At 48.9% G+C, this 72,089-nt stretch overlaps 1 long non-coding RNA gene across 1 annotated transcript; it reads right to left on the bottom strand.

Moving 5' to 3' along the window:
* Positions 1-53,216: 53,216 nt before the first annotated feature.
* On the bottom strand, positions 53,217-61,880 carry LOC131828779 (uncharacterized). The gene is made up of 3 exons (XR_009352568.1): positions 61,633-61,880; positions 61,038-61,186; positions 53,217-56,690 (listed from the first exon to the last, which is right to left on the bottom strand). It is a non-coding gene; the product is annotated as an uncharacterized LOC131828779 (long non-coding RNA).
* Between the last annotated feature and the right edge of the window lie 10,209 nt (positions 61,881-72,089).

Here is a 72,089-nt window from a genome sequence, read left to right as displayed (position 1 = left end):
ACGGTTTTCCACATTGACTGTCATAACAGCACCGTACTAGGACAAAACGTGAGATGTGGGCCCTGGTGTGTACTACAGACCCTGGGGGATGGCTGCTCTGTGGAAGCCTGTGGATCCCACAGAGCACAGTACAAAAACACAGTGGCCTGGGGACGACGTGACGTGTCCAGGCACTCAGCAAGCTGCCGGCAGAGCCCAGAGTGGCAGCTGGCATGACTGGGCTCTAGTCTCTCAAACCAAGCCTCAGAGATTGAACTGGGGCCTCTCCTTCTCTCTTTTTCCACTGCTCCCTCCTCTCCTGGCTCCCACAAATTCCTCTTCATTCATGCTTCCAAACAATCTTTCTCAGAGATGGGTCTAATGACCTATCTCTCTCTTTTAAAACACTTCTGCTGACTCCCCTTCATTTGACATTCAAGGCCCTTGCCTGCTGGCTCCGGCCTGACCCTTAGGCTCATCTTCCACAGCACCTGCTCTCCTGCAGACACTTGGCCTCCCCCATGTTCCACCCTCAGATCCCTGCACTCTCCCCTGTCCCAGAGCACGGGGGTGAGGGTGTGTCCCTTCATAATCCTGAGGCTGCACACCTGCGCTGTCCCCGCCCCTTTCCTCTGCACCCCTGCCCATCTTGCCTCTCCTTCAAGGCCCAGCTCATTTGCCGCTCTGTGGAGACATCTCTGACTGTTTCCTTCTTAGGCTGAGTGCCTGGGCCACCTGGTGTTGCGATAGTGGGCCCACCGCCTGTCCCTGTTCACTTACCTGGTACAACACCAGACCCAGGTTCCTGAAGGGCTGTCATCTTTACGTCCCCAGTGCCTGACTGCTTTTGCACATAACTGGCTTGCAGTCTGTTGAATAACATGAATGAATGAATGAATGAATGAGTGAATGACTTGGTTTCCTGCAAGCAGGGCATGCACTATCTTGATTAAGTAACAACAGTGCCCATTTGTCATGTTTTGTCACCCCCTGCACACCCCTCACCAGCAGCACCTCAATTCCCAGTTCCCTCCTAGAATTTGCCTCTTCCTCCTCCCCATTGTGTGTGGTCTTGGCAGGAGGGGTGGGGGGCAGGGTTCCAGGCTCCTGCCTCCCATCACCAAAGCCAGCTCCTTATGTCTTCTGGTTCATGCCAGGGAGTAACCCGGTGTCCTGACCTCTCTTCTGGGACTTTGCATCTGGGGTGAGTGACAGAGGGTGTCAGCCAGGCTTATTGATCACTGACTACAGAATCTAAGTTGGTCAGATTGAAGCAGAAAGGGAGATTTACTTGGAAGTAGGTGAGGTGGTCCACAGGCTTGCTAGGAAGGCAGGAACAGACACAGAGACAAGCAGAGAGGCCAAGCCACGCTGACACAGCTGAACTGTCCTCATGAAGCTAACCCAGTGAGAGCACCAAGGCAGTGCACTGAGCATGGGGTGCTGTGGCTTGCCCCGGGCACTGGGCATGGGTGGTGCCATTCTAATCAGTGCGGCCAGGTGGACTTTAGTCTAGCCATGGCTGCCCTCCATTTCCCTGCCCCTAGCACAGATGTGCTTGGCCCCTGTTTCATGGCCTTGCTTGTTCCTAGCTCACTGTACAGGAGAGGGGCTTGGCAGCTGACCAGCCCGGGCACGCGTCTGTGCCCTAGCTGCAAGGGAGCCTGGGACTGCCCGGATCCACCACTCTGGGTCACAGTAGCTTTTACTGACTCCGTAGCTTTTACTCAAAACTTTTAAGGTAGGGAATTTCTCCAGCCTAGGAAGGAGGCGGTCATCACGTGACAGACACCAAAAAAGAATGACAAGAGCCACTGGACCCAGAGACAGAGAAGAAGGTTGGAGGTCACTCATCTCAGCCATGGAGGCGTGCAGACCAGATGCTTCCTGCTACCAGGTGGTGGCCGTGATTCTTAACTCAGGCCCGGGGGAGAGGCCGGGGCCCTCATCCCTCTCCGAGTCTGCTTCTCGGGGCTCCTGTCACTTCTGTGAGCTCCCGACATCCTGCCAATAAATTCCTTTTTGCTGAAGTTAACCAGTGTTAGTGTCTGCCTGCTGCAGCCAAGCAACGCTAAGTGAAACCACATGTAAACACGGGTCCTCGCTGCTTGTAAAGCACTAAGGCAGCCCTGATAAGGCCGCAGGCCTCCTGACAGCCCCCTCTCCGGCACTCTTCCCAGAGGGAACCACTGGTATGAGCAGGCTGTGCCTGGCCCAGAGCTCGCTGGGCACCGGCCCATGCCCTACTGACTACTTCCCGGTTATCATAGTCTGTTTCACTGTGCCCACACCGTCTCCAGGTGGAAGATGAGCCATCATCACTTCACGGGCTACCAAGAAGGAAGGAATTTGTCATGAAACTATGACCCGACGTTAAGGTCTACCAGTGGCAAATTGCACCTTGACTGCTGGTTTAGGATGTGAGCAAGGTGTGCGCATTAGACGAAGAGAAGCAGACTCATAGCAGCAACGCTCAGCCCTTCCTGCCCGGGCTCTCGTGCGAGCGCTCGGAGCGTGTTAACTTCATTCATCATTCATTCCACTCCATCATTTCTGGAGGTTGAAATATAGTCATCTGTATTTTACGGAGGAGCAAAATGAGGTACGGAAGGGGGAGTTCATTTGCCCAAGGTTACCGGTCTAGCGAGGGGCAGAGCAAGAATTCGGAGAAATTCTGAATGTTGAGATTGTGATCCTAACAAGGAAGGCTATAGCATTCTGCAAGTGAGCACGCCTGTGTGTGCCTGAGTGTGCACGTATGTACATATATGTGTGCGCATATGTGAGTGTGTGTGCCTGTGTATAATGTACACGTGTGTGCATTTTTTTAAGGACTATCATACCGTATGTACATTCTGTACCTTGCTTTATTGATCCCACACTCTTGTGGTGACCTTTCTGCACCACTATATGGACATTTTTCTAACTGAAGTAGAGACAAGCCATAAGGCCTTAGCCATCCTCCCAGGGATGGGCATTAAGGTTGTTTCTGGCTCTGTGTACCAAGGCTTTAGTAAAAGTCCTTGAAAAAGCCTCCATGATCCCATGTATGAATGTTTCTCTTGGGCAGATAGGAGTAGGATTGCTGCCTCATAAGGTATGTGCAGTCTGAAGTGTCACAGGTTAGGAAGGTTGGGTGAGTCCCTGCCTTCACGGGCCCCCAGCCTGTGTCTTGCTCAACACGGGATCTCCCAGAACCAGCATGGGATCTACCATGGGGCATTGCCCAGCAGGTGTGGGGTGAGCTGGACTGAACCAGGGATGCCTAAGAAGGAGGGGGAAGCACTGACCCGACCAGTCAATAGGATGGGGGTGGTGAGGGGAGGCAGGGGTAATGATGTGCCGGGCCCGAGTCTCCCTTTGCTTCACTGGAACGCTCAGGAGTATTACTTGGATCACTAGGAATCTAGACAAGGAGGGAAGAATTCAGGAAAGGTTTCATAAAGAGGCAGGATTCAAGATCTGCCTGGAAGCACGGGGAAGAGTTTGCGTGGCTCGAGGGAACAGAATTAGATATGGCAGGAGTGAGATTCATAGAGCCGTCACAAGTGGAGAGAGCAAAGGAGGGGCTTAGTTCTGGCTGGTGACAGTTCGGGTGTCTGCGCGAATGTCTGAGGATGTCCACTCTGCTCAGGCGGAGGCAGACGCAGCTTCCCCGCCCTGCCTGCGCAGAGATCCCTCCCCTCGTGAACAAAGCCGGGGTCTCCTGCCCCTCCCCACCCCAGGCTTACAAAGCCCTCGGTGGGCTGAGCGTAGCTGTGGGCTTAACCATCCCCCAGAGAAAGAGGGAGTCTCGACAGAGACAAATGAGACGCGACATCCTCCTCGCTCAGCCGCCTGGGAGACCCAGACACCCCCACGCCCGTGACGAGCTCCCCTCCTCTGCTCCCTCATTATCTTTGCCGGGGTATCCTCAGGCCAAAATAAGGCACCCAACCCCTGCCGGTACCTGGGTATCATTATGACAACTCCCACTTGAAATTATTTGTTTTTCTCTATTGATCTTGGTTCGACACTGGAAAAATGTATTCTTTGTAAGGCATTCCCAAGGGCTTAATTTGTCCATGTTGGAAGCCTTTTTTAATAGGATTCTGCCCCATTGTTTATTCTGCACATTGAGTTCCGAGAGCTGAGAATCAGCTCTTTTAATAGAAACTCATGACTGGGGTCCCTCTGCATCAGAAAGCGGCTACCGGCACTGCAAGGAGGACACAAATTAGGAGGCTGCCGAGGGCCTGTCTGATCAGAAGGCCCCTTGGGAGGCAGGGTTGCCACCCAGTGCCCACCAACCTCCTCCTGTGGGGGAATGCCTGGGGGTGACAGCCATTAGGTTGGTCAGAGAGCCCACAGGCCTGGACCCTGCACCCGACCCCAAGCACTGGTGAGCCCATCCCCGACTAGACAGGGCTTTCAGAAGCTCTTCCTATCTTAAGTTGTCCCTAGGCTCCTAGGGCAGTGTTTCTCAAAGTGTGACCTACAGTACCCCAGGTCAGAATCCCCCGGGGTGCTGATGTAAATCCAGGTTTTCAGGTGTCTTCCAGACAGACCTGCCTGTCATGCGGCCCACACCTTAGGGGGCCCCTCTGTCATGGAGAGCCTTCCTTGTGCCCAGGCCTGGATTCCCAGCGCCACCGAGGTGGGAAATCCCAACACAGGACCAGGCCCTGTGTGAGTTCCAAGCCCCATTTGTTTCTCTTCCTCAGAGACTGTGTACCTTCTCTCTCTTGATCCCAGGGCCTTCGAGAGTTGACCAGATGTCCCAAAGAGCTGCAAGGTCTCAGACCAGTGGGGTCATCCCCAGGCCCCACAGTTAGATCCCTGTACCTGGCAGGCAGTCTGGCCAGTGAATTGCTCTCACTGGGCAGCAAAGCATGTCTTTCATTAGATCAAGGAAGATCAGACCAGCAGAATGGTGCTTACATGATTTTGAGTGACTCAAAGTGTTCTGCCTCACCCGCAAAATAAATACATAAATAAATGAAGTCTTGGCCTGGGGCGCCTGTCTGCCTTAAGGCCATCCCTGCCTCCAAACTGACTAAAATAGAAGTATTGAGCATGAAGCCCAGGAATCTGAATTTTTACAAATGTCCCAAGGAACTCTGACATTCCCTGAGGTTTGGGATTTGCTGAAAGGGTGGTGGTAAAAGGAAAAGTGCGTGGTTTTTAGAGTTACTCAGAACTGGGCCCCAGCCCTGGTTTGCAGTTAACCGGCTGGGTGACTGTGAACATTACTTACCCTCTCTGGGTCTCACTTCACACTCATAAACATTTTTGCTCCAGCATGGTTTTTAGAGCTCTTTTAAGAGAAAGGCAGCCTACAAACCATGAGTATAGAAAGGCCAGGACTACACCTATGGCCTCCCCAGTTCCTAACCCACCCTAGGGCAGGCATCTAGGCCACAAGGCCTGAAATCACTCCGTCAGTTGGTCAGCAAATACGTACTGAAACCCTACAATGTGCCCAACACTGTGCTCCGTACTGGTGAGGCAGAAACAGGCATGGTCCTTTGTCTCTGTGGGGGAAGACTGGTACTGAACAGATGAATGGGAATTCAGTCATCAGTCAGGTGCAGCGGGGACTGGTCCCACCTGGGCAAAGCAGCTTGGTGTGGAGAGCTGGGACATCCTCACGCAACTTCACTGCCAATCTAGGCCCGACTGCCTGCCAGTCCCCACCCTGAGTCCTGCCTGTGTACATTCCTTGGGAACCCACAGTGGGTCTGCGTGTGGGTAGACCCAGGCTCTGAAACCAGGTTGCTCTCATGCCCCTAAACTAAGCCTCTGTCTTTGAAACCACTCTAGAGAGTCACGTTTTCCATGTAGAGAGTGATCAAACACACCTGAGAGTTGCCTAAGACAGAATTGACTTGAAGGCTATAAAACTACATGAATGAGAAGTAAAAAGCCGAGAGGGTTGGAGGCCCACAGACCTGGAATCATGTCCTGACAGCTCCCAAGATGACTTCCAGCCCCTTCTGCAAGATGAGGAGCTTGGAACAAGGCAGTGAAGTTCCAAATGCACTCTTCACGCCTCTAGGCTCCCACAAAAGTGCTCCAGGGCTGCCTGGGGAAGGTACAAGGGGTACAAGGCCATCCGCCCCTGCTAGGTGCCCCCAGATAAACTCTCCTGGAAACAGATGTCCGAAGACAGTCTCTGTGGTGGTGACGCCACAGAAGAGATGATCATGGCGCCTTTTTCTCTTTCAGCATCACCCTTAAGTCAGCCTTCATTTACATAGCACACTGTGTGCCAAGGATTCAGACAGGTCCTGCCCTTGAAGAGCACGTAGCCCAGGGGAGAAGGCAGCCAGAGTCACTGCCCAGGGCAAGCGGGTGCCATGGGGGACAGGGAAGGTCCTTCCCAGCTTGGGCAAGGAGCCCAGGAAGAGGCAGACACTGAGCTGACATTCGAATCCGGGATCCTTGGCCCTCAGCGTCATGTTTTCTTTCCCCTCTCCCTGCATCAAGTAAATTGACACAGCCATCAATGGCCATTTAATGGAGTCAAATCTCCAGGTACAGTCTCGAGGGGAGAGTGGGGCTCCAGGGACAAAGGCCCAGGGGAAGCCGACTCATCAGACCTAGTCAGAAGATCAGGGCAGACTCTCTAGCCGAGCAGGGCTTGAACAGGCTGTACTGACTGTTATGGTCATGTGTCTGCTGCTGATGACGGCCAGTGATCAGGGCATTCTGCTTGTCTGCCATAGCACCAGTCCTCCCACTAATGATCACTCATATTTATTGAGAACCCCATTACCCAGGGGAGTCTGAACTACATGGCAACAATAAGTAGCTCTAAAATCTCAGGGGCTTAACCCAACAAAGATTTGTTTCTTCCTCACACAGCCTTCCTTGCAGATCCTGGCAAGGATCCCCTCAGCCACACAGCTGACAGGTGCTCCGCCATCCAAAGCCACCCCATTGGCCGCATGTGACCTTCCCCTTCTGGGTCACCACGGCAGCAGGAAAGACTGGCAAATGGTGCCCTGGCTTTCTCGACCCAGTTCAGAAGTGATCCATGTCACTTCTGGTCAAATTCCTTTGGCCTAGGGCTCCTGGGTGATTCAGTTGGTTAAGTGTCTGCCTTTGGCTCAGGTCATGATCCTGGGGTCCTGGGATTGAGCCCCACATCAGACTCCCTGCTCAGTGGGGACCCTGCTTCTCCTTTACTTGCTCCCCCTGCTTGTGCTCTCTCTCTCTGTCCAATAAGTAACTAACTAACTAAAGTCTGATGGCTTGAACCCGGCACTTGTTCCACTCAACCACAGGCGTGGTGGGTGGGAATGGCTGTCTTCCATGTAGTTGGAAGGGGGAGAAGCATTAGATGGGCAGTAGCACTCTCTACCCCCACCACTGCTTCTCTGCCAGACATTGATTAAAAGCACCTTACCCAGATTATTTCACTGACTCTTTACAACAGCCCCCGTTACTTATAGGGAAACTGAGGCACTGAAAGTATGAACAGAAAGAACCTACCCAAAGCCACCCAGCTAGTAAGGAAAGACTAATACTTCAAACCCAGATGTCTGGGACTTAAACTTCTCTCTACCTCCTCCCAGACTCCCAGAGGTCATTGGTGCAAGAAGACTTCAGAGATGGGTCACTTATGGTCAGGATCCGTTCACCAATTAGCCCAAGAAGGACATCCATGCCTTCTGGCATTAGACAGATGGGAAGAGAGACACCATGCTTCCCCAGTGGCCTGGGACCAGCCTCAGCCCATTGGGATGAGAAGTCACCAGACTCAAATGTTTCTCAAAGAGGGAGGGAAAGGGGGAGGTGGCATAGAATTGCAAATCTGCCCTGAGTGGCTTCTGATGCCATGAGTGAGCGAGCGAGCAAACGGGCTTCCTGGGAACCGTGCAGCTCATTCAAGGGCTCTTCAATCACAAATGCCAAGAGCAGGGAGCTATGAACAGATCATGACTGTGGTCCAATCTGTGCACTGAGGTCTGAGATTTCCATTTCAGGGCAGGGGAAATAATAAGTAACCATTGACTCGCATATCCAGGTTCATTGACTTGAAAGGTCATATATTGATGGATAAAAAGCCAAGGTCAATATTTGATTTTGAGGAACAATAAATCTTGATATCCATGGAAAGAGGCCATTCATGCAGGTGTTGTTGGGCAGGACAGGGACGCATTCATGATGGGGTGATCCTGCCTCCTCTGTGATGGGTTCAGGAGGCTTCTGTGCAGAATATTGGAAAGGGGTCCTGGGTGTGGTTAGCAGTGTCAAGGTCGTTCTGGGTGGCTGCCTATTTTGAAGGAAGTCCACAAAGAAAAAGAAGCAGGCACTGTTTTCAGGACTGTCGGAGGGGCCCCACTCTCACAGATGAGAGGAGATACCCGCCCTGCACCTACAGCCTGCTCCCTACTCCCTCACCCTGCCAGCATCTGAGACTTACTTCCACTCTCACCAGGATGGGATGCCGGGGAATGGCCCCTCTCTGCTTTCCACCCCCTTCTCGCTTTTCCTTCAGGGTCCTCTTCTTCATCTCCCTTTGCCGACTCGGGTGCATTCCCACCGAAAGGTCTGCCCGTGCAGAGCTGAGACAGACCAGTCGGTATCTGCCCGTGGCAGTCCGCGCTCTGGGCCCCGCCCCCACCTCAGCACCAGCTCGCGGCAGGGACACCCAGACCGCCCACCGGCCAGTCCCACACCCGTCGGGCATCTCAGGCCTTCACGAGTTTGCTTAGGCCTGTAGTCTGCACCCCACTCCTTCCCTCCCTCTCTCCCTGCACCTCTGCCTGGGGAAATCTCAAAAATCCCCAAACTCCTCCTTTGACACCGGCTCCTTTGCGAAGGCCTCTCACCCTCTCCTCAGACGGAGGGGGCTCCTCCATCACCCCCAGTCTCACTCCATCCCTGCTCTAGCCCTTGTTTCATCTCTTAAGCCGTTTTTTGCCCGAGTGGCCATTGGTCTTCATTTTCTCGTGATTGAATTCGAATTCTTGAAGGACCGGGCTGGTCCTTACTTAACTCTCACTCCCCACAGCCTGACTGTGGCAAACACTCAGGATGTTTGCAGAATGGATGACTAAACAGCAGGAAGGACAAATCCACCAAGTAACGGTCTCGGCACCTAGACTGGGAAGGGGCGAGCCCCCAGGCAGGGGAGAGGCGGTGAGCACAGGAGCCTGGATGCCGCAGAGCCTCACCATCCTGGACTCCTCTTCCTCACAGGCAGCTGCCCTGACGGTATTAATCAAGGCCCGGGTGTGTGGAAATACCAGTCCGCTCTGTTCTATTCAAGTTCCCTGGAACTAAATTATGTTGTCAGGATTGGACAGAGCAGGAATGGAAAAGACCAGGCTGGATGACATGGGGCTGTTAAAAGGAGATGAATGAGCCCAGTGGTTTCCATTCAATTTTTCAAGGTTTCCCAAGGCAAGTCTGACAAATACCACCTTATAATTTCCAGGCACCCTGCACGGTCCCCTCCACAGACTCATTTTTTTATTTCTGCTCGTCAGATTAGAAGGACAAGGGATCCTTCTTTCTGTCTTGCAAATGGGGCAATGGAGGAACTGGGGTGAAGGAAGCACTTTGCCCAAGGTCAAGGGCAGGCCAAGGTCAGGGCCTCAGTCAGTGACACAATCAGCAGGAGGATGCAGAAGGCTGGGTTCAAAGTGCAGTGCCCTCTCCGTCACCCCACCTGCTCAGCTTCCTCTGCAAAATGGAGCTGGCCAGACCCATCTGTCAGGGCCGCTATAAGATATCAAGGTGAAAACACACCTGGAAGCACTTTTAACTGAAACAGTGCTGTCTTTCCATCCATCCGTCCATTCATTCATTTATTCATTCATTCAACCCACGTTTACAGAGTCCCTACCGTGTACCAAACCACGTTAGCTCTTCACACTTAATGTCTATTCCCATAAAGATATAGAAAGAGGCTGAGAACTGGAGATAGGTACATACAGCTGGGTTTAATATCTGCCTTGTCACTTGCTAGCTGTGTGATGTTGGGTCAGATGTGAAACGTCTCTGATCTTCACAAGGTGGTTGTCAGGACAGGTCAGTTAAAAATAGGACAGCACCCAGCACCATCCTCTGCAGGGAGCAGGTTATAAATAAGAACTGTCGAGTCTGACTGTGTCCTGGTGACTCGTCCCTCTCTGCAGGAGGGGCCTCCCTGCACAACGGATGCGTGTGCTCGGCTTCCGGCTCCGCAGCATGCTGCAGTTGGGCGCATCTCGTAGCCCGGCGGTGAGTGAGCCTCAGCTGTAAACAAAGGACTAATTAAATTAGCATAAATGATTTTATGCAAATTAAAGACCCACGTTATGGCTGTTTATTGGTAGCTGCCTCCCATCTTGCCACCACACACGCTTGTTTAAAATTAATGTGCATAAATGCTCCAAATATCATATTATTAATAATGATAATAATGGTGATGAGGATGATAATAAACACGGGCCTCCTGGCCGGCTCTAACATCTCGGCAGGGAGTGTGCTGAGTGTCACACGCTCCTCAGGGAGGCAGCCAGATGCCACAGCTCCTTCCCTGCCACCCGGATCTCACTAATGGTGCCATTTTGGCTTCTTCTCCTGGGTTTTGCTCACCTCTGGCCTCTTCAGATCCTGTCCATCTTTCAAGACCTGACTCAAGGTTGCTTCTCTGTGAAGGAGCCCACCCCTCCTGAGCTATAGAGATAGCTCCTTTCTATCAATTTTTGAAGCAACTTCTCCCCGGCAATCTTTCCGTCAATTATCTCCTTGGACTCACCTGAGATCTGTCAAGGGGGTGGCAGGCATATTTACGATTCCCATTTTGTAGATGGACTAATAGAATTCAGAGAATAGAAACTACCCAAGGTAGCATAGCTAGGAAATTATAAAGCGGGACTACACTTCCTGTAGCTCATACATAGAGCACCCATGTGGTCAGCTGAGAGGCTGGCGCGGAGTAGGGAATTAACGAGTATTTGTTAGGAAGGTAGATGTGAATGGACGAATGCATGAATAGAAAGTTTGCAGAGTGAGGTCTTTGTAATCTCTCAGTATGATAATGGCCTTCCTTTTTATTGCTACCTATCCAAGAGTCAATCCATCAGTGCACCTGTAAGTGTTTGAGGGACTACCGGATAAACATGCACTGAGTCTAAGCCCAAATATAGACGCATCCATGTTGTGCAAGGGAAGATGTACCCAGGCTTTCCCTAGCCCACAGAGCATCTTTGTGAGAGTTTTAGAAAGGCATCCCACCCTTCAACATAAGCAGGCTAGGCAGCTGAGCTGGAGTTCACTTCATCCCTTTGGCCACAACCACATGTGTGGGTTCAGGATTTATCAAGGACTTCAGAAGGTTAAGGGATTGGACCCCACTGTCTCCCCAAGAGTTCCATGGCACCTTTTCTTTTCATGATCTCCTAAGCAGGAACTTCCTGCCTACAAGGGTGAGTGTGTTTGTGTGTATGTGTGTTCTACCAGACTGTGAGGTGCTTGAGGGTCGGGGATCCAGGGTTGTAGGGCAAATGCTGGTTTGTCAAATGCTACCCACACAGGCACCATGAATAGAATTCTGGGGACCCATGAGCTTGGATGGAAAAAATGACAAGCTTCAGTTACAAATGAAGGCAACAAACCAGAGGCATATTTGCAATAGTATTTGAGATGTTTGTCAGCCGTAGAAATCGCAGGTCTTTTCCAATTCCATTAAAGTTGCTGCAGGTGTTTCAAAATGTTGAATACAATAAGGGTCAGTAGAATTTTTTCTGTAAAAGTCCAGGTAGTAAGTATTTTAGGTATTGTGGGCCGATATCCTCTGTTGCAACTATTGCAGTCTTAGACAATAGGACCATCAGTGGGTGGGGCTGAGTTCCAATAAAACTTTATTTATAAAAACAAGTGGTGAGCCAGATGATAGTTTGCTGATCCCTGATATATGCAAGTCATTACTCTAGAGTTGCAATAGTTATTTGAATCTTGTTATTTAATGCCTTAATAAAGAAGCACATAAATTACTCTATCAGACTTTCATAGTATTTTGAAAAACTGCATTCCGGTATCTTTGGTTGCCCTTATGAGCCTATTTATTTTGTTTTATGCATTGAAAAATTTATTCTGAGCTGAGATGCATAGACTTTACCAGTCTACCAGGTCACTGACCTGCTGAATGTGAAGAACACTTGTCATTTCATTTCTCTCAGCTTCAGTTTTCCCCCTGCAGAATGGCAAGGCTAATACTAATAATATCCATGCCAGAGGGGTTTTGTAAGAATTCAATGCAGTTTTGAACATACGACTATCTTGTTAACCTGAAGAAATTTAAGATATGAATTTCGCCAGTGGTGCCCACTATAGCCCTCGGCATACAGTAGGTACCGAATAAATGTTTGTTTCAACAAACATTGCAAGTTAGTTGAGCCAAGTTGAGCCATCCCTTCCTCGAGAAGGCTCCTTGAGCAATAGGAGAGGGACAAAAGGGACGGAGGATCCTGGCGGCTCTCAGTATTATTTCACAATTGTCTATGCAGAATCCTTACCCATCATATCTACTTAGAAATTGCACTGGGGATGCAAACAGGAAGGGGGTGAGATGGTGAGTTTTGAGCTGAGACTTCCTGCTGATGCGGCAGGTTTTAAGAGCACAACTTGCGCAGTTTGTGAAAGCACATGAACCTTGAAATAGAAATATGGACCTCTTAATTCATCTCTCCGTTATTTGATAAAGTATAAAGTAAATGAATGCAGAACATTTTCCCTTTAATTACACAAGGAGAAATGGGTGGGGGTGCGTGGTGGGGGGAGAAGAGGATTGCCAGCCAGAGGCCACGGGGAAGCACTGTGCTTCCAAAGCAATTACACTGCATGGAGGAGGCCTTGGGGTTTCTCTGAGATTTCGGGTATGGGGAAAGAGGCTGAAGCTATGGGTCATGATCAGATCTACCCCAGTGCCAAGTGCCTTCCAAACAGAATTCTGAAATAGGCACTGGGGCAGGAGATTTCTGCCCTCAAAGGGCTTACAGTTCAGTTGAGGAAACAAATCTGAAATGCACAAAGCAGGCGTCATGATTGCCATGTTGTTAAGACCATGTGTTCCTGAGCAGGGCACCTTGTCTCTGAGCCTCACTGTGCGGTTGTTACTGATGTGCACCAAACAGTTCCAGTTCTACCCCTGAGGAGCTGAGACCTAGCCTGGGGAAATGCAAATAAGCCCCCTGAATACATATGTCAGACACAGAGCCTCGACTCTAAACCCTGCCTCACCTCTCTCTGGATTCTTTCGCTGTCCATCCCCTTCAAACGGCCACAGCTGGTTGTTCAGCAAGCATGAGCCCCAGGCAATCTGTGTGCAGGTAGTTCCAAGTCATGGTGTCACATTACTCAATTATTTAAAGTTGGAATCCTTCCTTCTAGGTTGCTAAGAACCCGTATTTTAATTCAATTTGATGGCGATTTGTTAAGTTAAAAACTATCCAGGATCACAAGAGGATAACCGAGTTTTAGAAAATTGGGGTTGGTTAGGAGCTGAGTTGTGTCCCCCTGGATTTATAGGGGGAGTTCTCACCCCAAATATCGAAGAAGGCAACCTTATTTGGAAGGGGAGTCACCGCATATGTTATTAGTTAAAGTGAGATCATACTGGAAGTAGGCACGTCCCTGATCCAACAGAACCGGTGTCCTTTTTTAAAAGGGGAAATTTAGCATGTGGGCACATAGAAAATGCCACATGAAGATGAAGACAGACATTCGGGTGATGGTCTCAGCCAAGAAGCGACAAAGGTTGTCGGCTTACCAGTGGACATTCTCGGGGAGGCACGGAGAAGACTCTCCCTCACAGCCTCAGAAGAAACCAGCTTTGCCCATACCTTGATCTTGGACTTCTAGCCTCTTTCTTCTAGAAAGAATACATTTCTGTTTCTGCTCCATGGTATTCTGTTATGGCAGCCGTAGCAAACTAATACAGAGTTCTAATTTAGCTTTCCGTCTTCTGAAAGACCTGGGGGAACGGACTGGACTGGAGAGGCAGCTGGAGGCAGTTGTTGGGTGGGGGTGGGACAGCACTGGGAGCCCACCCGCCTGGCCTTGCCTCCCTGCCAGTTAGCAGCTGGGAGATCTTGACCAACATCCTGAACATCTCTGCAGTTTCCTGCCTGCCTACAGGTCATGGAAGACTAGATGGTCTCTAGGTGGCCTCCCATTCTAACACTTGGCAAGCCCACTGCATGCACCTTTAAAAAATCATCAGGAGTTAGCCAGAGAGGTCATTGCTGAGCTATTAGGGCAATCCTAAGAGGACCCTGAAAAAAAATGTCCCTGTGGCAGAGGATACAAAATGGAAGAATATACCAGGTGGAGCCAGAAGACATTTTTGCTGACGTGGCCAATTTCACTCCTAGGGAGGATGTTTCTGAACCACTCAAGTTACGGGGACTTCATTGAGCAGAAAGCCCAGGCAGATGAGCACAGGTCCCGGTATTGGCCCGTCAGGATGCTGTGGGAAGGAGCACAGTTGCCACTAGAAGCCAAGGACGGATGGTCTCTTGACTGACCACATGGTAATGATCATGACCGACCCCTCGGAGCCCCAAGTTAAGAGGAGAGGAGACTGCAATCTGACCTCCATAATATCTTCTTGCCTGTGGATTTCTGTTACTGATGAAGAGTTCAGAGTAAATTGTTATTCTAAATACCCAGAGAGTCTGTCCTGAAACCAAGAAGTGGCTTAAATTGCAGGCCCTTCGAGAGCCTGGGAGTGTCCCCGCTCTGCATTGCTCTCCAAGAGGGTCTCCAAAGGAGCCAGCACTACCGGCCCCCGCACCTCCCTGGCAGGCTGGGCGGCCACAGATAATGAAAATCTTGGTGGGTCTCTTGCAATATTTACCGCTAACTCATGGAGGGGTTTGTTGATTCTTTGTGTTGTGTTGGGAGAATGGTGTGCTCCTATTTTGGGGGGGGGGAAGATAAAGGAAAAAGAAAACAGAAATTAATCCCAGCAACAGCACAGCCTGCACAGCAAAAATACCAGCTGTTCCTGGCATGAAGCTGCAAGATCCCTTAGCTGGCTGTGCCCGGCCCCACACCAAATGTCATGCGGGTGGTGAAACAGACAGAGAGCCATGCGGGTTTCTCCCACACATCCCTACCTGAGCGATGCTCAGGCTATGATCTCAGCCAAAAACAGTGGAAAGCTGATGGTACCAGGGAGGGCAAGCATCCTGCAAAGGAACAGCCAATTCATAGGTAGTAACTACGTGGTCACGAGACATTGGGCAGAGCATTTGGTCCCGCCAGCTCCCTGTACATGGGTGTGGGTTGCGCATTATCTCAGGGGCTGGGTACCTGCATGGCACCCTAGAGATCATAACCCCGGTTCTTGGTGAATCAATAACTGATTGAGCACCCATCCCATGCCAGGCGCTGTTATAAGAGTTGGGGACCCAGCAGTAAATCTGTGAATGTAACAGCCAACAAACATCTCCTGCTCTCACAGAGCTCCTGTCCTAGCAGAGTAAAGGCGGAAAGTGACAATGTGGTCCGCAGAGCTTACAAAATTGTGAGGACTCTAGCTTACAATGTGGCTTGCATGTCACTGTCCCTCGCTAGGCTTCAGGTGGCTCACCAGCAAACGGGAGCAAAGAGGCCAGCATTGTCTTGAGAGGACACTGGTGGTTTCTTATCCAGGCTTCATTCTGCAGCTGGCTCTGTGACTAAGGGCAAGTCACTGCACCTCTCGGTGCCACAGATCCTTCCACAGGAGTGTTGGGGAAGCAAGTGGGTTAGTGCAGGTCAGCAGCTTGGCATGGTGCCTGGTGCCTGGCAAAAGGCAATGTTCAGCAAGCATTATTATTACCTGAAGATCATGGAACCAAGTGAGCATCACTCTTTCTCTCCACTGCCTGGTCTTCTAGAGGCTTCCTTCTCCCAGAGAGAAAAGGGATTTGGGTACCTCTCCCCGTTCCCCTGACATGACCCAAGTCACCTGTCCCTCCACACTGCTTTGTCCCACTTCCTGCAGCAGGGAGCAACCAGTCTTGGGAGCTGCTCTCTGGAAGAGGTGTTAGGACACAGTGGGTGACAGCTTACTCTGGGATCCCCCTGGCCAAGTCCGAATCTGGGCTCTGCCACCAAGGAGCTGTGTGACCTTGGGCCCGTTAATTTAGCAGCTCTGGAAGGCTATCAAAGGCAGCTACCTCATAGGGCTAGTGGCAGGGGTGAGGTGGTGAGGCAGTGCTCAGGGGGTGTCACAAAGAAAAGGGCCTGTGCTGTCGGCAATGGGGATAATTAGCTCCTGACAAAGCCCACAGCACAGACGAGAAGAGATGTGTTGTTCTCTGACATGACTGAGCGCTCTGTCCCACTCCAGGAAGAAGACAGCCAACCCCTGGGAAGGCCTGGGGCAGCCTGACGAGCATTTTCATTAACAGCCCGAATAAGGACATGGAAGGCCAGCTTATCAAATTTGAGTCTGACATGAATTTGAAAGGAAGGATAAATGAATCAAATGAAAGTCTGATCCAAAAACCTTTCAACAGGTAGGGATGATAAGTGGTAGCCAACCAGATGGAACTGAACAGAAGAGTCTAAGTCCTATATTTGATCCCCCCAAAGCTGACAGCACATACTTAATGAGGGACACAAGATTTAACAGCAGCAAAGCTTAGAACAGATGTAGAGTTCTAACCAAGAGTGAGTTTAGAAAAGACGACAGTGTGGCATGGCCGTAAAAAGGGTATTGCTAACATAGGCCACATTAATAAATGTATAGAGTGTACAGTAAGGGAGGTGAGACTCTCCTACCCTGAAAAATCAAAACTTGATTTCTGCTTTAGAGACCATTTGTCAAGAGATATACTGATAGGACCAGAATCCAGGCACTTGAGACCTTAAAATCCTATGTAATAGGATGTATTCTCCAAGAAACAGTCTGAGATGGAGATCTCTACACAGCGAGTTCATTAGGGAGTTCTTTCAGGAACTGCACCTGTAAGAGCAGAGCAAGCGTGTTTGGACAGAGGGAGAACGGTGCTTATTGAAGTTGGGGTGATATTCTTAGCAAAGCCTCTGCTGCCAGTATGGCCCTTCAGAGTTCTTGGATTGGGGATGGACCTTTGTACCCTATATCAACCAACCAGCAGATGTGGGCTGCTCCCAGAGAGAAGGCATGGTAGCTCCTTTTGGCCAAGGGTGGTTCCTGGAGAGGGACGTGGGTGAGGCCAGGGAACAGCACTGCCAGCAGCGTGGGAGTGAGTGCTCAGTCCCGGAGCAGCCTCTGGGCAGTGTATCATACCTCCCACTATGGTCCACCCCCTTGAGATGCACACAGTCATCTGTTTTATAGAATAACTCCTTAGAGCAGCTTCTCCTGTCTCCTAGATACTGGTGGCCTCTTCTCTTGGGGAAACTTGAATAAGAGGAGGTATAGTGGGACACACCGTAGTCACCACTGTCGTAGGTGGTCCTTGTAATTTCTCTCACCAGCTACCTATTCTAGATTCCCTTCACTAGCATCTAGTGCCAAGGCTGAACTCTGAGGCTCATCTGGCTTTATGAACCAGACATTCATCCCTAAAGGGTCTGACTCTCTGGTTGCCATACCCTCCCCAGGCCTCTCTGTGTCACAGGGAATGCCTTCAAAGGGACTGTGCTTCTCAGTTTACCATCAAGAATGGACAGGCGAAAACACGAGTGTGCCAAGCATACTCGTCCCTGTCTTTTGTCTGGAGTAGCAACGACTCTACTTCCTTCCAACGATCAAAGTTGGAAGCCTTAGTGACTTTGTGACTTAGTCCTTAGTGACTTTGTCCCTTGTTTACTAGTCTTTCAGCACAAATAAGCAGCCCAAAGATACTGGGTGACACTATCACCAAAACTTTATTGTGACTTCCTGTGTCCCTTAGTGGAAACATTTCTCCTCCAGAAACCAGGATTTCCAGGTCCACAGAGCCAAGTGGGGTGGTGACAGGAGGCACAGATCCCCAAGAGGGTCCATGGGAGTTACAATGAGCAGAGATACTCCTACTTCTATCTCTTGCCCTCCCCCCATTCATTCTATCTGCTGGGAATAGAGCATCATTAAAAGGTCATTGACTTAGGGTCCATGCCATACCCTAAAGGCTCACAGGCATCATCTTCAACCTAGTGCCTCAGCTGCACTTTCAAAGGCTGTTCTATCACTCTGTGGAGCGGCAGTATCTGGGGATGCAGCATGAGATGAACCCAAAGGATCTTACAATCTTCCACCTACTGCTATGCCTCCTTTGCTGTAAAGGTATCCTCTTCAATCATGGGATCCTATGTTATATGGGATCACGGGTTGGTGGATTAAATAGTTCATGAACCATCAGATGTGGGGCAAACTGAAGTCCAGCACATGCAAAAGCAAACCTACATCTAGAATTCAAGTCAGTTCCAGTCAAAATGAATCATCTGCTCCTCTAGAGTGAAAGGGGTTCAATGTAATCCACTCACCATCCAGTGTCCAGTGGATCTCCTTGAAGGATGATGCCGTGTAGATGTGTTGACATCAGTCTCTGTTGCTGGCAGGGTAGGCATGGGACATGGGAGTACCTTTGATAAATAGCGAACCCATGCTATTGGTGCCACACGTAGCCTCTAATCCTTGCCCCCCTATCTTCCCTCTTCATGAATCCATCCATGCCAACATGGGGAAGGTCAGTGACAGTGGTTAGCTGACACCATGATGTCAACTATCTGAGTCATTCTGTTTACTTGATGCCTCTTCCAGGTTATATGAGCTCTAATGCATGGCGATATGTGATACAAAGTTCTTCATGTTCCGTGACTGATCCCATAGCTTCATCCACATGCTTCTTCTGTGGACCTTCACATCTCATCTTTCTCCTTTCAGGACCATGGTCAAAAGCTCAGATACTCATTGCTTCCTGTGAAGCTACTCATGTTCTCTTTCAGGTCATTTCTCTTTTTCTACAAAAGTGGTGGCCAAGGGAATTGCCTGTGGCTCTGTCTGCTGGGAGGTCTTGTCCTCTCCGCTGGTTTCCAGGGTCACCCCTGAGTGGGTCTACCATGTGTGGTTCAAGTCAACACATATAGTTCAACTCAACACATATAGTTTAAGTCAACACATCCATGAGCAGAGCTTGGTTTTATCCCTACTTCCTCACATAGTCTTAAGAGACCTCACGCACGGAGCCACAGGTGGGAGCTGAACAGCAGTGGTGGACCACATGGGGCTTTGCCTCTCCTTCATTGGCAGCTTCTGGTGTCATCTGGTTCCATCGTGCCTGATCCCAGGTGTACTACTTCCAAGTTACAACAATCTTATGACTTGATGATGTTTGTGCATGAATCCAGTTCATGCTGAACAAGGTTGGCTTCACGGTCATTTCATGTCTCACGGTCAAGGGTAGCATTTGTACCAGTGCCCTGTAGCATGCTAAAAGCTGTTTTCTGAATGTCTAATTCTCTACTGCAGATTGGCTTTGTTCCAAAATCCTAATGGTCTACATGGTAATCTTCTTTTTGGAACTCACCATAAACTCCACTTAGTTTCCTTTCCGGCTACAAATACCTGTAATCCTTCAAAGTCTGCCCTATCATGTGGCTCACACAGTAAGGCTGCTCAGCAAACTGATCTGCCACAGGGCTCCTTACCACAAAGGTAGGGGTCTTCTCAATTGTGGAGAATACTGCCGCCAGAATCCAAAGAGACCCACCAGGTGTTGAGCTTCCTTTTCAGTGGTAGAAGCTTTGAGATGCAGTAATTTGACTTTACTTTGGAAGAGAATCCAAAGTAGTTGGAATACACAACTGCTAATGACCTCACTGGTGATAGTGGCGCCCCAAATCTCTGTGGGTTTAGCTTCCGCTCCCTGGAGCACGTGTGTCTTAGCAAGACCTCCAACTTCCTTGCTTGTCTTGCTCATCCAGTATAATTGACAGGATTTCATCAATTCCACAGATCTGTGAGATGTTACACTACTTGTCTAGACAGTTTGAGATCTTTGGGACTATATTATGGTAGAGGACAGGAGCATTGACAGGAGTTAAAGCTCCTGCCTGTCAATGCTTGTCCCGGTGAAAGACCTTCCTGGTGAAAGACCTTCCATGGATGCATTTTTCCACCCCCTGGAGAGTGTGAGCTGCTCTGGGCCTCTCTCCTGATAGAGATCTGCATACACCGTGCAGTGCTCAGTGCCGTCTTTCTCTGAGCCCACTCTCATCCTCTAAGACCCATCTCATTTTTGGAAGCTCCAGCTGGTGAATAAAATGGTAAAATGATGGGGCCCACCACTCCTCTCTTTTTTTAGGATAAAAGGTGGCACTAATCTCTGCATCTCCCACTGGAATGCAATATTGTTCTTCGTTTTTCATCTTTTTTTTTTTTTAAGATTTTATTTATTTATTTGACAGAGAGAAAGATCACAAGTAGGCAGAGAGTCAGGCAGAGAGAGAGGGGAAAGCAGGCTCCCTGCTGAGCAGAGACACCCCCTCCAATGCGGGGCTCTATCCCAGAACCCTGAGATCATGACCTGAGCCGAAGGCAGAGGCTTTAACCCACTGAGTCACCCAGGTTCCCCTTCACTTTTCATCTTAACTGGAGGTAGGGATGGAAGAGTTTCAGAAGCTTGCACTTGGTCTTTCCCACTAGGATACCCTGTGGGACACTGGGTGGCACTTTCCCAACATGGATGCAGTGGACCTGTGTGAGTCAGATCTGTGCCAGGAGTATATGTATAGCCTGACCCCACACACACATACTCAAATGGTGGCCATGGAGGCTTCAGAATCCCGTTTATTATCAGCACCAGCTCTGGGCACTTGCCATTCCTCAGGATATAAGCCGGAAAAGGACAAGGGTAGTCATCATGGACCCCACTGGCCATGGTGAGGCAGGGTCCTTCCTTATGGGGACCTAGCCTCTCCTTTAGTCAGTAGATTCTGGGCCTGCAAATTCAGAAACTGGATGAGATATCATGGGTTTTTTGTTTTTGTTTTTGTTAAAACTGGGACAGCAGCTTTTAGCCTCCTGATCATCCGTCTTTGACTTTTTTTTTTTTTTTTTTTTTTTTTTTGTAAATTGAGCAATACTCTTCTTAGCTGCCTAGAGGGCAAGGTGACCAATTTATCCCAGTTTGAGCAAGACTCTCTTGGTTTTAGCACTGAAAGTTCCCTATCCCAGAAACCCCCACAGTCCTGAACAAAGAAGCTCAGCTGGTCACCCTCCCCCAGGGCCATCTATCCTCCAGCAACACCTACCCATCTGCGGGTTCCACCACCACTCTGACCTCACTGCTCATGGCAATGGTGGGGCCCACCTGGCCTCTGGCCGGTAAGCTCCACCCCCACTCACTTCTGCCTTTTCCTAGGATCCCAGCGGCTAGCAGGGAGCCCAGGTTTGTGGCATGGGACACTGCCTAAGGCCATGCCTAGTCTAGAGACGACACACCCAGTGGATTCCTCCCTGCGGCTGGTCCCTCCTCACCAGCACACCTGACACTGCTTTGGCAAATGGCCCATCATCCAGGCCCCACAGCGGAACACAGCCAGCCAGTAGGTTTTCTTGCCACTCTAGCCTGTTCCCTCCTCAGAGTTGCAGATCCCCTCTCCAGCCATCTGCCATTGCAATTCTGACATTTCTACTCTACAGAGTGTGGGCCATATCTTCTTCCAAGCTTGGAAGAGCACCATGAACAGTGTGTTAGTATCATCTTCCAAGGTCCTTATCAGGGTGTGAAATCTTGTATCAAGGGAGAATCTTCCATAGTGATAAACTCACTCATCCAGCTTTGCATTGCATTGCCCATTGGGCACCCCCAGTGTGTCGTGCATGCCCCCCTGGGTCCTGTCAGCATGCATGGGGGTTCCTATCCCTCCTTGGACACTGACCTCCTTTCCTCCTGTGGAAGGTTCCTACTTCACTGGCTGATTTTTTATAGTGACTTGGCCCCAGTGATTGGTCCAGTGTCCCAGAGGGGATTGGAGGTAGATCTTGAGTAGACAGATGTCGAGTCTGTATCATCTGTAAGCGAGGAGGGGGCAGCGTTAGACTTCCATATCAGGGAGAGGACCACTTCGGCAGGCCGGGGGTGGGGGGCCCAGCAGGTCTGGGGTTCAAAGTTCTCAAGTTATTGACCTTGATATTCTCATTCTCAGTCTTAAGATTCCATTCCTTCCATACCTTGGAAGGAATGGTGACCTTGGCATAGCCAGCTCACTCAGGGTGAGAATTCAGAATGTCCTCTTCTTGGAGCTCCACTTAGGCTCCTGAACCTCAGCTCTCTCTTGTCTCCAGCTGCTAGAGATGTGAATCCCTTTCTCTGTAACCAGGGAAGCCCAATGACTACCACCACATGAGGCCGTCAATTGGTAATTAATCACCTACAGCCTTTTATCAGTTTTTTCAGATCCAACGATCACACTCAGCACGAGTCATTCAATCCCATTGTCTTTATAATGACTAATTTCCTCAATCCTCTCACCCTCCTGAAATATGCAACCTGCCTTGCGTTCTCTTCCACCAGGATCCTATCCCAGTTTCTCCAGCAGGACGAAGTGGTAACAACTGCACTACCGTCCTCCCAGGAGGGGAGCCCGCAGCGCAGTCTGGCATTCACCACCAGGGATAGCATCTTTGTTCCCCGCTGGCCAGCAGGGATCCTGCTCCACAGTTCCCCTGGAAGGCTGTCCCGCAGCCCACTCCTACTTCCTATCGTCTTTGGTCTGATTCCCTGAGACTCTGCCCCAAAGATGGGCGTGCAGGAAATGACTGGGGAGGAGTCCCAGATCAGCTCCCAAGGGGACTGAAAAATGCTGGATTGGGTAGACAGGGAAGTTGAACTGCCTGCCGTATAACAGAGCATGAGCCCACCCCACGGGGATTCTAGAGCTGGACGTGACTTTTCCGAGGTGCATCTACGAGTCATGGGCCGGAGTTGCCCCCGAGAGGGCTAAACTTGGGGTGGGCCAGTCCCTTCTGTCCAGGGCAATGCCAGAGGAAGGACTCGGCTACAAGCTGGCAGTAGCCTTGGCTTCGAGAAAATGAGCTCCTCGCTCCTAAAGTAGAGTCTGAGATAGCACCTCTGCACCTGCCATGCAAGCCAACTGAGGAAAAGCTAAAGGGACAAAGACCTGGCAAGCGAAGCTTCCAGGGATGTGATGTCCTTGCTCAGAGCTCTGAAAGGCTGCCCTGTATGCTGGAAAGCAGGCTTGCTCTGTTGGTCTTCATGGGCTTGGGCCATCAACAGGGGTGATAATTATAAGACGAATTTTGCCTCAATCAAGGGAAGACCTTCGGGCACTTCTGACTCTTAGGAGGTAGTCTGGGCAAACTGGGAGTACTGAGCTCCTGGTCGCTAAAGTATGCAAGCAGAGCGATTCATGGACTGGGGAAGCTTGCTGCAGAAGACATTTAAGCAACAGAGTGAGACAAAATCCAACTATCTTTATGAGCACTTCATTCCAATCTTGACCTTTGGAGACTCGGGGACAATTACTTCCTGGAGAGTACAGCAAATAAATTTTGAATAGCTCTGCTCTGAAGCATCCATGGACATGCCCCTCATCTAAGCCCTGTTTTATTTTAGGGTGCCACGGGAGACGCTGGATGGGTCTGAAGAGGGAGACAACAGGGTGGGTGGATCTGATGCCCGTGCAGGGAGCTGAGGCGTCCATGGTGATGCGGGCGGTCCTCCAGAAGGAACCCTGCACATCCGCGGCGCCAAGCCTCCCGGCTGTCACCGCGTGCCCCTCCAGCTGGAACATGCATCCGCCAGCTCTGTGCCCAAAAGGGTGCACGTCCCTCTGTGTGTACACAGACACGCACACAAGCTCTTCCCAACACAAATATATATTTAAGATTTACTGTTCTGGAAAACCTAGTGAATAATGTAAATGATGAAAGCCTGCGTCTGGCAGAAAATATTGTTCAGGCTGCCTCATTGAAATTCAGTCTCTCATGCACACTTGGTAATACACACGCCGTATGAATTATGGATTCCGGGCTTTATCTCTCACACGACACATGAATGTTTGATAAAGATTGTTTCCAATATTATATTTTGTCAAAATGCTCATCTAAAATTCAGTCAAAAATGCTTTCCGGTAATTATGCACTGACTTCGCAGGGAGCAGAGAAGGCGAGGTAGAAAGTGCCCCCTTGGTGGGGTCATTGCTGTGTGTGTGTGTGTGTGTGTGTGTGTCTTCTTTTACCTGGGTGTTTTGCTAAAGGCAGAAGGGAGACTGACAGTGTTGACGCTGAAATTCTTTATTCCTCCAGCACACCCTCATTACAGAACAGCTACAATAAGGTCTACCCTTCGCCTTGCAGACACTTGGTAGTTGCTTTGTGCCTCCGATTATATTTGAACTCACTGCTGGCTCATTGGCAACATGGCCTCAGTCTGGCCTCCCAGCAACTCGTGTTCCCCGGAGCCTCCAGCTAATTTCTCCCCACGTTCATGAGCCCTCCTCCCTCCGCCGCACCCCCCCCCCAGCCACTCCTCAGCCACACGCTCTTCCTTCCTTCTGTGGCTCTTCCTCTTACTGTAGAGATGGCAAATCCCTAGCACCCAGACTAGCAGCTCTCCTCTTGCAACCCAGCAGACCTCACTAGTGTTTGTGTCACTCCTCCAAACTCCACCTCGGAATCCTTCTTAACACATGGTTCAGACAACCGCCATCGATCAGATGATGATGTATTATTTGTCATTGCTATCTTTGTCATCGCTATATTACGAGGTCAAGCTCAGCTTCTGGAGAATGGCTGTTGATGACCTTACCTCTCTTCCAGTGTCATCTCTAGCTCTTCCTGCCCCACTGTCTCTGGGTTCTCTCATCCTGACATTATGCCTCTGTTCCTGCTGTACCATCTGCTCTGAGTGCTCTTCCTCCCCCCATCTCCTTGGCAAACTCCTACTCATGTGTCAAGACCTCTGTAAAGCCTTCTTCCCATCCCCTAGGCAGGGAGAGTGTCCTCTGTGATTTCAGGGCACTCTCTCTATTTATCTCTTTCCAATACCATAGAGTGTGACACCCCCTAGGGACACCCTCCATTACTAATGGAGTAAAGATGCTGCCTAGCCCAGTCACCTGGGGTGAGTCAGCAGGTGCATGGTCAGTCAGAGTGCAAAGGAAGTGTCAGATCTGTGCTCACAAATGGCCCTGACTTTCCTGCAGCTACAACACAGAAGATGGGACGTTCATAGCATAGATGCTGGAAAGATTTCCCCTTTACCTGCCCCAGGCTTGAGGAAATCACTACGCATTTAGTAGCTATGGATTTCAGAAAAAAACAAGACAGGGGAGCATCAGTGAAGGTATCAGAACTGACCCCATGATTGTCACAGAACTGTTCCTTTTCTCTGTGGGGGCCAGCAACCTCAGGAGCCTTGATGCTTCCCTCTCCCTCTGTACTCACCACCCACCAGGAATGGGACATCCACAACTCAGACAGTCTTGGAATCTGTCCACTTCTCGCCTTCCCCGCAGCCCTACTATGCTGCAGGCAGCCAACAGCTGTCCTCAGGAAGTATGGTACAGCCCCCTGTGATCTCCCTACCTCTTTCATGCCTCCCCCAACCCATTCTCCAGCCACAGTCAGCATGCACTTTCTAAACCCAGATCTGATCACTTTGTACCTTTCAAAGAACCATCGATGTCTCTCCATTTTTCTCAGGCTAAAGTCCAAACTTCCTTCTGTGGCTTGAAGGGAAGGATTAGTACTCTTAACGTTGGATGATCAGTAAGGTCTGGGCGTCCCCCCATCAGAGGAGATGCAAGGAAACAGCCACAACACCCCAGCGCTGAGGACTGGCTGAAGATGAGCCAGAGCAGAGAAGGCTCCTGTCCTGCCCAGTTCCTATCCTGACCAGGTTCCGCCCCACCTCTTCCCGGCCCCACCATGCCCGCCGCACTCCCGCCTTCCAGCCTGCTAACTCTCTGTCTACGCCTTTGCTTTGCTATCAGGTTTTCTGTTGTCCTCACCACCCAGCAGAAAGCTGGGCGCAAAGCAGGTGTTTTAAAAAGACGTACTGGATTTCCTGGAAGGCCAGGAAAAGCAGCGGCTCCCGGGGGTCCCAGGAGCGCCTGCAGCGGCAGCAAGCAAGGCTCGAGCATCAGCCAGGCATGTGAGCTGGATCTACCACAAGTCGCATCGGGAATGGGGAAGCCTGTGAGGAGGGGTGTTGACAGCTCCTAAGCCAAGCGCTGAAGAAACGTTGTTCTATAGCCATTGAATATTTCACTCTAACTCTGGTGTAAGAATTACAGCCCCAGAGTTCAGCTATTCCCGGGAGGGCCTGGAGCAGGGAGTGTGCCAACGGGGAAAATCCCTGTGAGAATCCCCGGATGTGCTTGTCGTATAACTCTTGGGTGTCTACTGCCTTCCTCTCTCTCTACTACAAACAGTGCCCGCCTGCCAGCTCTTTGCTGGGCCCTGCGCTGGGGGCGGGAAGGGGCTGGGGGCTCAGATGGGGACTAGAGACTGGAATTTTCAAAGCTCTCACCTTCTCGTGGGCAAGCCAGACTAGCAAGCAGGTGTATGCCGAGGGGCCGGAGAGGCGGCCAGGAGGGGATAAGAGCCCATGGGTGGAGAACCTAGCTGGGATAAGGCTGATCAGGAGAGCTTCTAGGAGAAGGAGCACTGGGGCTGAGTCCTTACAGGTAGGTAGGAGTTCGCCGAGTAGAGAGGTTGAGGGAAGGGATTGAGAGGAATTTCAGGCATCAAGAGCAACACTGGGGTGTTGAGAAATCAGCAGGAAGTTCAGCAAGGCCAAAGCCAAAGGCCATGTGAAAGGTTTTATGTGTTGAGGTCAGGAATTTAGACATTGCCCTGAGGTTCCAAGAGAGCAGTGTGCACACAGGTCCCAGGGGGAGTCAAAGCCAGAACTGGACCTTGAACTATGTATCTGCTTTGCAACTCTTTCTTGTCTTGTCTCTGAGATGGCAGTTCAGATCCTATCTTCCTTTTTGTGCATGCGACTACCCTAAAGAAAGGCAGAATTCCTCTCCTCATTGAATTGGGGTGGCCTGTGGCTTCTCCGACCAATGGAAAGGAGGGCAAGTGAAGTAATGCCAGGCCAAACCTTCAAGAGAACTAGAAGTTTCTGCTTCCTTCTTGGTATATTTGCTCAGAAGGAAGCCAGCCACCCCATAAGAAGTCTGAAGCCCCTAAGATTGCCATGCCAGCCATGTAAAAAGGTCTTGTAGGGAGAGAATAACACCAGGCAGAGCCATAGCTGTCCCAGCTCAGCTCAAGCACAGACATAAAAGCCAAGGAGCCGCCTTGGACATTCGAACCCCAGAAAACCTCACTGAGGCCCCAGACAACTGGCTCTACTCCCCTTGTCACAGCCTCCGCCTGCTGAAGCTCCAGACATGGAGGAAAGACAGGCATTCCTGCCGGGCCCTGGCAGGATCCCTGACCCAAAAGATCATGAAAATAACAGAATGGGTGTGGTTTTATGTCTTAGGTTCTAAGTTTCAGAGTGGTTTGTTATCTGCAGTACATAACTGGATTGCTGACCCTTCCAGGACAATAGGAATGTATTCAGTGGCAAATAACAGAAAACCTGTCTGCAATGGTTTAAATAAACAAATAGGGAGCATTTCCTTTCACACACACGCAAAACAAAAACAAAAAGCAGAGGGTGGCTACCTAAAGTCTCTGTGGAATTAGCCAGCATCTTTAAAATTCTCTTGGCTTTTCCCTCAAGGTGACAGTACAGCTGCTGTAGCTGCAGAGATCATGTTCTAATTCCAAACAGGATGAAGGCAGAAGGGAAAAGGGCTCAACTAGCTATCATGGCCCTTTTTTTACTGAAAGAGCTAAAGCTTTCCCAGAACATCACCAATAGACTTCAGCTCAGGGCTCTTTGGACTTAGGTCATATGGCCTCTCCCAGCTGCAAAAGAGGCAGAGAGAGAGAGAGAGTGTGTGTGAGTGTGTAATGGGACCATTCTGAGTGGCATAGACACTGATCCATTTACACTACCTCCCCAAACAAAATTGGGGCTCCATTAAGCTAAAAGAAGGGAGAACAAATATTGGATAGGCAGGCAGCCAAGCTTGTATTATCAGGGACTTCTTTTTCTTTAACTGCTTTATTGAGGTTTAATTGACATACAATAAACTATATGCCATATTTAAGGTGTGTGATTTGATAAGCTCTGACAGATGTTTAGCTCATGAAGCTATTACCACAATCAAGACAGCAAACGTATCCATCATCCCCAAAGTTTCCCGTGCCCCTTTTCCATTCCTCCCTCCTGTCCCTTGACTCCGTCCCTAGGAAACCAATGATGTGTTCTCTATCACTGCACATTAGTTTCCCTCGCCTATAGCTCACACAACTGGGTCACACAGCATGTGCTCTTTTGTCTGGCTTCTTTCACTCAGCAGAATTATTTGGAGATTCCCCTGTGATTTTGTGCGCATCAATCGTTCATTCCTTTTTACTGATGAGTAGTATTTCATTGTATGGTTATGCCACACACTCACCATTCACTGATTGATGGATATTTGCATTGGGGGTTATTACAAAGAACCCTGCTATGAAAGCTGTCATATATAAGGCTGTGTATGGATATACACTTTCCTTTCTTTTTGGGTTGATATCTAGAAGTGGACTGGATGGATCATATGACAGATGTACACTTCCATTTTTTTTTTAAGGCCAGACCATTTTCCAAAGTGGTTGTGCCATTTTACAACCCTACACTGTATTCCCAAATCATGGAAGACCTTAGCTCCTTTCATCGGTGTCTTCATTCCCCTAAGGGCTTTGGTCCAGGCCATGTTTGAAGACATCCTTTGCTGTCCTTGTGCCATAAAAACACCAAGGAAAGGAAAAGAAACAAATGCATTTCACAAAATTAATGTCCACGTTCAAAGCACTTTCATGTACATTATCTCATTTAATCCTAGAACCAATGCGTGATGGTAATTCTTTCTGTCCCCACCTTACAAATGAGGAACGGGCTCTGAGAGGCCTGGGGTTGTGCCTCTAGGTCTGTACCATTCAAAATCCCTTTCTTCTCTCCTTGTCCTTCTGGGGCTTGGACACACTCCATCTCCGAAGACGACTTCCTTCTAGAAGGTGAAAGGGAGGTGGCCGTCAGAGTACGGCAAATAGAAAGAGAGCAGGATTTGGGATAGGAGGCTCCTCCCAAATGAGCATCAAAAGCAGACCAGAATGGAGGTTGGGAATGACTTCCCAAAGCATGTGAATGTTAAGCCAACTTCTCAGAAAGCAGGAAGCAAAGGTGAGAAAGCAAATTCAAGAAGTAGAAATCATATGGCAAATCCCCAGAGGCACGAACCATCACTATACGTTCAAGGAAACCCAAGTAATCAGAGGACTAAGAGCAAAGGTACGCATGGGCCGGTCAAGAGGTGATGATGAAGAGGCTGGCAAGACCCAGGCATGAGGACCATGGGAGAAGCCAAGATAGTTGACCTTGATCCTAAAGTCCCAGGAAGCCACTGGAGGTGCTAGGCAGAGGAATGAAACAATAGGCCTGTGATTTAGAACATTCCCTGGAGAGGAAATATTGGAAAAACTTCTCTTAGAACAGGAAGACTATGGAGTGGGACACTTCAAATGCCAAGGGTTGAACGGAGAACGATAACATCCAGAATGACAGCGTCTGTGGGACTGCTAAGAGGACACATCTAGAAAGCAGGAACGGAGGACTGCCCTGGGCTGCAGGTACAGTGGGGGTGGGGCAGGGGGATGGGATGCAGTCCTCAACATGTAAGTGGTCACTTATGCCACATTTGTGGGCAAGGTCACCAAGAACCTTGCCTCAAACTGCGTGTATTAAGTAAGCAGAGGAAGAGACATCTGCAGTCACTGGGAAGAAATGGTCAGAGAAATAGGAGGCAGCAACCAAAGAGGGTGTGTCAGGGAAAGAGAGGGCAGAGTGAGGGTCAAGAAGAAAGGATTGGTCAGCACTGGCCAAGCTACAGTCAGGAGAGTTCAGAACAGGCAAGTGCCCATGGCCTTGGCTCTCAGGAAGGTCAGTTTAAGTGTGAGAGTCAGATGTGGGCCCTGAGGAGCAATGCTATGGTCTGGACTTAGGAAATGCACTCCCAGGAAGCCTTGGAAAATAAAGAAATCATTCATCTGCTAGAGATGGGTGTTGGGCAAGGAGGCCTCAAGACGGAAGAAACTGGAGAATGGGTATAGGCTGTTAGGAAAGAAAAATGAGCAAAAGGAGTTGGAGAAAACAGGATGCAGGGAGGATATGGCTCAGAGCCTGGTCCTGGAGTCTGGAGAACGAGGGGAGGGGCCGGCCCAAGGCAGAGGTAGCAGGATCCAGGTGAATGGGAGAGAGAAGGCAGCAGATTTTGATGGAAGTCCATGCGCACAGGGTTGGGCAAAGGGTAAAGAAATTAAGTAGCTAAACCATTAGCTAACCCAATCAAGAAAAAAAGCACAACGACTCATAATTAGAAATAAGGATGAAAAAATAACCACATACAGAGGACATTAAAAGAATTATAACAGATTACTCAGTCTGATGTTTTGAAAATAAATGTGAACATATGGACAAAATGGGTGATTTTCTAGAAACATAAATGATGAAAACTAACCTCAGAAAAGATAGGAAATCTAAACAGTCCGATTACCAGACAAGAAATTGAGACTGTTATCAAAGAACCACTATCCATTAAAGTACTAGAGCTAGACAGTTTCCCAGGTAAGATCGATCGCTAGTACCGTACAAGCTGCTCCTGCACATTACGAGGAGGGGAGGAGGACTTTGAAATGAATCTAAGAATCCAGTGTGACAGTGAAAACAAAATCCTCCCAAAACAGAACAATGACAACAACAACAAAACACAGTCCTACCTTGAAGGCAATATAAATGCAAAATCCTAACTAAAAGACTAGCAAATAGAACACAGATGCGTTTTAGAAGAATCATGGGCCGGCACCACGTGGAGTTTATTCTAGTAAAGGCAAGGGTGGTTCTTTACAAAGAAATCAATTAATACATTTCATCATATCAAAATATCAATAGAAAACCGTACTATTTTTTATGTATCCTAGAAGGTAGTTGGTAAAAATTCAATTCTGATTCTTGATGGAAAACTCTTAAGAAAATAGGACATACAGAATTTCCTTAAATATGAATTGATAGACATAGCTCATAAGTGAAATCGAAATCAGATGATCTCTGATGTCATACCGCTAGAACCCTTCCCGTGAGAATCAAGAACAAGCAAAGAAGGATGTTGCAATTCATAGCACTGGGCAAATATTCACCCCTCCCTGTATCCATGTCACTCACCATATGGTTTTGCAGGTTCTTTTAAAGACAAGGTCTTTCTCACCCCTCCGATGTTTAGTTTGACCGTGGGATTTGTTTTGGCTCATGGAAAGTGGGCAGAAGTGACAGAGTGTCAGTTCTGAGCATGGACTTGAGACCCACCATGTGTTTGTACGGACCACTCTGCCATTTCCATCACTACCATAAGAGAGGATGCCACGGTTTGTTAGCTGGTCAGGGAGGGTGGGAAACACACGGAGCAGACCTGGAGCCAGCCAGCAGCCTGTGGTCAGCCAGTCAAGGCCAGCCTGGAGCTGACCTGCCGCTGACCTGCAGAAACATGAACTAGGAAAATGATTGTTTTCAACCCCTGAGCTTTGAGAGGTTTGTTATGCAGAATTATTGTAACAAGACTTACCTGACAACCCACCATTAGACTCTTGTTATATGTTGTTGTTGACCTAGTAGCCAATGCAACTAAATAAGAGAAAGAATTAGGAAGTAGAGTTTGAAAAGAGGATGCAAAATTATCATTTTATCCATCATCTGATTATATACATTTGAAACACAAGAGAAAGACCCAGCTTCTTTTAAAGCTGCTAAAAACACTAAAAGACCTTAGTAAGAATTAACATATACAAAAGTCAACAGCTTTCCTGTATAAAATAACCAATTAGGAAATTAAGTGGGGAAAAAAAAGATCCCATTTACAGTAGCAATAAAAAGATAAAATACCTAGAAAAATACTCAACACAAAATGTGCCTAATCCAAAGGGGAAAAAAAAAAGTTCAAACTCTACTGGAGGACATAAAGGAAGACTTCAAGAAATGAAAATACACCCCGTTCTTGGATTGGAAGAGTCCTGTTGTAAGGATTCCAATTCTCACTAAATGAATCTATATTAGTGTGATCCCAAAATACCAACAGCTAGCACACAGGCACGTGACCCAGGCTCTGCCAACCAGATACCCCCATGTGAGGCTGGGGTTAGGAGAGCCCAATGGGAAAGCAGGAGCTGCAGGTGGCATGAGATGATGGGGGAGACAGTGGAGACCCCAGGCTTTCTATTTGCGCCCAGCAGCGGCAGCCCCCAGGGAGGCAGGTGCAGTCTTCCTGGCTACACGGTCACCAGGTCAATTCCCTGGCCTTCCTGGAGAGCCACCCAGTAGCTTTAATAAACTCATTTTCTGCTCCAATTGGCACAGTAGTTTTCCTTGTTTGCAACTTCACATCCTGGCTGATATACAGGCTACGTGAACAGAATATAAGGTCCAGAAACAGACCCTGTACCTCCAGAGGAAGTATCAGTAATGATAGTGAGCATTTGTTGAGCACCTACTCTGTGCCAGGTACTGTTCTACGTACTTGTAGTTATCTCATTAGCCCACACAACAACACTGAGTTATTATGCTCACTTTACAAATCTGGTAACCAAGGTGCGTAGACGTTTCTGCAACTCATATATAATAAAGTTGACACATTAGTTCATTAGGAGAAAGAAGCATCACTCAATAAATAATTTGAGGCTAGCTAGCCATCTGGAAAAATAATGTAGGCCTCTACTCCTTACACTAAAATTAACTCCACATAAATCAAAGGAGAATGAAAAAAATGAGCAATAAAAGAAAATATAAGAAAATGTTTTAAAATGTTGGAGAAGAGAGGACTTTTCTAAGCAAGGCACAAAATTCAGAAGCCATTAAAATACTGATAAAGATTTTACATTTACACCAAACATTTCATCCTGGCAAGGGAAGGGAGTGGAGACAAACCCAGATTACAATAATTGCAACCAAGATGACAATGGGCTAATATGTATAAAGAAATCTTATAAATCAGGAAGAAAGACAACAAACAATCGAATGTAGAGAAAGGACAAGGGTATTGACATTTCACAGCAAAAAAATATATACAAATGACTTATAATCCCTCGTACTTTTACATATGGAGAATAAAATAACAATGTGCCAAAGGTGTCCCTTATCAAACTGATAAAGACTGAAAAGCTTGATAATGTGTATTGCTGAAGAGTGTATGAAGAAATGGGCGTGTCCCACTATTATGGAGTAATTGACATGTGAGGAAATTTTTCCAATGTTTTAAAATTTTCATGCCTTTACAACCAGCAATTTACTTGTAGAAATTCATCCTGCAGACACACAAGCACATTGACATAAATACATTTATATGTAAAGATGGCGGGAACATCGTCTTTAACAGCCAAATCCCAGAAAACAACTAAATGTCCATCAGTGGTTAAACAACTAACAGAGAATAGTATACAATCGTGATAAGGAATTAGGTAGAGGCATTGCCTTTAAATAGCTTTTTAAATATCCAGGTGCCCAGCACTGTATCACCTAGATGCTGTCTATCCAGTAGAACTTTCTGTGATGATGGAAGTGCTCTAGATCGGTGCCATCTAGTATGGGAACCACCAGCCATGGGCAGCTAACCATGCTTGATACGTGACAGTGTGACTGAGGAACTGCATTTCTAATCTTAATTTTTATTAATATCAATTTAAATTGAAATAAGCACATGTGACTCTGGCACCAGGTAATAGAGGCTAGAACATGCCCACATGTATGCATATGGATAATTAGTATTTCTGATAAGTCTATAGGACCTGGTAATAGTCATTACCTGATCAATAGATCAGGTGTCTCTGGGGACAAGAAAAGTCCTCTGTCCATTCATATTTTTAATATTTGACTTGTTTATCATGTATGTAACGACATAATCAGTATTGCATTAACTAGTGAAAATTCAAACAGGAAAGTGGAGGAAGTGCTTAAGTGAGCCTTGGGGTTTTTCCTGGAAATGGAAGTAGGAGTCACCCATGAGGGAGCCTGGAGGGCTCAGGGACCATGGAGCTCCTGCAGAGACTCAGATGTGTGGGTGAGAGGTTGAAGGGCAGGGAAGGGGCTGAGTAACCACAAAGGAAGGAGTCCTAGGCACAGCTGGAGGCCAGCACTCATGAGGGACAGAAGCCGTACAGCTGAATGATTTTTAACCATGGTCCGAGTGCCGACACTAAGTCAAATAATTAGATTACTCCCAAGACACATGTAAATAAAGGAGCTGAAGAGGAAGGGATGGATAGGATTTGGAAATATGAAAAAGGTAGAATCGACAAAATCTGGCAACTAATCAGATATGGGGACTGAGTGACAGGGGCAAGTTTAGGACAGCTCCCGACTCTTGGTCTCGTATGACTCAACCGATATGGGGGCCACTGGGGAAATAAGGTTTACAGGAGGAGCAGGCTTGGGAGGAAAGGTTCATTAAGTTCAGTGTTGGCAAGTTGATGCAGGTGGAAGTTTCTAGAAGCCGCCAGATCGTTATGTCTGAAGCTCAGCGGGGAGAACTAGGCTAGAGAAATCCATTTGAGAGACAGCTAGACATGAGTGATCACTGAAGCCAAGAGAACTGGCAGACACACCTGGAGAGGAGGTGTAGGGAGAGACAGAGCCCAGAGAGCCCAGCGGCTAAAGCAAAGGGAAGAGGAGCCGGCTAAGGACACTGAGAATGAGCACAGAGGGAGGAAGGCAGGAGGGAGAACGGGGGAAAAGGGCCGGGGAGGAGGCAGTTTCACGAAGCAGGAAATGGTCTACAAGGTCAGATGCCACGGAGAGGTCAGGGAAGGTGGGGCCCTGAAAAGCCCATTGCATTTGGCAATTAGGAGGTCATTTGGTGGCCGCGGTGAGAGCAATTTCAAGGAAGTACTAATGAGAGGGAACACATGATTCCAGAGGGTTGATGGGTTAATGGGAGAGGAGAGTGGAGACGGTGAGGGGAGGCTCTTGTCCCGTCGGGACACTTGGCTATGAAAGGGAGCAGACAAAGGAGCCGTATCTAGAGGGCAGGCTGAGTGGAGGGCTGGAGTTCTTATGTTTGTTTTGGCGCTTGAAGAGGAGAGAGAGCAGGATTACAGACAGTGGCACAGGGTCTCTAAAGAAACCGGATGTAATGAATGAAGCAAGGTCCCTTAGGGAGGCGGGGAAGGTGGTCTCTGTGATGCCCTAGAGGCCGTGACCCAATCTGGAGGCCGCTGGGAAGGACAAGTAGGGGGTTCCGACCCACAAACCAGGGGTGGGTCAAGAGGATGGAAACCAGGTGGGTATTTTTGCTTGGTGGCCTGTTTTCTCAGTGACATCAGAGGTGTGGTCATGGGGATACGGGAGGGGAAAGGGTGGTCTTAGGCAGAGTAGGGTGGGGCTGAGCCCAAGAAAGATGCCTGACTTTGCTGCCGGTTCAGCTCAGATGGGAGCCATGAGCTTGCAGAGGTGGAAAGCATGGCCTTCCCCATCCATTCACAGGCTCCCATTCCTGCCGGCATGGACTCCCGCCTGGCAGGGGTGGGTAGAGGGTGTGAGCCCACCATGTCCAGAGGAGCAGGGGAGCATACCAGCTAATGGTGTAGGTTTAGAGTCAGACACATTGAGTCCACTCACGACTATGCAACTTGGGGCAAGTTCCTCTACCTCTCTGAGCCCCGGCACAGAAACGGGATTGATGTGTTCCCCTTCATAGGGAAAGTCCTTAGCCTAGACCTCCATACCCAGAATGTTCTCACGAAATGTCGGCTATGCCACAGTTAAAAGTATGAGGGTAGAGATGCTGAGGGGCCTGGAGAGAGGGGGGGTGGAAGCAATACTCCATGGGTTCTAGATGATATAGGAAAGGGGAGGCAAGAGGAGTGGGGGACCAGGACTTTGGCTTGAGCCAAATCCACCCCACTGTCTGCTCTTGTAAATAAAGTTTTGTTAATCACAACCACACCCCTTCTTTATGCATCATCTCTGGCTGCTTTTGTGTCACAAGGACAGAGTCGAGTAATTACAACAGTGGCTTTAACAATAAGTGTGCAACCCTGTGCTAGGGGAGAGGAGGGCTAGATGGATTCAAACAAACTAACTAATTAATAAAAAATAGAACCATGGCACGTGGGTGGCTCAGTGGGTTAACCTCTGCCTTTGGCTCAGGGTCCTGGGATCTTAGGGTCCTGGGATCGAGCCCCACATCAGGCTCTCTGCTCCGCAGGGAGCCTGCTTCCCCTCTCTCTCTGCCTGCCTCTCTGCCTACTTGTGATCTCTCTGTGGCATATAAACAAATAAGATTTTTTTAAAAAATACAGGAGGAGAACATGGGAGGTTGAAGCTAAAGAATGAGACTAGAGAGAGGGTTCACGAGGTGGTGGGGGGTAGAAAAATGGCCAAGGGAAGTGGGTGTCTGTGGCACTGTCTGGGTGAGGACTCCTGGAACTCTGACCAATGCAGGAATTCTCAGGCTCTCATGACAAATCGATGGATCAAAGTTTGGTGGATCAACAGATTGACTTACCCACTGGGAATATGGGCAAGATCAAGAATTCAGACTTTCAAGAATAGAGACTTCCAGACCCAAAACCCAGTGCCCAGGAAGTTGCCAGAAAAGGAGTCTCCAAAATCATCCTCCCCTTCTTTGCTATCAAAACGTAGATTTTAGGGCACCTGTGTTTTTCAGTTGATTAAATGTCCAACTCTTGATTTCAGCTCAGATCATGATCTCAGGGTGGTGGGATTGAGTCCCATGTTGGGCTCCAAGCTGGGTGTGGAATCTGCTTGGGATTCTCTCTCCCTCTCCCCTCCCCACTTTCTCCCTCTCCATCTCTCTCTTCTAAAAAAAATTAAAAACAAACAAACAAACAATAACAACAACAGTAACACTTCAATTTTGTTCAGTGACAATGTACCCTACCCTTAGGGATGATTTGTTTAGGACCATCAAGTGATCATATTCCCTTTTCACTGACCTTTACTTTTCCAGACTGCCTTATAGCTAGAAGCAGGCCCATGATGAGTTCTGGCCAATAAGACATCTCAGAAAGTCAGGCCAGGGCTTCCTGGAAAGCTTCTGCTTTTCTGATGAGAGATAGATTTACTGGTGCTGACCTCCTCCCTTTCTTGCCTTAACACAGAGCTAATGCTTGAGGCTGTGGCAGCCATTTTGTGACCATGAGGCAATAAACACGATGGCATACATGAAGTATGCTGAGAATGTTGGAACAGAAAGAACGACCCTGACAACATCATTAAACCCTTGTCTACCACCAGACTTTTTAAGTGTCTTCATTGCAGAAAACATTTTTTTTTTTATTCAAAAGCACTTTGAATTAAAAAAAGCATTATTTTTTTTTTCTTTTACTCAAAAGCACTTTTAATTGAAAGAAGGAAGAGACAGAAGTTCAGAGGGAGCAGTTGGGAGCTGGGAGAATGGCATGCCATGGCGTGAGGGGGAGGAAGAGGAAGCAGATGGGGGCTGCTATCAGCAGAGGGATGTGTGAGTGCGGATGAGACTGGGAAATGGGGGATTAAGAACAGACAGGAGGAGGCTTTGGAGGCTGGGTTGAGGGCTTTAGGTTTTTTGTTGTTATTTTTTTTTTTTTTTCTGCAGGCTATGAAAAAACCTTACTAAAATGTCTTTGAAATCCTATAGATCATAAGCTTGGTGTAATTAATATTTGCTAAACTCTGTACCTTCCAATGTTCTTAAGACATTTACTTTGCTGTATTTTCTTTACAAGAAAAAAATGGCAGTGCATTTGCATTATTTTTATGGCTTATCTTTTTTCTAATTATAAAAGCGAAGTCTCTTTAGACAATTTAGAAAGCAGATAAGCAGATAAGAGAAGCTATTTTGGGTCTTTGACCAGAAGACTATTTCAGAGAATGAAGCAGATGCGGAATGGGTTCATGGAGCTTGAGACAGGAAACAAAAGGACTCATTGTTAACTCGCCTTCACTGGATCTCAGTTTTCCCATCTGTAAAATGAGCAGGTAGGACTGCAGCTAGGGAAGTCTCCATCTACTCCATCTAGCCTGGTAGCTCAGGGGTTCTTGAGTAAGCCGCTTCCCTGGGCTATTAGCACACACCCTGTAGACGCCCTGGGTCACAGTGAAAGCCATGGTCAATATGCACCAAACTTGTCCATCCGTCTACTCCAGGTTCACACAGGGTGGCTGTTGTTTCCTCACTTTACAGAGGCGAATGATGACCGCAGCCCTTGGCTATCACATCTCAGAGGTCAGAATCCACATCCCATGCTCACTTCTGCTCTCCCAGAGCCAGGACTCTGTCCCTGCAATCCAGACCTCACTTCCTCCAGTTGCTTAGTAATCTGTTCCCTGTAAGCTCAGAAAGGGTGGTGGGCGGGAATGAGGGTGACTTTGGAGGTCTGACACCACAGTCCCCAGGACCACTGCAGAGACCGCCACAGTCCCTCCACCCCACGGTGCCCAGGTCCTTCCCACCTGGTTTGGTTGTGTGTAAGTCTGATGACTGAAGTGGCTCTCTTTCTCGACCAGGGCACCGCTGGGGACCAAAAGATTCAGGGAATAGCTCCGTGTTTATGTGCCTCCTGTTGAAAATCAATGGTTTCCCTCCTTGGGAGACACCCTCCCGGGCAAAATAGAGTGATTCGCTTATTAGCCACGTGCGCACTGGTGGGTGATGCCGCAGCCGGTAAACTAGTCATAGGTCGTAATGAAGCTCCCTGCTCCGGCGTCCCTGTGCCAGGAGCGTCCACCCCACACCGGCAGCGGCTGGGCACCATTTACCCCCGCGGGGCTGGGCTGTCACTCACCCCGAATTACCAGGAGCAGCCTTGACATGGAGGCTGCCTGGGGCTTCTCCAGGAGGGAGGAATTCAGAAATGCAAGTGTGAACTTCCCAGTGTCCTCCAGAGGTGGGTATGGGGCTTAGTGGCTGTGCCTGGCTGGGTGGGACCATTGCTAAACGCCCAGGAAACGAGCTGCTACTCATCATTCTCCGGTTCCCCGGGGCACAGTGCCCTTGCTCATCCATTCCAGGCCACTTTGTCTGCCCCCCTTCCATAAAACATTCCACCCCTATCCATAGAACCAGAGAATGCCAGAAGGGGTAGAAATCAGTGCAGGAGACAAAACTGTTTGATGGTTTAGCACTCACTGCTGGAACATCCTCAACACTTTTTATGTACTGACTTTCTGATGCTCCCAGAAACCTCCTGACAGAGACACTGTTAGAGCGCCGTGGTAAAGACAAGGAAATTGAGGCACGGGGTAGTGGGTAGAGGAGGAGGTTAAGCCATTTACATACTTAAGTGGCAACACTGGGTTTTGAACTCAAGCCTTAGCTCCCATCTGGAGCTCTTAATTACTCAAGTGCTCCCACCCACTCCCATGGTCCCTTCACCTTTGCTTCATCTTGCAGATGGGAAACTGAGGCCCCAGAGTCAGTCTAAGGTCCCCCAGCCACACAGTCCCGGATGAGGCCCAGGTCCCAGGCCATCATCCAAGGCTCCTTCCGTTGCTCCCATGATGTCGCTTGCTTTTCTCAGGCTCTCTTCTTAGAACAGCCGAACCAAGCAGATGTAGAGTTTGAGTCCCAGGCCTCCAAACCTCCATGAGTCTCCTAGGAACGGACATCCTGGGACCTCCTGCTTCACAAAACGTCGGTGACAACAAGCATGCACATACTTCACAGTTTACAAAGCCCTCAAATCTCAGTCCTCGTGGCAACCCTGTAAAGTAAGCCTGACCATGGTCTCCCTGTTAAAGCCAAGGAAACAGAGATCCTCTCTGTGGAATAAAAACCGGTAAGTCCCCACCACAGACCAAAGGCAGGCCACGTGCCATCCCACACACCTTCTGCCAGCAACACTGTCCCTAGCCAAGCTGGAGAAATTGTCAACCTTCAACCTTATAACCCTGCCAAGATTTCTTAGAGCCCAGATGCTCCTCAGCCTCAAGCAAGAGGAGGACAAGACCCAAGTCATTGTCCCAACCCAGCAGAGCTTGCTCAGTGCACCCCCTGCTCACCCTTCCCAAATCCTGGGAGTTTCAGGATAGTTCCTGAGCTCAGAGATCAGGTCTCATAGGTATTACTATCCCCCAGAGCATTTCTCTTAGGGTTTGCTAACTAACACAAAGAGAAAGGAAAAAATGGAGGAAAGAAGGGAGAGGTCTTCCACTGAACATTCACTGGTTTAGACGAGCCGCACAAGCTGGTATGCACTGATGGAATTTTTATTTGCAATTATAATGCTGCCAAGTAGCAGTGTGACCTCCTACTGGTGTATTACATTCTCTGGGCCTCAGTGTCTCCATCCATAAAAGAAGGTAGCTCGATGGGCTCTCAGATAGTCAGATAGACATTGTGCGGTGTGTGCCTACCGCCCCCCCCCCCACTCCCCACAGGGCTACAGATCTCATGAATCAATCCCAGCTTGTTTCCCACATGTTGGGGGGGGGGTGTTCTCAGAATCTGAACCAGACAAATGTACTTTTTCTTTTCAGTTCCCAGCATCCCGAAACACTTCTTATTGAAAGAACCCCAAAGCATATGGAGTGCAGGGTCTTAAATCCCTCATCTTATCCTTTGGGTGGAAATTTCTTTTCCCAGATTCTAGGACAGGAGAATGGGATTTAGAATGGGCCCACAGGATGTTCCCATTCCAGACTCTGAGTATGACACAGGTGACATGAGGACATAGGCAGAGTTGGAGATTTCTCAAGGTAGTGTAGCAGAGCTGTCGAAGACCCAGAGACAGTGGTGACAAGTGACCAACAGTGGCCAGATCAATGGCAGCCCTTTCTGTGGTGTGAGCTGTTGCCATCCTCCAGCTGCCTGTGGTCCAATTTGCAGTTATCAAGGGGAGGAATGTGACCCAATGGTTAGGGCTATGCCTTTGAAGTCAGATAGATATCCATCTGAATTCCGTTGGTGCCAATTACAGGCAACATGCCTGTAGGTAAGTTACATTCCCTCGCAGAGTACTGTCCTCTCCTCCAGAAAGCAGAGACAACAGTAAGTGCTTCGTAAGGGCTGCTGTGGGGCACACACAAGGTACTATGAGTGGCGTTTCTAGCCTGACACCTAGGAGCAGCTGAATAAATGGAAGCCACGTGAATGCGGAGGGAGGAAGAGACGGTTCCAGAATGGGTGGCTGAATCCAGGGCCAATACGCCCAGCTGGAAGCATCCAGAAGAGCTGTCCTGCTGTACAGCAGCTGGGGAGGGCCCATCACAGAGGGTGTGCTCCCCCCAGGGAACTGACCTTCTCAGGAAGAACTGACTTTTCTCTCCCCGGGGCTGCCTCACCACTGAGTTTTTGCCCTTGCAGGAAGCTCCGAGGTGTAACAGGCCGATGCCTGCGGGAGAGCAGACAGGCGTCGGGCGCCGTCTGCAGCCCTCGGTGTGTTAGCGGACTGGCCTCAGCTGACGCTGATTACCCCAGATGGAGACTTCTGGTCTCAGGGCGCGCCAGGCTGGGGCAGCAGGCGTGCCAGGAGCCTGTTCCTGCGAGGGGTGTGCCAGCTCCAGGGGCCAGATGCTCCCTCCAAAACCTTCCATCAGCGATGGCATCTGCTCTTCTCCCAGGCTGGTCCAGCTGCCACCCGGGCACGAGGCTCATCGCCCAACCCAGACCCTTCTTTCAGCCCACCCCCACCCCACGCATTTCCTTGGGGGTCACAGATCGTTGTCTTTCCTCGGGCCTGTGTGGCCTCTCGCTGTGGTGCCCACTTTGGCTGCCTCTGGTTCTGACTGGAATTTAATTGGGAGCTTGAAAAACCCTGATTGTTTGATAATTATAAGGCAGAGAAATTACCAGGGCATCAAAGGTTGCTCCCAATTGCTATATTAATTGTCCTTCGTTGTCTCTCGATATAAAAGACCACTTTACGGAGACAAAAGCCAGCCAGCTTTTAGTTCACGGCCGCCTGACAAGAGGAAGAGGGGTCGTCGCTGGCTCCCATCCATGTCTTCCCAGACAGAAACCTTTGCTGCTCCGGGCCCAGCACAGCCCCCCGCGGAGACCCACAGCCAGGCCCAGCAGCTTCCGGCCAGGACCAGCCCAAGCCCCTCCCTGATCATCTCCTGACCCAGTGGCTCACGGGGAGGGGGGGGAGCCCCAGTTCTTAGCTGCGGGCTTAGATGTACTTTTCCTCGAGGACTGATGAGTAAGTGCTAGTGGGGACCCTGGGGATGAACAGGCAGCGTTTATGGAGGATATCCTGTGTGCCAGGTGCCATGTCAAGTGGTTGACCTGCTTCTCTTTACAACAAGTGATGCCTGTGACTTTTTTCCCCCCATTTTGCAGCTGGGGCTCAAAGAGGTGAAGGAACTTGCCCAGGATCATCCAGCCATGACACGCTGGCACCAAGAGCAAACCCTGGGCTCCTGCACAGAGCTCTTAGCCACCCTGTGGTCCCACGCTCTGAGTCTGTGTATGTGCAAGATGTGTGTGTGAGACTATGCATGTGCATGAGTGTCCGTGAATGTGATGGGGGTACACAGAAAGGACAGTATCTAAGCAGTCAGCCCGGTAGAAAAAGGACTAAGCAAAAGGCATGAATGAGACCATTGTCGCAGAGTAACCATACATTTGATGTGTTTATTTGTAAAGGATCCAGCCGTGCCTTGATTAAAACCACTGGGGACTGGAGGTAAATGAACCTGTGTTTGAATGTTCCCATCCCTTGAGCCCCTATTTGTGTCAGGCCTTGTGCTGTGTGCGGCTAGTGGCCTGGAGAGAGTCAGCCGCGGTGTCTGTCCAGCGGGCTCCCTGCCTGGTTCGAAGCCACAGACACAGGGCAGGGCTGGCGTTGTCCCCTCCAACACCATCATCATCCTGCCTGGACAGCCTCAGCCTCAGCCTCAGCCTCTGTTCTACCGGGGAGGACGTGGGAAGGCTGGGTCGAGCTGCCTTAAGGCCATTAATTTTTTATAGCCGTTTGCTGGCATGCTCGCACATCAGTGCCTGGCCAAGAGCTAGGCTTAACCAACAATTGATTATCCTTGGAATCAACAAGGCTCTGTATCACTAATTCATAACTTGGCTTTTGTTCTGCAACCAAGGCTACATTCACTAATAAAAAGAGGAACCATGTGTGGAGCCCTTCTCTGGCTGGGCCCAAGGGGGCCCATCCTGGTCTCCAGAAAGAGATCCCGATCCCATGTTGTGGATGAGGAGACTGGCCCAAGCGGGGAACTCATGATCTGTCCCCATCACACAGCCTGTCAAGGGTGAGGCGTGGAGGGGGCCCGGCTCTGCAATGGGACATCATCGGATCCTCCACCTTTACCAACAACATACGTGGATTAGCTGCAAGTCTTGAGCTTCAAATGAGAGATTCCAAAGGAAGCAAACACCAGTGCTGGAGCCAGAGTCCGTCCAGCCACTAGGGATTGTCACCGGGCCGCTTGCCAGCCCCCGACCTGGGCACGGGCCTTGGGAGATAAAGCAGTGGGTGCATTTCAGCACCGGCTGTTTCAAACCTACAGGTAAAAGTGCAATTTACAGCAAAGTCTTTTCCCATCCCTCCAGCTCTGTTCCAAAGGAGCCTTTTAGATGTAGCCTGTCTTGTCCAGTGGCCAAGGACCATCAGGGTGTCTCAGGAGCATCAGAAGGACCCGGAAAGGAAGGGACAGGGCATCCAAGCCTTCCATGATAAGTGTTTTTCTAAGTTTAGGACAGAGTTACCTTCGGTTGTTAAAATTTAGCTTAGTACTTATTTCAGATATAGTTTTATACTTAAACTCTCTTTTATATATACACTTATATACATAAAATACATAATACATAATATATAGAAATACATAATAGTGCATTATATACATATAATATACATTACATATATAATCTATGTATTGTATATATAGGATATAAGTAAGGCCCTCATTCTGGTCCTCGAGTCTACCAATCATCCTCAGTCCCCATCTCCGCACGGCTGCTTCCTCCTCTAGAAATGCTCTCCTTCCGGAACTTTGCGTGGCTGGTTCTAGCTTATCATCCAAGTCTCAGCTTAAATATCCCTTCCTCAAAGAAGTTCTTAACCCCTCCAACTAAACCAGTCCTATTTTCTATCCTAGCTTTGATGTCTCCTGTCCGGAAATAAATACTGTTTTATTTGTGTAATGTGTCATGTCCTCCACGAGAGTATAAGCTCTGTGAGGGCACGCAGGAGAAGGCCTGCTCATCCGTGTGTGCCCAGCACCTGTCAGGAGTCCAGGGTTGTTTTGGTGAGTGAATGTATCAAGGAACGAAAACCTCCCGGGGACCCAAGGAGCCTTGCCATGGAACTCTGCACCCCCAGGCATAGTGACTTAAAGGCAGGGACGGTGATCCTTCTAATTTTACAAGCCATATATTCAGATCTGCATCTCGGTATCATGAGCTTAGTCCAAACTACTCCGCTCTGACCCAAGCAGCGCTGATGAAAACAACTTTCGGGATGTCCACTGGGGGGTCCAGGGACAGCTCAGATCATCGGCTTCAGGCAGGGCCAGCTCTGAGGAAGCAGCACTCTGCTGGGAGAATGTGTTCGGCCCAGTACAGTGGTGCTGGTGTGGCCAGGAGCCCCCGGGGTCGGCTGGGTGAGCAGCTATAGAGAGCAATCCCTACGGGCTGTATCTAAAACTGCAGGAAGGAACCACACCCTCAGCCAATCCCAAAACACCAAGGAAGAGAAGTTTTCAAAACTCCAAATTCCCCATGGTGAGAAGGACTTGGAGCAGGTGGCGTGTGCTCTGCTCAGGGGAGAACCAGTACCTGGACTGTAGGCCACTCGGGGTCAGGCTGGCCCCGGCGGAAAGCGTTCTCGGACACATTGTGGATGGGGTTACCATGAGCTTCCAGGCAGAGATGGAGTTCCGAAACCAAACGTGAGCCAAGCCAGGGCTCACGGGGCACAAGGACTTGAGGGAGGAGTCCGAGCCGGGCCCGACGCCAGGTTCGAATCAAAGGAAACAGCAAATCAAGGTGAGAGCCCACTCAGGAATCAGGGTCATGGAAAGTCTAAATGCACTCAGGGAAGGAGGCCAAGGGCCCAACCCTAACCCTAACCCTAACCCTAGGGCTGCAAGGCAGTCTGGGCTGTTCCCTGACGGAGGTGGTCAGAGCTTCCTCAGAAGGGCCTCCAGGGGCCGTGGCCTCCAGCAGCCGTCCCTGGTGGACACCTGACAGGCCGACTGCGGCAGTAGGCATGGGCGGGAGCCCGTTTGAACTTCCGCGGCCCTGTATTTGAGGCGGGAATTAAACCGTTCTGTTCTACTAGGGCGTTTCATTGACTTCTGGCAAAACACGATGTCCTGCTTCAAAGGAAAGGAAACGCACAGGCTTAGGAGGCTCGTTGGACATCAAAGCGCTATTAGAGAACAGCATTCTGATGAGCTAATTGCAAATGCACCCTGGGCAGACAGAGCACGTTTGCCCAGGAACATATGGGCTCACACATCCAGGCAGAGGGTGCCGGGGACAAGATGTGTGCAGGGCTTTGGTGAACCCAACGTGTTTGCAAAATAATTCAAGACATTGCCTCAGCCTGGCCTGCTCTCCCCTCCCACATTCCATCAGGCTGTGGGGGTGGAGAGCAAGATTCTCGGTGCCGCTAAAGAAAAGGCCCCCTGCAAATAAGGAAGCCTGGGCCCAAACAAACCAGAACATTCTCCCCCCAAAACCAGAGGGACCTATCTGTGGAGACAGCTCTTTCTTGACTCCCAGAGGTCCCTCCGGACTGCGCGATCCTTAATGAGAAGTGGGGTGCCAGTGGGCAGGGGAGTGGGCCATTCCCCTCCTTTCTATTCTCCCTAGCCTCACCTATCCTGTCCAGGCAGGAGACCTTAACCTTTTCAGTCCTGAAACAGTTACAGTCTCTTCTGACACCAGCATTAATTACAACAAGCCCAGGAACCTGGGGACCACCCAGCCCGGGTCATCTAACCCAGGGCTCCCCCGGGGGTCAGACCAGTTGAGTGGGTGGTCCCCTTATCCTCATCCAGCAGAAAAAGTTCGATGACTCCAATTCTATCCTGTTTATATAACAGCATCAGGCATAAGATTTTCCTCAAAAAAGAGGGAGCTCCAGACTGTTAATAAAACTACTTCTCTGGAATAATGGCTTCATCTTACCAGTTGGGGAAACTGAGGCCGTGATGGCATGATGGCCCCGGGCACACAGTGAGTCAAGAGCGGGGCCAAGTTTAGAGCCCAGGAGCCCAGCTTCAGGCCAGTGGTCTGGCCACCCCAGCAGGCTGCCACAGCTGGTCAGGTTCAAGGGACTGGCCCCTCAGTGCTAGGCTGCCTGGACTCTTGAACACCTAAGCTCCCCTCAGCCCCTTAGGGGACCATCCTCAGCAGGACATGAGCCTCAGCAATCAGGAGGGCCCTTCACTGTCACACTCCTGCCCTCCAGGCTGGGCTGATGAAGTGCAGAGGCAGCCAAGAGACAGGAGAGAGCTTCCCAAGAAGAGGGTAGGGAGGCGAGTGGGAGAAACGGCCATGGGAAATTGCTGTTAGTTCTCCTGTGTCTCCTCAAGAAACAGGCTAAGCAGGGAGGGAGGAAGGAAGCTGGAGGAAAGGAAACAGGGAATTACAAAGGGCCTTGGAGGTGGCCTTGTCCTGCCTGTTCATTGGACAGATGGGAAATCTGAGATAAAAGGGGTGGGGGAGCCCAAGCCAAGGTTCCCGGCAAATCTGTGGCTGTCCTACCCTGCATGAGGCAGTCCACAGGCTTTGGGCATGTGGGATAAGATCCTAATTTGGGTGTGTGGCTGAGTCCACACAGTGTGGGCTTCCAGCCTCCTCTGCTTCCCTCCCCGCTCCCTCCTGGCTCCTCTCAGCTTCTCCCTTCACTGTTCTTAGCACGGTCTCAAGTGATAAACTTATTTGTATGACTCTTTCATTCATTCTTATCTCCCCCTGCCCTAGACCATCAGCTTCTTAGAGGCAGGAGTTGGTACACTTTGCTCACTATAGAGTCCTCAGTGCTCAGTATATATCAGATGGATAGATGGATGGATGGACGGATGGACGGACGGATGGACAGACGGATGGATGGATGGATGGATGGATAAATGAGTGTATTAGGGCTCTTTCTGAACTGAAAGCTTGTCATGGCTCTTCCCCAGCCCCATGATCTCTCTGGGAGGTCCCTCCCCAGTACTGAAGCCTTTCATAATCTGACCCCAGTTCTTCCTGCTCTCATTTCCTGCCACGAGTCTCTCCATCTCTGTCACATGCTACACACCATTCTGGTTTGTAGGTGCTATCACAGGCCTCGGTAGCTTATGGTCTAAAATAGCTCCCTCCCCTTTATCTAGATGGCAGCATCCTATTGATTCTTCTATACCCAGCTCAAATGTCCCTCTTCCCTCCCTGGGGAGCCAGGCCATAAGCAGCACAGATGATGGCTCCCTCCTTGAAAACAATGTGGCAGCCAGGGCAGTGCACGGGTATAGAAGATAAGGATTTGTTTCCATGTTTGAGTCTGCTATAAGAGACGAGGCCTGTTGTGGGATAGGATGTATGACTTGCTAACACTGTGTACCAAAATTTGGGGTTTGACCAGTGGGAGGGCTCAGACCCCTTGGCTCCTGTCCAGTCAGTGTCCCTTCCACCACACATGGATCAACTTCAAATATTCCATCCCTTCCAACATTCTCTCTCTCTGTGTGTGTCTCCAAACCTACCATATCTGCCATATCTGGTACCTTCTCTTGGCCTCCCTCTTGCCTACCATCCCTCTGGTCTTCTCACCCCTGAGCAAGGAGGGCCCAGCAGCAAAGTTCAGCTGATGTCCAGATAGGTAGGCTGGTGCTTTTGGGCTTGGGCCAGTCATACTCAGAGTCCCCTCCTCCCAGGAGATCTTGGTGACAGGTCTCAACAAGGACCTTGTATATCAAAGTTTTAAAAGCATTGCACAAATCTGTCTGGTCTATGCAGTGTTCTTCTTCAAAATTAGTATACAGATTTCCAGTTTCTCCTGAAAAATTAAAGATCAAGCCTTTCTGGGGGCACCTTCTCACAAGGCACCAATTGGGGGGAACTTTAGACTGAGCCTGTGGGCTCCAGCCTCCCGCAGTCCCCATCACCCCTCCTGGCTTCACTAATGACCAAACCCGGCCTGGCTCCCTTGGGAATTCAGGTTTGTGTCCTGGAGAAAGTCTTGGGAGACTTTCTTTGCTTCTAACTCAGATCACTTCTTGCCTCTCATTTGCCCCTAGACACATACACACACGTGCACACACACAAACACACAGAGAACAACTCTGAACTGGGATACGGTGGAACCCAAGGACATAAGAAGGGGAACCTCCAGGAAAGGAAGGGGAAAAGAGTATAAAGATGGGTTTGGAGACAAGAATGAGAGTGCAGGGCAGGAACACACCCATGCACAGGAAGTCAAGAATGCAGTGGGAGATGAAGTCTGTGCTCCTGTTGAACTTGAACAACAGGCCAGTCCACTAGGACCTACCATCCTCCCCTTCATTGAAGACAAAGACTGAGTCTCTGCAGGGCGGTAACAGCAGGAGAACATCAGAGCTCCAACCCACAGAGTATCTACCATCACAGAAAATGCCAACCATAACTGTGGTTAGAATGTCTGCTGCTGCCATTCACTGAGGGCTTTCCAGCCACTGGGGACGGTGTGAAATTCAGTTTGCAAACATGATTACATTACATTTCATCCTAAGGATGAGCATCCCTGTGGCAGGAAAGCCAAGAGTTGAAGAGCGAAGAAGCTTGCCCAAGGTCCCACAGCCAGCGAAGGGCCAGATCCAGGCAGCCCGGGTCTGGGTCAGCTTTGCTCCCCAAGGGCGGCCACGCCCCCTACATGCTCAGTAGAAGGGCTGGCCTCATCACAATACCCTCTGCCTCTCCTTCATTCAGCAACCTCCCCCAGTTAGATGGGTTTGAAAATGAGCCCTTCCCTGACCGTCCCAGCCTCTGAAGGCTGAGGCCAATCTGAAGGGAGTTTGAAACGTTTTAATAAAAATCCTAAGTCCATACGGTAGTTAAGAGTGTGGATTCTGGACGCAGGCTCTGCCACTTCCTAGCTGAGTGACCCTGGGCAGGTCACACAACATCTCTGCCTCTCGACTTTCTCCCTGATACGGTGGGGTAATAATAACAAGAAGAGCAGTGATCAGAAGCATGCCATCCTCATGGGGTGTCAACAGTGGGGAGCCGCGTTCGGAGTAGCCAGTGCCTTGACTGGACCAGCACTTCGTACAGCAGTTCTACTTTCCTCCTTCTCATTCATCCCCACTTGCCTTTCTCTCTCCTTTCAAACAAGGTGGGGAGGAGAACCCCCTTCCTAAAGCCCTGTCCCTAAATGGTGAGAGCTTGGCTTCCTGGTGTCTCCCTGCTCTGCCCCAGGGAGCCCCAGCGGCCACTCCTGGCCAAATGAGGTGGGACCCTCGGGATGCCATGTAGCAGCCACCCCTGAGCTGGCCTCTCAGGCACGGTCCCTGGAACCTCCCAGACCTGGCCCTCTCAAAAGCCACGGAGGCTGCCAGTTCGATGGGAGGCCACAGAAGAGGCAGTAATGGCCAGAGCTCACAGGCTCAAAGACCTATAGAAGGCGGGGGGTTCTGAGTGATGGGCAAGTTCAAACCCCTCCCTCCCTGCACCTCTCTGGAACCTGAAGGTCAGAAAGGGCAGAAGGGTCCAAGGTCATACAACAGGGAAGTGGCAGCAAGAGAGTGTTTCTAGGAGGGAGGAACCTGCCATTGCATGGATCTTTGGCTGAGAGGACCCAGAAGTGTCCTCTAAAAACCTCTGACCTGGGCTTGTAAACACAGAGGCTGACAGGGCTGCGCAGGTAATGTGAGTGGAGGGAAAGCCAGGCAGGGACTTTGAGGAGCCAAAAGCCCTTGTTCATCTAAAGGGAAATGTCCCTTCCAAGGTCCAGACACTATTTCTTTAAAGTAGTTTGGTTGAGGCGTAATTCCATATAACACCATAGAACTTCAGAAAACATACCATAGAACTCACCCGTTTAAAGTGATCCAGTTCCTGTTTTTTCATATAGTCACAGAACTGCATGGCCATCGCCACGATCTAACACAAGAGCACTTTTGTCACCCCAGGGGAAATCCCATGCCCATTGGCAGTCGCCCTCCCTTTCCACCCCCCTCCACCCCCGCCCACAGCCACCAGCCCTGTGTAAGCACTAAGCTCATTGGAGTTCTTTCAATTTGCCTATTCCTGCCATTTCATATCAATGAACCCATATGGTCCACGGCAACCATCTTTATGACTTCCTATGTTCTTAATGAAGCCTACATCAGGGTTGCATTCCTTCTCATTGTCAAATACTGTTCCACTGTATGGATGTCCTACACTGTGCTCACACACTCCCCAGTTGAGGGACACTGGTGTTGTCTCTCCTTTCCTGGCTCTTACGAAAAATGCTGCTTTGCTCACTCAAGCACAAGGTTTTGTGTCAGGTTTTCATTTCTCTCCTCTGCGTACCTAGGAGTGGATGTAACCGCTGGGCCACGCCAGAACTCTACAATTCACATTTGGATGGATTGCCAAATCACTTTCCAGAGTGTCTGCTCTATTCTACACTCCCAGCAGCATGGTAGCTGGGTTCCAGTTTCCCCACATCCTCCACGCCCATCTTTTTGGTTGTAGCCATCCTGGGTTGCTTTGGATTTGGTTGCTATGCTTTGGATTTGCGTTTTCCTAATAACAAAGGTGTTAAACATCTTTCCGTAGGCGTACTGGCTACTTGTGTATCTTCTTTGGAAAAAATCTCCATTTAGACACATTGCCCATTTTTTAATTAAGTTCTGCTTTTATTATTGAACTGAAAACCTTGCTTATTATATATTCTGAATAGAAGTCCTTTATCTGTCTACGATTTGCAAATATGTTCCCCATTCTGGGAGTTGTCTTTTCACCTCCTCAATGGTACCATTTGCAGCACAGAGGCTTTTAAATGTAATGCAAATCCAATTTATCTAATTTGGGAGAGGCACTTGTACTTTTGGTATTACCTAAGAAACCAGTGACAAATGCAAGGTCAAAAACGTTTATGTCTTTTCTTCTAAGAGTTTTATCATTTCAGCTCTTACATTTAGGTCTTTGATCAATTTTTTTTATTATTAATTTTTAGATGTGGTGTGAGGTAGAGGTCCAAATTCATTCTTTTGTATGTGGATATCCAGGTGCCCCAACACCATCTGTTGAAAAGCCTACTCTTTCCCCATCCTATTGTCTGGACACTCTGGGCAAAAACAATTCCCTTGACTACAAACCTGCAGGTTTATTTCTAAGCTATCAGTTCTATTCCATGGATCTATATGTCTACCCTTTTGCCAATACCACACTGTCTTTTTTTTTTTTTTAAGATTTTATTTATTTATTTATCAGATAGAGATCACAAGTAGGCAGAGAGGCAGGCAGAGAGTGGGGAAGCAGGCTCCCTGCTGAGCAGAGAGCCCGATGCTAGGCTCAATCCCAGGACCCTGAGATTATGACCTGAGCCAAAGGCAGAGGCTTTAACCCACTGAGCCACCCAAGTGCCCCAATACCACAATATCTTGATTAATGTAGATTTGTAGTAACTTCTGAGGACTGGAAGTGTGTGTATTTTTTACCTTTTCCTCCTTCAAGATTGGGTTAGCCATTTTAGGTCTCTTGACTCGGATGGACTAAAAGATTGGCTTGTCAATGTCTAGGGGCAGCCATTTTTGCCACATGACAAAATAAACCCTTTTTTCTAAGTCTTCTGATTTTTTAAGAGAAGTAAACAGTTTGGATTTTTTTTTTTTAATATAAAATTTCCAGGTTTAAAAGCACCATTCAGTCCAAACAAAACAACTTTTGCAGGTTAAATCTCAGGACCACTAATCTGCAACGCCAGCTTGAATCCAAAGTTCCAATTTTCCAAATGGGGATCTGGGACCCAGAGAGGGAAAGGACATTTCTTCTGGTCATAGAGCAAGTTGTGGAGGTGGGATTAGGACTTGGAACTCTGGTTTCAACACAGGCGCTTCCGGAACCCTTCCTCTCTGCAGGTCCTCTCCAAGCAATGTCTCCGGAAGGGCACCCCACACCCAGCCCAGGTGCCTTGGGTCAGGAGCATTCCTCAGTCCCATCCAGTCTAATGACGGTGAGCTCCCAAGATGCTGGTGGCTCCTTTGGTCCCCAAACTGAGGTCCAAATCCTGCCATTGTCTATGACCCCTGAACACGCAGACTGTACCATGTGTTTCACAAGCTCAAGGACCAGAAAGACAGAGGCCCCACTCCAGACCTCTCCTGCCACCTCGGGAGGACACTGAGAATGAGCTGTCCTTCTCCTTCCTGCGACCTCTTTGGGCTTCCACGGCCCCACTTTAGGAAGGAAGAAAAAAGAAAAAAGAAAAAGAAAATCAGTAGTAGCCAGGAAGCCTGCAGCCTCCACAAAGTAATTTGGAGCAGGTAGAATAGAGAAAAGAATTCATCAGATTAAGAGCCAGGCGCATTCTGTGGGCCAGAGCATGGGGGCTCCAGGGAGACAACTGGCTGCAGCCTTGCTCCTGCAATTAAGATGATAGCATCGAGGCCGCCATAATCCTCGGGGTCGTAAAATGTGTCACAAGGCACTTCCTCGACAGGGTGAATCCAGCAGGCAGCTGGTCATAATTTTTCTCTCTCTTTTTTTCTTCTTCTTCTTCTTCTTTTTTTTTTTTTTTTTTTTGGTTAAGACAGCGATGCCAGCTCTAATTTTACTGCAAGGTGGCAGATTTTCATTTCATACTCTCTGCGAAGATTGATTAACTGGAGTGTAAAAAAGGGGGAAAAAAAAGAACACACACACACACAACCACCTTGAGACGTCCCACATTCTTCCTTCCTGATCATTTCTGAGAAATCAAATCGTACAGCATAGTGATTTTCACGGATTTTTTTTTTCTTTAAATAGGTTTTTTTTTTTTTTTAAGTCATTGGTATTAGGGTTCATAGAATCCTGAAAAGGACCAGCAAGAAGAGTCCTTGAAGCTTTTGGCACCCAGCGTGCCTCCCCCATCCCTGGCCCCACAACTTTAAAGCAGAGGGCTCTAAAAGCCAAAGAAGCAGGGACTTTCCTGACATCCCACTGTTTGTGGCTGAGCGGCCGAGAACGCAGGCCGTAATGTGTGCAGAACGTGTTAAACCTTTAGATACCATCGACCACAGAGTGTTTCATTTTATAGCACAGGGCTGAGGCCCCGACAGGGGATGGGACATGCCAGGTCCTCCGGGGAGTAAGGTGGCAGCTCTCACTGTAACAGGGGTCGTGAACCACCCTGCTTGACTCGGGGGGAGCCTGTGGCCTCAGGAGATGAGGGGTGGGTGGGAAAAGGAGAAGCCCATTTGGGGTGACCAGGAAGAGCAGTGTGAGAAGCAGAGAGAGGGGGATAGCCCAGGGGCTCTTCTTCTCTGTGCCCTGCCTTTGTCCCCTCGCATTGCCCCCTCCCTCAGACTCATCCCTTGAGAATGGGCCAGAGTATCTATTCCAAGGCCAATAAGTACCCCGTCTCCACAGAGGTGATCAGCTCCCCATGATGGTCAGTACACACAGAAGGTAGCGGCTGGCTCTGGGAGAGAGGAGAAAGTCAACAGAACCCAAAGAGTTCCTGAAAGGTATTATCAGACTTTCCCCATACTTTATTCTAGAAAGGTCAGGAAGAGATGAGTTCTATGGCCACAAAGTTGGGCCCAATTTATTATCTAATAACCTGGGAAACTCCTAAACACTGCTGAACATGGGTTCATACCAGCCCAGAAGGAAATACCTAGTAGAGTGCCATAGGCTCTGTTCTCTACCCTTGTCCTCTAACAGCTTTCATTAGGTTTATAAATGAGCTCATAGGTCTATGCTGTTCTAAACAGGTGGCTAGAAAAACAAGTGTGGGGGATGACAGTTTTGGGATCCCAGCTGGGTTTCAACAAGCATTCATTAAGTACCTACTGTGTGCAAAACTCTTCCATCCCTTGGATTTACGAAGGCTCTTTTACCATGCAGTGGGGACACTGAGGTAAAGCCAAGCCCCTAGGGCTACACCTGGAGTCCAAGGGATTTTGGGAGTAGACAGCCTGATAAGACCCCCAAAGGCTCCACACTCTTGGCCGGGCTCCTTGAGTGAGGACCTAGTGCAGGGTAAGGGCAACAAGACTTCATTTGCTGAACGATAATCCTGGAGCCAGAGCCGGCAGAAGAGGGGGCGGAACCGCCACAGCCAGCCTTGCCCCTCACTTTGCATGCAGACAGAAAGCACATGGGCCCTTGCGAGCCCATGGGACAAGGGCACCCAGATGGCATCCTCACAGCGGCCCATTCTGGGCACTGGGAGGGCTCTCAGCTAGCTGGCCAAGGAGCTCTTGTGTCGGCCTCTCAGTGCCAGACCCCTCTTTCCAACTTACCAGTAGTCCCAAACACCACCACCCACCCCCAACATTCAGCTCTGTCTGGCTCTCTCAAGAAACCTGTAGGAACCCAAACTGGGCTCTCCCAGGACTCAGGGCGCCCTGATTCATTGGGCACAGGTCTTTCCTATGCCTGACGAGCGCTCTCCACGGTCCCAGCCAACTCCACACAGGATTCATGACTCCCTCACCTTAAGCCTCTGGGTCCCATCCCCTCCATCCACCGCCACAGTGTGAGCCACAGTCTCTTGTCCAGATTGGACCTCTGATTTGTTTTTTCGGTGATAAACTGTAGGCCAGGTTCTGAGCTGGGTGCTGGAGGTGCCCCAGTGAATGAGATGCCAGCCCTTACCTTGGAAATTTACTGTCCAGTGGGGGATGGAGACCAACAAATGAGCAGTCATCGTCCAGGGGTCTTGTGGTGGGAAGCACCCCCCCCAGGGGTGGGCTGTTATAGCACCCACAAGGGAGGCACCTTACTTAAATCAGGGGCATCTGGGAAGGATTCCCAGAGAAGGTGATGTGTACACTGAGACCTAAAGGATTGGCAGGAATTAGCCAGGTGAAGAGAAGGAGTGTGTTTTGCCAACATGCAACACCTGCTTTTTTGAAAGTCTACTTTGCAGCACACACCAAGGATCAGCAGTGAATAAGGCAAACATGCTCTTGCCTTGGTGGAACTTAGAGCTTGGTATGGAGGTTGATAGGACACAAGGAATCACATCAAATTACAACTGTGTAAGAAGGAAAGGTTCGGGGCATTCAGAACATAGAACAGGAAGGCTTGGATGGAGACAGAAGTCCCTGGAAAAGTGAATTTAGGTGGAAGCTTAAGGAAAGATGGAAGGCCCACCAGGCAAAGGGCAGGGGAGGAGGGAGGGCAGAGCAGGAAGGAAGTGAACAATCAAACAATCTGCAAATGCCCTGAGGCAACAAGGAATTTGCTGTTTTAATAAACCTGAAAATAACAAGTAATACGGAGAGTTTGGAGCCTCGTGGCAATGTGGTAGTTACCCTTTGTTATTATTATGAGCATCATGTAATGATTTCCAAGGTTCTTAGGCTATCACCTTGCCTTCCCACCATAATCATCACAGATGATGGTGGAACATTCTCTCCACTTCATAGATGAGGAGCTTGAGGCTCTGAGAGGCAAAGCCTGGTGCCCAAGATCGTGGAGGCAGGAAGTGCACCCCTTCCTTCCCCCACAGCCCCAGTGTGTGTCCAGCACCACTTCCTAGCTTGTCATAGGTGGGGGGTTGTAGGGCTCCAACCCAGGGCCCTGGCCTGCAGCCTCCGCAGTCTGAGGAGGTGTCTAGGGCCCCCCTCCCCAGCTGCACCCAGGAGCATGCTGACTGTGCCTGGGATTTAAATGTGAATTGCCCATAAAGTTTTTCATTTCAACAGATCCCAGCTGTGACCCAGAGGGAAGGGGGGCTTGAGAGAGGAGGTTGTTAAAATGTGGAATTTGGAAATGGCCATCTCCTTGAAAAACAAAAGCGTGTTTTTGCTACAGGCATCTCAAGGGCCTCTTGTCTCCTCGGTCACCCGCCAGAGTACGTGTTGCATGTCAAGTGATTCCATCTTAATCGACAATTCAATTGGCCCAAATTACATTATGTATGTAAATTTCCATCTGCAAATCAGCACGGCTTGGACCTCACTCCCAACGGCCAGTCCCTGCCCTGGTCTCGGACTCCCAGCGCCCACCGTCTGCTCCCCCCCATCTACCAAGGGAGGGGCCCTGGGGGGACTAGGAGATGGAACAGAGAGCTGAGCATGGCCTCACAGAGTAGAACTGTACCCAGGCAGAGAGTGGGGCGATACACCCGGCTCTGGGTGCAAATTGGGTTTCCACTATCCATTTCCAACGAGAGCTGGGAAAACAGCTGCCAAGGAGCCGCCCGTCTCTGGTTTTAAGCCCAGGCAGCATCAGGTGACACTAAACAAGGACACTGTCTACCAGGGGGGCAGTTGTAGGGAGCAGCTAAGAGCGTGGACTCCGGGGCCAGACTGCCTGGGTTCGAATCCCAGCTCTGGGGCGCTTCTGCGGTGAGATGTCGAGCAGCTCACTTGAGCTCTCCCGGCCTTGCTTTTCTCTTCTGTAGGATAGAGACAAAAGTTAGTCGTCATCCTCATCCTCAGTAGCAGTGGTACTACCATGGCTTTGCTGCAGAGCGTGCTGGAGGCTGCAGAGTGAATCTGCGAAACCCAGGAGTGCGCAAGCTGGGAATGACCTTCGTCTTCTTCCTCACCGAGGACCGGGAGGAGGGTGAGCCCAAGGGAGGCACTGGCCTGGGGAGCAAAATTTAAGATAGTATCAAAAATCCCAGGAATACCAAATAAATCATATTTTAAAGCACTGTTTTAAAAAAAATCAGAATCAAAAAAGGCCAAAAAAAAACCAACCAAACAAACAAACAAAAAACCCACCACGTCCACAATGTACAAAGTACCAAAATGTAAAACCCGCTAGATGGCTGTGATTCTTTCCCTGAGCTGAATGAAATCTCAACAGGTTAGTAGCATACATTTTTTTCTATTACTCTCCGGTAATAAATTCCATAAGTAACCAAGAGTCTTATTTTGCGAACTAGAATGTCCAGTCTAGTTAAGACCATAGTCTCGTGCCATTTCCAGCCAGCCTCCTCCATCAGCTGGGGCTGGAATGCCACTGGCCTTGAAGGAGAGAGTCAACCTACCTCCCCTTTCTCCCAACCTCTGCTCTCCTCCTTTAGTGCATGACCTTGGATTCTGATCCCTGAGGGTGAGGCCCAGCAGCCATCAAGGGGCCGGATGTCCGGACTCTTCTGCATCAGGGCATCTGGGACCTGGTGTTGTCCTCCATGGAGCTGGTAGATAAAATCCAGCTCTTTCTCATGTGGGGCTGTCATGCGTTCTTGGATGAGTCCCTTGCTGAGAATACCATCATCTCAGCTATGGCTGATCACTTCCAGATGCTTCCTTAGCTGCCGGGCCTCTGAGGAGCCTTTTGAGGCCCCACGGCCCCTCTGGGCCTGCTTCTTTGGAGGAGCTGCTCAGCCGGATGCTGGAACACAGGTGCTCCCCTGTGTGTTCACTGGCAAGAGGGCAGCTGACCTAAATGCGTGCTTCATTGTTCTTTCTGCTGCCCCAGACCCTGCCACCCACAGTAGCTTTCTGTCAGACATCTTGGGCATGGAGCAGATGCCTAACATCGTATTTCCCAAACTTCGGGGTCCTTTGCCAAGCTCTCTGTTATGGCTAATATTATTTGTCAACTTGATTGGGTTAAAGGATACCCAGGTCACAGTTAAACATGATGTCTGGCTGTGTCTGTGAGGGTCTTTCCAGAAGATACTAACATCTGAATTTGAGTAGAAAAGACTCATGCTCACTAATGGGGACAGGCATCATCCAATCCCTTGAGGTCTAGAACAAAACAACAGAGGAAGGGCAGATTTTCCCTCTCTCTTGAATAGCAATATCCGCCTTCTCCTGCCCTTGGACATCAGAGCTCCTGCTTCTTAGTCTTTGGACATCAGAGTTCCTGCTTCTTAGTCTTTGGACTCCAAGGCTTAGACCAGCAATATCTTATTGGTTCTGTTTCTTGGAGAACTCTGGCATACCCTCCTAAAAGCCTCTCATTAGGCTGGAGGTGAGGGAGAGGACACACGCCCCAGCACCCTTCCCCTACCCCCCAAGAGAACTCTTCTGAGGGCCTCTTCCTTATCCCTTACGGTGAGGAGTGTGGCGCTACGCTCATAAAAGCTGCTATTACTCATCTACCTCGAACCCCAGCCTGTTCATCTGGCATCTTCTTTGGAATCAAAGGGTACCCACAGTAGTTCTCAGCCTTGGGCAGCTTAGCCAAAAATGAGGCCCAGAAGATGGCCCCTGAGTTTCCTTGAACCCTCACTATACCCTGAAGGCCATGTCTGATTATTCTGTCCATAAATGAGGCATCTGAGGACCCAGAGATAAAGCCCTGCAACCCATCCATGGCAGTGCTGAGACAGATGCCCTGGGCCTCCTGCCTTCTCCATCAGCCAGGCCAACTCTTTAGCGGCCATCTAGGAAAGACACTGGTTAGAATGGACAAGGGAATTACCAGCTTTCAAGAGGGAAAGGCAGGTGGCTATGCATGGAGACTGACAACCTTCAAAGAGACACGACCTTAGCCACATAGCCATAAAGCCACGTGTCCTTAGTTAAGCACCTGCTGTGTGTCCAGGCTCCACCCCTGACTTCAGCTAGTGTGAGGCCAGATGACCAAGAATGACCCCTGTGCAGCGCACAAGGAAGAGCAGCATAAATCAGATCCCACCTGTGATTCGGGCCTTGAGGATCAGGGAAGCTACAAGTGTTGGAGCAGCCCAGGCAGCTCCCCGTGGGAACAACACCAAGGCTGGGGCAAGTCCACAGGACTCCAGGTGGAGACAGTTTTAGTATCTGGAATATGTTGTGGGGGCAGGAGGACCTCCTGTCCTCTTCAGCTGGACACAGGACCCTCCTTAACCAGACACACAGGCTAAGCCATCTGTCTTAAGGACAAAGCCTGGGCTGTGTGAACTTGGACCCATGTCTTGGCCTCTCTGAGCCACTGAGTTTTCACTTCCTCCTCTTTGTAAAATGAGGATGATAATGGCACAATCAAATCCTAAGGCCATGGCAAGAATAAAATGAAATGATGCATACCCGAGGCCAAGCACTATCTGGGGTAGATTCCGAAGTACTTTAAGGCGAGCAAAACAGGGTCTCTTGCTATTTGCCAGGGCTCTGGGCCACCTGAAGGGTGAAAGTAGGGGACAAAGAGCAGGACCAAGTCCTTCAGTGCCCCATCTGCACTTTCCAAGCAGAAGAGAGGAAGGACGTCCCAAGGCCTGCCAGGTCAGACATTCACTCAACAAACACCCGCCAGGCACATGGCCTTGGATGCCATGGATGCAAAGAGCCCCTAAGCACAGCGACTGAGAACAGCGGAATAAAGCTGGCCCAAGAGGAAGCCCAACTGGGAGTAGGCTACCGGAGGACTCACCCTATGAGGTGCTATTCGAGCCAGACCTTGGAGAGGGAATGGGAACTGGTGGGAGGGCAAGAAAAGGGGAGGAAGGAGGAGCCCACACAGAGTGGAGGACTCAGAAAGTTCCCTCGGGCGCCCCCGCCAGGGCAGCCACAGCTTCCCTGGCCATGGAGGACCACAGGGCTCTGCCTCCCCCTAGTACTATGCACTCCCTGGGGGCAGGACCCGATCGGTCCCAGCCACTGGAGAGGCCCTAGCCCCTGCCTACTGCTGCCTCATGGTAGATGCCCAGGAAGTGTTTGTCCAACTGCTCCTAGGCCTCTGGAGACCGGGCATGGGCTCCGCCTGGGACTCCAAACCCTCCACTCATTTACACAGTCCTTGCTAGGTGCCGGGCACCTCTGCGGGTGATGAGACAAAGTGCCGGGCACGCATGGGCCTGGAGTCACCAGGAAGCTAACTTCCATGACCCTGGGAACTGGGGCCTGCTCTGCCCTCCCAGTACCAGTGAGCAGGGGCACCCCAGGATTGGTCCAGGTGGGGGACAGGGACTTGTGTCTGGCTGTGCGGACTGCTGAGGTGTGGCTGAGAATCGAACCCAGCCTTCCACCCCAGGCTTCCAGAAGCATCATCGAGGCCCTCCACTGGCCGACCTTCTTCCAGATGCTGCTCCTGCTCTGGCCAGGTCTCAGGGAATCAAGCTACTGGGGAAGCTTCAGGCCACCTCCCTAACTGTTCACGCCCTGCTGCCATTCATCCTCAGCGGCTCCGGCTTTTCCAGAATCTCTTCTCAGGCCACTCCAGCCTCCCCAGCCATCCTCTCTGCCTTGGTCACTTCATCTGCATGAACTCTGCTTCTCCACTCCAGTCAGGGGCCTTTCCAGCTCGGCCAGAACCTTCCCTCCAGGGAGATATTCCAGATCTCCTGTAAGGTTGCCCATTATAGTCGGCCTTTCTCCACGGTAGCTCAGACATTCCCCAGCCTCAGCCGTGGAACGAACCACCCGCCCCAACCGGGGCCCAGGTCTCCAGTATCTGCAGACCACTGAGTATCCATTGTCCCAGCCAGCCCAACAGATGTGCAAGGGAAGGTGAACAAGCAGATGAACAAGCCAGGGGCAGAAAAGAAAAGAGGCTCGGGAGGCTTCTGGAGCTTAAAGGGCCAAGCTGGGATGTATCTCCTTTTCCCCAGCAATTCAAGGCAGGACCTCCCCACAGATCCATACAACCTTGTCTACAGTCTAAAGCACAGGGGGCAGGGTGGGGAAAGTGGCAAATCTGTGACCCAAACCTGGGTGTTGTAACAGGCTAACAAGAGCATGTGAGCTGTGTTGCATTCCAGTGCCGCCGGTGGGTTATGCTCACTCCAGGCCTCCGTGGCCCCACCACTCCTGCCACCCTCATTAATGTCTTCTGTCTGCCTGGCTTCTGAAAGCATCAGAGTTTGTCACCCCAAGTGTGACCCCCGCAAGCTGTCCTTTGTGTCTCTGCCCCTCTACTCTGCTGGTGCTGACTACACTCCCTTCCTCAGGCACTCAGCTTGCCTGGGCTCTCAGCACCAACACTAAGCTCCCAGGCTTGCCTGCTCCAACCCATCTGAGCTATTCCATGCACCTGCTCTACCCCCTCCTCTTTCTTACCTGGAAAACCCTCATTCATTCATTCATTCGTTGGTTCATCTGCTGAACATGCACCAAATACATAATCCTGTGGGCCAGGCACTGTTCTGGGTGGTGAGAATCCAAGGGTAGCAAAGACAGGGTCCCTTCTTTACGGGGTCCCAGCCTTCCTGGGGACACAAACACATACACGGATAAACTTAGTACAAATTTTAAGTGTAGTGCTGGAACAACTTTTAAGTGCAGTGCTGGAGAAAAGTACAGAATAATCTGGGCCTTGCTCGAATATCACCTCCTTCAGGATGCTTTCCTGCCACCCAGCAGTCAGGGACTCCTCCTGTGTGCCCCCAGGACCCCTTAAATGGGCCTCAAATAGGGCTTTTTATTATCTTGCATTATGAATAATTTAAAGCTGGGGTCAGAGACAAGATATATGAATTTTAGTAGAGCATATGTCCTGGTTACTGTCAGGACTGGGTGAATGAATGAATGAATGAATGAATGAATGCCATTACCGACTTGTTCTCCTGGGGTATTTATATTTGCACACACACTACTGTTAGTATATGCATTTCTGTTAAGCTACCCATCCCGGTGGACACACTTAACCACTCACTGGCTCTATGTGGGCCTCTTGCTGGGTGCTGGGCCCAGTGGACAAACGGGATGTGGCCCTTGGCAGACGACACAGACAGCAGGGGAGACGGGCCCGTAAACACCCTGCCGTATCCAGCAGCTCGCCGTCCCGACCCGGTGCGCATGCGTGCAGCTCCACTCGGCGTCCTATGTATGATAATTGGAAACGTGTCTGGTGAGTCCATTGGACCCAGTCATCTGGGAGTGATTTCCATGATATGACGATCTGTCCCTGGGCAAAAAAAAAAAAAAAAAAAAAGAAAGAAAGAAATGAAGAGAAAAAGGAACTTTTGTCCATGAACCTGGAAGCTCAAATATGGCCCAGGGAAGCAGGGACAGTGGCTACAAAGGGGTGAGGACAGAAGATGGAAACGGGCCTTGGCATCGGCCCCAACCAAGCAGCGTCTGGAACATGGGAGGGACCCGGACAGTGGCTGGGAAATTGGAGTAAATTGGAAAATAAGAGGTGCCTGCAACAAGCAGAGTGGGAAAAGTAGCTCTGGGGTAGTTCGGGCTCACAAGCCGGTGAGCACCCTGGCGGCGCGCCCCCTCCCGGGCCCTCCTTTGCCTTGGCCAGCTGATGTCACCTCTCAGAAATACGAAGGCTAAAAGTCTTTTTCTCCCCGCAGGCAGCATGTGGACAGGAAGTGGCATTTGGTGGAGCCCTGATCAGAGGTGAGAACACCACCGCTTCCCCAAATTGGTTTTCCGACAGTAAATTATAATTGCTCTAAGTGTTCTAGAACTCGGGGACGGAGATTAATTACGGCTCTGTATCCTATGGCGCTCTGAACTTTAAGCACAGCGTGGTGCGCAGGTTGTTAATAAGAAGGGAGATCTGGGAGGACTTTTCAGATGAGCAAATAAAAAAAGAAAAACAATTTAAATTGGCTTCTGCACCTGCCAAGGGGGACCCTTTGGGCCTGAAAGGATGCTTTCCGTCTTTCCAACCTGGCCGCAGATTGTGTTAATGATGACCAAAGCAAAGTGGCTGCTGGAGCCTGGGGACACGCGGCAGGCCTCTATCCACCTGGCCCCGAATGGATCCAATCACTAGACCAGTCGGCCCTTTACAGGAATAACAAGACCAACAGTGACAAACTGGGATGTCAGGAGAATCAGGAGGGTAAAGAAAGCAAGTGGAGCTGCCAGGGAAGGGGGAACACAAGGGAGTGGTGGAGATTGGGGACCTGAGGAGCCCCTTCCCTCACAGGCCACCTCAGCTTGGCTCTGGCCAACCACTGTCACATCCCGGGAATGCAGCCTGTACTGCTACGTCTTTAAGAGCAGAATCCCAGGTTTCTATTAAAAATATATATTTTCATAGTTGGAAGCTTATTACAATTTTAACGTATATTATGGAACCAAGCAAAATCTATCCATGCTGGAATCTGGCCCATGGACCACCATCTTGAAACCTCTATATCAGAGATTCATTTCTTTCCTTGGGTGAATGGTCGGCTTAGCTCTCTCCTCCCATGGAGAGGAGAGCCTCCTTCCTTCCTTCCCACTCCCTTTCTCACTGCAGTGCTCACCACAGGTGCCATCCTCATCTCTTCTGTGTCCCCGTTATGGGACACCTGGGTGGCTCAGTTGGTTAAGCAGCTGCCTTCAGCTCAAGTCATGATCCCAGGGCCCTGGGATCAAGTCCCACATCGGGCTTCTTGCTTGGCAGGGAGCCTGCTTCTCCCTCTGCCTCTGCCTGCCTCTTTGTCTGCCTGTGCTCGCTCGCTCTCTCTCCCTCTGTCTCTGACAAATTAATTAATTAATTAAACTTCAGGTCCCTCGACAGGTGTGGATTAGACACCCCTGTTCCCAAACAACTAAGAAGAGGGCCCACAAAGTAGGGGCTCAGACAGTGTTTGTCCAATGAGAGAATAAACAAAATTCAAACCTCTCTGCTTTTCTCATTCTCTACCTCGTCAGTCCCTAATCCAAAACCTGACACATGCCTCCAGTCCAAGCCAATGTCCCCTCCAATCCCTTCGCCATGTTTCCAGGCTCTGAAACTGAGACCAGAGCCAAGAAGGATTAGAAGCAGAAGGGATGTAGAGCCCATGGTCCAGATGAGGGAACCAAAGTCTGGCAGGAAGAAGGGATTTGCATAAGGTCGAATCATGAGTTGGCAGCTAAACTGAACCTTGAGTCTGGAGTAGGGCAGTGTGACGTGGAAGCCCCTCACATCTCCCCCTCCTTCCTAGGCCTTCTCTCCTTCCGTCTTTTTCAGAGCACTTCCCACACTCAGGGGTCCACACCTCCCACCCACCCCCATCCTGGGCAGACGTCTGTAGAAGACCTAGAAGCCGTGACCACCCCAACGTGCACTCAGCTCAAAATGTACTGGGAAAGCCGTTCCTATAATATAAAACAGAAATCACTATTTATAATGTGAAATTCATTTATTTTATTAAAATGTGTTTTGGAGCCAGGCCCTATGGCTGCTGCTGGGCCCTGAGGGCAGGGCCCACTCTAGGAATATTGACCCTTGCAGCCCAGTGCCTGGCTATGGTATGGTTAGGACCAACCCCATCCCAGGTCAGCTGCTTGCCAAGATGGCGAGTTATTATCTGGACACAAGAAGGAGATTGGAAGGAACAGTATATTCATGCTGGGGGCTAGCTGGCTTCCTTTCCACCCTTCTTTTCCCAGCTGGAAACTCAAAGAAGGAACCACTCAGTGGGAAAGGGAGGCAGGCAAGTATAGACTTCAAAAATGTGGGCTTCAGAGTAAGACATCTGGATTTGAGTTCAAGCTCCAGTGTTTACTAATATGTGACCTTGAATTAATCCTTCATATCCCTCTCTGCTTTAGCTTCCATCTCTACAAAATGGGGCAGGTGAGAAGAATAAAACCAGTATATTTCCAAGTAGGAAAAGTGCTACAGATGATTTAATCCTCATAGCAGTCCTATGGGACATATACTATTACCATCAGCTTCAGTTTACAGACATGGCAACTGAGGCACAGAGAGGGAAATTGGATTGTACAAAGTGACACAGCTGGTAAATACTAGAACTGGGATTCCAATGTAATTACCCCTCTGTTAAGTAAGTCTAGAACCCACATTCCTCTTCTCTTAATTTTTAAGAAACTTAAGAAAACATAAACATGATTCAAAATCCATAAAGCGTCAAAGATAGCGCAAAGCCTCTTCTTCATCATTACTCTGTATCTTCAACCACCCTCCTCTCAATAACTATTCTTCTACGTCTCTTAAATTAACTTGCAGTTTCTTTAAGAGTGTACAAGCAAACATGAACATAAATTCCATCCCTCCCCTTTTGCAGGAAAGGTTAGATATTATACGCATTGCTCGGCACCTTGTTATTTTTATTTTTAAATAATTTTAGACTCACGTAGAAGTTACAAGATAGTAGAGAATTCCCAAATGCCCTCCAGCCAGCCTCCCTCAGTGACAACATCTTCTGTAGGTATAGTACAGCTATCAGACTGGGAAACGGACAACAGCATAATCCAATTACACTTCCTCCCATTTTACCAGGTTTAGGTACACTAATTTTTTACCTTTCTGATAAATAGCTCTATGAAGCTTTATCGCATGTGCGGACTTGTGTAAGCACCACGTTGGTCAGAATTCAGAACTGCTCCCTTACCACAAAGAACGTTCCACATGCTACTCCTTTAGAACTACGCTGTTCTCCCAGCCTTAACCCCTGGCAACCACGGAGCTATTCTCCATCACTGTGTTCTGTCACTCCAAGAACAATAAATAATAAATAGAAGCCACAGCACACGACCTTTGCCATGGTCTTCTTCGCTCAACCTAAGGTCCTTGAAATCCACCCAGCATTTGCAAGTACCACTAGCCCATTCTTTTGCCTTGCTGAGTAGCATTCCATTGCATAAACACGGCAATTTGTTTCTCCATTCCTCTGCTGAAAAATCTTTGGGTTGTTTCCATTTTTTAGCTCTTGCTGTGGAGTTATTCGCACATGCATGAGTATGTTTCTGCATGAATGTAAGTTTTCGTATTTCCTGGGCAAATACCCAGGAGTGGAATGGCTCGATCACCTGTTCCTGTGTGTTTAACTTTGTAAGAAATTGCCAGACCATGCCAAACAGAGTGGCTGTTTCATTTTGCCTTCCCACCAGCAAAGCATGACAGCCCCACATTTTCACCGGCACTTGATATTGTCAACATTTTTTATTTCAGCCAGTTTAAGATCTGTGGAGTCGTACCTCAAAGCACACCTCACATTTTAAGCTTAGTACGACTTGGAGCTCTTTCTATATCTGAATAGAACTCTACTCATTTTTTTTCCCCTGCAGCTGCATTGTATCTCTTTGCACACCAATATTTACTTAACTGAACTGTTTTTTGTTTGGTGTTTGGATATTTCCCATCTTCGCTCTTTCAATGATTTGACCCCTAACTCTCAATCACCACATTTAACTGCTTTTGTATATATCAAAGGGTTGTGAGTGTATATCCTGTCTCTTTCAACCAAGGATAATGCTTTTAGTGATTTTTAAAAGTATCAGGGAGAGAAACCTAACTTGAACCAGCTTGAGTTAAAAGAAGAAGAAGTGTTTGAGTCATAGCTGGAGGAATTGAATAGCCAAGCCCTAGGAATGGGGGGTAGAGGGCAGGAGACCCAGAACCAGGGCCCCAGAGGGCACCTCCCTTGTCTCTCTGTGCTGGGTCTCTAGTCTGGGTCTTCCCCCTTCCTCCACAGCACAGCAACAGTGACGATGGGCAGCGCCCGTTGTTACCTGACAGCCCCCCATACCAACATGGGGTGTGGGGACTGCCTTTCTTTGCCAGACCTGAATCGAAGGTATCACAGAAGTCCAGCTCAGTTTTAATGCCATCCCCACCATCCCAGGAATGTAAGCTCGTTCCTGAGATGGTTGTACATGCAGAGGAGGGGTTAGAAAATGAACCCAAAGATGCAAAGATTTCTCCACTCTTGGGGCTGACAGTATCAGAAGCATTCCCTCATCTCTCAGCACAAGCAGTCAGGCTCAGCACATATTAGATGCTATCGGCATGCAGCTGGTGCTGAACAAGATATGTGTCAATCAATCAAGCATTCTACTAAATGGCCTCCTATTTCTTCGCATGCTGGGGGAACCCACCATTTAAAATAATGCCGTTAAATTCCTCTACGAAGCAGGCTTTCTTCACAGCAGGATTTGCTTAAAGTGGGGCATGCCTGCAGTCTCAGTTCCTGGGGGAAACCTTTGATTTTCCTGACAACCCACTGAGCTAGGCGAGGATGTTAGGAGGGCAAACGGTTAATGGATGTGAAAGCTTTCCGTGACCTGTAAGTGGCATAGAAATGTAGGACCTCACCATGACTATTATGATTACCCTTATTTCATCTCGTCTTTGAAGAGCTTTACACTGTAATTTTGGAAGTGGAATTGGAGACACCTCTCTAACAGTTCAACCTCATACTTCTCCTCCAAGGCTCAGTCCGGGGTCTCAGAGCACCGTTTCCCAGCGGCCCTGTTGCTGCTATTCAATGCAACATAAAGAGATTTCCACAGCCAGAGGCCTTCTTGGATGGGAATAAAGGGATGCACTGAGGCAGGGGCTTCCAGAGGCACACCAAACTACCCCATGACAGAAAAGCCCTTTCTATTCCAAATTTAGGGATTTGATTTAAGGTCGGAGTGCCTAACAGTATGCTGGAGGCTAGACCTCCAGGAAGCCCATGGTTTGCAGGAGGCGGTGTACTCAGCTAACTGCACTTCCAGACGGGGAAGGGAGATTCAGAGGTCCTCAGGACAGGGGATTGGGAGGTGCTACGGGAGGGGCCCCAGGTCTGACGTTGACAGAGAAGAGATGAACATTTGAATGACCCTGCTGACCTTAGGAACCCCAAGTCTTCCTCAGCTGCCCCTCAAATCCCAAGGCCCTTGCATTCCACAGGGGTCCTTGTGGATTTCCCCCAGACTATTTCTGTCCTCTACATTTTCTCTCCCTTTCTCTAGATTTCTTCTCCTTTTTTCCTAGGACTCCTCTGCCCCGCCCTCCTTCCCCAGAGCCCACCTCCATTCCTACCTCTCTCCCATGCTTGGTTCTACAGAGAATCCCATGACCCTCCCCTTCCCTCACTTGCTCTGCTGGGCCACAATGAAATGTATTTAGCTCCTAGAGTCTTTGTCATAAATCAGCCTCTCCAGAGGCTCAATCATTTTTATTGCTCTTCTGTGAACATCCTGTCATTCCTCTCTCTGTCTCAGATATTGGCAAGCCTGGAACTCACAGCACTTTCCCTGGACACGTCTCATTAGAGAGCTGCCCATGGCTTTCTGCCTTTGTACTGTGAGGCTTCCCCAGCCAATTATCTTGACCCCATCACGACTTTTGGCAGACACCCCAAAAAAGCAGTTAGGGGTGAATCTACATTATTAATGGGGAGTCTCCCAGGACCTCACCACTCCTGTCCCTTCTCATGCTCATGGAACAGCCCAGACATCATAGTTGAGTCTGGACAATGGTGCTACTGGCCACTGTGAGCCCCTCACCCCAAAAAAGGCTAAGGGACTCTAAAAGGAGCAAACATTGCACTGGAGTCATGATGCTCTGCAGTGTTTGTGGTGCCGAAAAGTTGGTGATTGAGCAACAGTGATCACAAGGAAATGAATTATACTGAAAAGGTCATATATCATGATAATTAATAAACACAGAAGTCAGTGAACTTGATGGAAAATACACAGGTCACTAGAACCTTGAGGATGTACAGACAAAACAAGGAGGGGAATCACTGCAGACTGTTTGCATTCTTGCCACCTCAATGTGAGGGGAGCAGAGAACCCACTGGAGTTTGACCAAATGAAGCAGGGATTCTAACAGAGGCTGGTCTGAAAACGAATCTCCCCCCATTTTAGAATAGAATATCAGAATAAGAAAGCAACACATAAATGCAGTTATTAGATATTGAATATGGACCAATACATGTTCTCATTAGTCTACCTAAAGAGTTTGGGAAAGTTGGTGCTATGGACAAAGAAGGAAATAAAGGAGACAGGATTTAAGAGCTATGTTCAGCTTAAATAGGATCTTTGCACTGGAGAGACCATGTTTTTCTCCCACTGACTTGGGTTGAGATCAATGTCAGTCATATAATGTGGCCGTACATCCACAGGGTCATACCTGCACTATTGACTGGCACTGCCGCCTAAAAGAACTGTGGTCTAGGGGACCCCTGTCTATAAGCTTAGTTGTAGAGCATCTGTGCCAGTGTGATGCTCAGATACTTAACCTACTCTATTGCCCAAGAGAATTGAACCCTCCTAGAAGGGAGCAGTTGGAATAAAACCAGGAGCCAAAAAGTGGAATTCACTTTTTCCCTCAAATCCTAGTTATTAAGACTCTACTAGGTGTCAAGCATTGTTATAAGATAGGGATACAACAGTAAACAAAGCTGATGAAAGAAAGAAAGAAAGAAAGAAAGAAAGAAAGAAAGAAAGAAAGAAAAGAGTCCCTGACTTCATGGTGTTTATAGCCTAGTTCCCTGAATATTTTCTAAAATTTCAAAGACCTTGTGGATAAAACTAAAAGTTTTTTCTTCCTTCAATCTGTACTCCTCCACTTTCACCCCAATAACAGAAGAGGTAACTCAGTAAAACACCTTTATACTACTTAAAATGTAGTGTAAAGAGAAGGATAACTATGTCTCACATGGGAACACAGTTAAGTACATCCACTCACTATTTGGTAGTCAAGAACTGAATAGCAGTCTCTATGTTAGGAATAAACAAGATTAAAATAATCAGCGTGACAGCCATGCAAACATTATTCAGGAAAAAAAAGTAGAAAAAGTAAGAACCAGATAACCCATTCTGGAAAAAAAGTAATTCCAAATAACAGAAGAACACTTCCCCATGGTAATAAAATTTAATTAAAAAAATAAATGTCATTGGGGTGCCTGGGTGGCTCAGTGGGTTAAAGCCTCTGCCTTCAGCTCCAGTCATGATCCTAGGGTCCTGGGATCGAGCCCTACATTGGGTTCTCTGCTCAACAGGGTGCCTGCTTCCCCTTTTCTCTCTGCCTCCCTCTCTGCCTACTTGTGATCTCTGTCAAATAAATAAAATCTTTTTTTAAAAAAAAGTCATCAAAATAAGAACCTAAAGAATAGGTGATAAAACAATATGAAGATAAAGAAACCGGCACCAGATCTACCCTATCACCTGAAACAACAAAGAAAACAGAACAACCTGAAACAACTGTTGCAAGACACCAAACAAGAAATGAAAGTTGGGAAACAAGTAAGATGAGGCTTACAACCGCCCCAGCGTACTGCCTGGAGGGCCTCCAGGCATCCACACATGCAGCTGCTCATATGGGGGGCAGAGAAGATGGAATTGTTCCTCTCCCCACCAGGTTGCTTCCACAGGTTTTAAGTAAGGTACTTCAAAAGATTTTGCTTCAAGGTGGAGGGTCAAAATTAGTCCAAGACTAAATGCTGCCCTGGTCATGCCTAACAAAGCTTAAAATAAGACATGATAGCATTGAGTTTTTAAGAAACTTAGGTACATCCCAGAACAAGACTCAATAACATATGTAGGACTATAAAATTATCCAGTGCCACATAAGACCAAATTCAAAATGTCTGACATCCAATAAAAAATTATCAGAGAAGATAACTCATAGTAAAGAAAAAATGTAATCAATCAAAACTAAGAATAACACAGAGCTTATAATTAACACACAAAAACATTAAAATGGTTATTATAACTGCATTCCATATATTCAAGAATATGAAGGAAAGAGATTTGGAGACTGGTGATATAAAAACCAAAATTGAAATCCTGGAAACGTAAACCTCAAAGTCTAATATGGAGGAAAAAAAAAACACTAGGTGGAATTAACAGCAGATAAACAATTGCAGAAAAACAAGATTTGTACGCTTTAAATAAAGTGATAGAAACTATCCAAAATTCAACAGTGAAAAAATAAAATTAAAAAATAGATGGACAAAGCATGATTGAGATGTAAAACAAACTCTAGTGCCCTCATAGATGGGTAACTGGACTCTGATAAGGAAATCAGGGAAGACATCTGAAAACACAATCACTAAAACTTTTATACATTTGAGAAAAACATAAACATAAGAGACCTGAGAAACTCAACAAACCTCAAGCCCAAAAAACGTGAAGAACAGTTCAGCAAGCCATGTGATTTTTAAAAATTGCTTAAAATCAATGATAAGGAGAAATTCTAACAGGAGCCAGAGGTGGGCTAAAGGTGCTGTAGAGAGAGAGGAAGAAGGAGAACAACAGATGTCTCATCAGAACTAGCAAGCCAGAAGAGATGGAAGACCATCTTTAAAGGACCAAAGGACAAGGCTGGCCAACCTGTAATTCTATACCCAGCAAAATGATTCTTCTAAAATGAAGGCAAAATAAAGACTTTTTCAGACAAACAGAAGCTGGAGGAATTCATCACAACTAGGCTTCTCATACAAGAAATGGAAAAGAAAACCATTCAAGCAGAAAGGAAATGATGCCTTAAGGAAATGGAGATCCCTTCAAAGAAACAAAAGAGCCCTGGAACTGGTAAGCATGTAAGTAAACATGGAATATTTTTTTTTCTTATTTAAAGTGATTTAAAAGCTAATTGACTGTTTGGGACAGAAATAATCACAAGCTATTGTAGGGCTTATCACATATGGAGGTAAAATGTGTAACCATAATAGCTTCAAGGCCTGGAGAGTGGGAGAAAAGTATCTTGTAAGAATCTTACACCAAACACTGAAAGGGAAATAACAATAAGTTGAAAGCATATACTACAAACTCCAGAAGACTAAAACAGCGGAATAACTGAATAAAACTTCGAGAAAGTAAGCCAACAAAGAGACAAAGAAATTACCGAGGGGTGCAAGGAAACTTTGGGAAGTGATGGAGACGTTCATTATGTTGATTTGTGTTATTGGTTTCATGGCGTACTCATACGTCAAAACGTATCAAGCTGTCACTTTAATTATGTACAGCTTGTTTTATGTCAATTACATCTCTGTAAAACTGTTTAAGAAAGCAATAGAACAATATAGAAAGGAAACCACAGAGTCCATGGAACAGAGCAAGAATCATCATAATACCTTCATAGAACGAAAAAGAAATCATACAAAATTAAGAACAGAATCGATACAGATGAGAAATGAATTCCTGATATCAAGTAAAGCATTTTAAATGGGCTGCCAAGTTGTATAGCTCCAGGGAGTTCATATCTGTTAGACCGTGATGTGAACAGGGGCCCTTGTGGCTCTGCACTCGTAGCCCTTGTGGCCCTCAGCTTGAGGTGATCACAGTGAATGCAGAGGAAGAACACAAGAAGGTCAAAGTAATACAGTGAGATTTTGATGGATTTGGAGGACAAAGTTGACTTTCTGTTAGAAACCAGAAAGCATGGCAAATGAAATAGAAATATAGTAAGAGAAATATTTAAATCCCTGAATTGAAAAA

This window comes from Mustela lutreola, chromosome 4 (assembly GCF_030435805.1).
Source record: "Mustela lutreola isolate mMusLut2 chromosome 4, mMusLut2.pri, whole genome shotgun sequence".
Classification (NCBI taxonomy): Eukaryota; Metazoa; Chordata; class Mammalia; order Carnivora; family Mustelidae; genus Mustela; species Mustela lutreola.
This window is presented reverse-complemented; position numbering and strand designations above follow the sequence as displayed.